Source organism: Macrobrachium rosenbergii, chromosome 1 (genome assembly GCF_040412425.1).
Source record: "Macrobrachium rosenbergii isolate ZJJX-2024 chromosome 1, ASM4041242v1, whole genome shotgun sequence".
NCBI classification, from domain to species: domain Eukaryota; kingdom Metazoa; phylum Arthropoda; class Malacostraca; order Decapoda; family Palaemonidae; genus Macrobrachium; species Macrobrachium rosenbergii.
This window is the reverse complement of record NC_089741.1, coordinates 6,099,986-6,172,074: the sequence shown is the minus strand read 5'-3', so window position 1 is coordinate 6,172,074 and position 72,089 is coordinate 6,099,986. Positions and strand designations below refer to the sequence as shown.

The window sequence follows — 72,089 nt, the reverse complement described above, 5'->3', positions numbered from 1 at the left end:
GGGAGGACCTCTTTGTTGGCTGTCCCTTTGTGGGGAGAGAGGACGAAGCCAAGAACGGTTTGGTGTGTTCCCCTTCTGCTGACCACTTTGGTGGGCGGAAGGTGGTTTTCCTTATTGGGGTGCTCCTACAGTCTGGGCCTCCGTGGAGGAGGTAGCGTGGCTGATAAGTGGCGTTGGGGAAGGGCTTCCCCAGAGGAGGTCCCGACCCAACAGGAAATCCACTCCAGGCCAAATTCCACCCACCACACCAAGGCAGTGGGGTAGCATGCCCCAAGGTGTCGTGACCTGGAGCTTGACTGTGGAAACAGTTGTGGTGTGGCCCTCTATCCACTTCATCTCCCACCGGGTTTGCTCGTCAACCATGGCACTGGCTGGCACTTGGGCCCTGGAAATCAGGCTAACGTCTGCTGCACTGTCTACCATGACCGGAAGGGTCACTGGCAGGCTAGAGCCCTTAAAGGGGGCCACCGAGATGAACTGGGTCTCCAGTTTCTTGGGGTAAAGTATTTTCTGCGGCCAGGCTGTGGAGAATGAGGTGCTAATTAGGTTGGCGAACTTGGTGGTGGGGACATAATGTGGATAGGCTGGATGTCCATCTGTAGTGGCCGGCAGCACCACAGGATCGGCATAGGCCCTTTGTAGGGGCTCAGTGACCTGCGGTGATGGTTGGTGGAGAGGGATGAGTGGATGTAGAGGGAGAGTTCTAGTTATTAGTAGGAGGCTGCTTACTAGTGCCTAGCTTGTAGCGGCACTCAGCTTGCTAGGCAGTCCATTCTTTGGGCGAGTTGAGACTGAGAGGTACCTGGGTGGCACTATGCGCCGCTGAGATGTGCTGTGGGACTGGTTAAAGGTTTCCCATGAATCGGCCACATGGCAGGCTTCCATAAGAGTGGTGGGCTGCAAATCATTGAGATATACAGCAAGGAGCCCAGGCACACATTAGTAAAGATCCTCCAGCATGGTCCGATTGATAAGGTCCTCGAACGTACTGCACGACAAGGAGTCAAACCAGCGGGTACCAGACTGGGTCTTGTGACAGGCCCATTCAGTCCGGGACCAGCCGACTTCCTTGGCAAGACCTCGGAACTGCTGTCTCCATTTCTCCGGGGTCATTTCATAGGTCTTCGTGATGACTCTACACACTTCGACCATGTTGCCTCTCTGACTCTTCTCCAGTGAGCGAAGGGCCTCCTTAGCGTTTCCCTCCATGTGCTTGGCTAGCACTAAGGCCCTCTTTGTCTTGGTGGTGCTATAGTTGTCAAAGAGTGCCTCTATTTCCTCCAACCATGCTTCAGGCTCGTCCTCAGTCTACTTGGGGACGGTGGAATTAACACTCGAGATCGGAGCATTTGGTGCAGCTGGTGTGGGGTTGGAGGCTGGTTGTATAGCCATAGTTTCGGCATTTTCCCTCCTAGCCTTTTCCAGCTCGAGCTCCTTTTCTTTGAGAGCTAGCTCATGCTGTCTTCTCCATTCTTCTCTTTCATCTTCCAGCTGCCTCTGTTCTTCTTCATACCTCGTCCAGTCTTTCTTCCTTCTCTTGCTTGGCCAAGTCATCCAACTGTTCCTTAACCCACCTGGTGAGGTCCAATCCTGTGAGACCTGCCGCCTTCCCCAACTCCATGAAGGCTCTGTGATTATCTGTCGCCATGGTTCTGGTGGGTAAGGGCGTCTATGTGGGTTGAATGGATGTACTTGGGCAGCGGGGAAGTGTCCCTCCTCGGATGTAGGGTGACACTTCAGTGGTGTGGCACGTTTTCAATAAGGTGGCACTGTGGTTGAGTGTGCCGTGTAAAGGTCACACTGGTGGCACTCAGTACCTCTATGTACCAGTGTAACTTATGTAGTCACAAGAGGACTTTTCTTCTGTGTTCCTTTTTCTGTTTTTTTTCTTTGGTGGTTATGGTGCCAGTGCATTCCTAGGACCAACACTTGACTTGATTTCAACTAATTTGTATTTAAGGGGAAAATGCACTCTGCCAAAGCAGAGTGTAACTAATAAGTAGGAGAGAAAGGGAAGGTAAAAGCAAGAGATAGGTAAGCTATTCAGGTTGTGACAGTGCCTCAGATTAGTGGCACTGTGGAAAAGGAAAAATAAATTGTGGTTGCTTTTGGGGCCCTCATGAGTGACTAGTTCCTAGTACCCGCTGTGCCACTTCCTTTTCATGCAAAGGGAGGAAGGCTATGTTTTACGATGAGGTCTGGATAAAAGTCCTCACTCGCGACCGACAGCATCTAACTGCAATTAATCTTAACTTGTCCTCATCTATTTGTGGGACAGAGGTGTTTCTGTTTCTTTGTTTTATTTTAATCAACAATTCCGGTGTCGGCTTGTTCTTTCAATGAAGACAGTGCACATACACCTTGGAGTTTAGGTTGAATGCTTACTAGAATAGATGAGAGAGAGAGAGAGAGAGAGAGAGAGAGAGAGAGAGAGAGAGAGAGAGAGAGATAGATTCAGCCAGCAAAGTTCATGCTGCCTGAGAAAATCAGTAAAATTATTGTAACTGCACACTGGCATGTTTCTTATTTGGAGATACATCTCCTTGGGCTGTTTTAAAGAACTGTCTTAGCAATCTTAACTTTCCCTGGTTCCCCTGAGTCGTACGTCTTACACTGATAAGTATGGTTAAAGTGATAAGTTCTTTTCTTTTTATATAATTCCCTACGTCAGTGTATTTGTATAGGAACTCTTCTTGTTATGTTTCCTAAATAAGTAATTCCCTGACTAAATTATTTCTTGCTTTTATCTGTTGTATGGAATCCTATACCTATTTCCCTATCTATTGAAGTCTATTTTCTTTCAAAGAGTTTGCGAGTATGATTACTACGCAAGGCAAAGTAGTTCCCGAAGTGGCATATGAGGCAGAGGGCGCTACTGGACTCGTGACATCACACAGGTAAACAATGTCACACAAACAACAACAAGGGTTTTAAGATGGTGGACTGGAGAGCGGTCAACCCATTCCCAAAATGTTGACACGACCTCCCAAGTTGCGGCACTTATTTACAATGAAAAAGCACAAAGCACTCGAATTTCTCTTACAAAAAACGAGTGAAGCAAATGTAGGAATACAAGTTTTAACTAAATACACCAACAATGCAAGTGATTTTATGTTATGGAGATGGAAAAGGAATTTACTAGGATCTATGCTTTCTTTTTTTCTCGCGCTGGCTTAAACGCTCCAAAAATCCACCATGCTTACTGAGGGGCCGTTCGAGACACAAAATGAATGGATCTGTGACATCCTGAGTGCCAGAATTTGCACTAATTGAAAATGCAAATTATGAAATTTACCCAATTACCGTTGCTTTGCGATATTAATGGCAAGGACACGCAATATGATTCCACAACATGGAAACTTATTAACTTTGTCACGCTCAGTCTGTGGCCTCTCTGTAGTGACCAACGTTGCCGGTTTGGAAATTCTATGAACTTCGTAAATTTGTCCGCCCAATCCTACGAGAGAAACGCTGGCACATGTTCTCCCAGTACTGTCATGCAATAGCGAACTCATTCAAAGATCAATATCATGCATTAATCCTTGGCCGGGGAAATAGCAAAATATTAAATCCTTACTCGGTAATTTACTTACACAACCTTGAGTGGAATGCAGAACCCGGTATCTGAACAAGGCAAAAGTATTTCTTGAAAATTTTGTAAATTGTAAATTATAGCTGCTCTCAATGCAAACTCCCTACCTATGCTAATTTCTTTATAAAAATGGTATTCTTACTGTTATTATACCTTGGCCTGTCTCCTTGTTTGGAAGAATTAGCTTGTAGTTAATTTAATTCCAGATTCTTTATCTCTGTGAATTAATTAGAGATCATGGCTAAGGTCACCACTGGTACGTGGGTCCTTCGGCTGATGAGTTAATTATTAATTATGGTAATTTATATAGCCATGTTCTACCTAAGACCCATGTAATCCTGTCAATTAAAGCTAAAGTTACCCCAAAAGACAGACAATTAACTGAATTAGATTAGGTCGCCAGTCGGAGCTATGTTATTGAATAATTTGATTATTTCTGAAACAAATTAATTAAATGAAACCCATTTATTACCCACCTAATCCCAACAAAAGAAAGAATGCATTATTACCGTGAGGGAATTTACATGAGCCAATAGTCCCCTTCTGATACAGTAATATTTTCCCTACTTCAGTTATAAAACAATGAATGATCGTTCTCGTAGCTCTTTTGTAAGCAATTCCAGTATATTAAGGCTATTCCTCTTCCAAACAATGGTATGATCAGGTTCCAAGGCTTGCCTGAGTATTACTTATAATTGACCTCTCCCTAAATCCTACTCTCTGCAAGGGGAATACTTATGCAGTCTCACTAGGCAATAATAATTATGGTTCGTATACTCGACTTCATACGGGAAATATGGTTCCACCAGGATCTTTAGTCAGTGGCTGAGGATGGGGAAAATGGAAATGGAAGTACGGTGGAAGAAATACCAGCAGGTTGGAGAATACTTGTCAATTCCAGTCTTACCTTTCACGCAGGCTGCTTGCGCACTGCAACGGACGCCCGGGATCTGGAACAACTTGTAACTTTGATTCACTTAGTAAATAAAAGATGAAAAGGGACAAAGGACAGAATTTGCAGGAGCACGGACAAGTGCGTTGGCTCTGTAGGATTGCTGTGTTCTCTCCCTGACTTTCTTGGGTCGGATCGGGCCACTGTTTTCATAAACAATGATCCTTCCACAGCCTCCATCAGTCTGAAAAATGGCAAAACATCGCCGATACATAGTACAGAGAAAAGGAATGCTTAAGAACTCCCTCACTAGAGGTGGCCTGGTAAAATCTTCCCTGTTGGATAGGTCTCTAATACTAACTTATAAGCTGTTAGGAACGGTTAATTTTGAACACACAACTAGCTCCTGCCCGCTTCTTGTCCTGCATTTCCCAGAAAAACTCCTCTTCTCTTTGTTAGGATTATATTCCTACTAAAATAATGCAGGGAGGTCGAACAGCAGAATATATATATATATATATATATATATATATATATATATATATATATATATATATATATATATATATATATATATATATATATATATATATATATATATATATATATATATATATATATATATATACATATATATATATATATATATATATATATATATATATATATATATATATATATATATATATATATATATATATATATATATATATATATATATATATATATATATATATATTTATGATTTTACCTGGGGAAATGGTCGCTATGAGCCAGGTATCAGCACTTACCATTACGTTAGCCTTGTTATCTAAACTTCGTGGGTCCAGGTAATCATAAAACACAAGAAAAAGGGGAATTTCCATATGAGCCTAGGGCTCTACTCACAAGGAATGTGTATGTAAACATGTTAGAGTTAAATTAAAATTACGTATATTTACACAAAAGAATATCAGAAGATGAAAGAATGTTGCATTCAGGCTTGCGGTGCCTGAGGGGATATTTCTACTTGATGAACTCGAACTTGGAATCTGGTAATGGGGTTTTTACGCAAGGCACAATCGAAGGATATTCCACTGCAAATTGTCCCTCTGAAATGAGAGGTTCAGCTATTACAAGCCAGTAAATGGAGATAGGAAAATACTCAGGAATTCTGGGCTGCACTGAGGGTGTCACAAGGCCTCAAATGAGCAAAGATAGGCAATCACTTAAAACACAGACATTTGAATAACACTGGTATCACGAGGCAAAGGAAAATTGGAATTTACTGGCCCTTAAAAGAAACACTTGAAGGGCAATTCATGACTGATAGGGACTCTTTAACAAGCACTTTACCGTGTAGAGGAAGGGGTCACCAGAGAAGAATGGCAAAGAGTGGGTCCGGTTCACTAGACAAAATATGACTGGGGTGTGTGTTCCTGTTCACTCCTCCAGTATAGCGGTCCCATGCACGTCTTATGGCAATCTGCCTCACGACTTCATGACGTCCCTCGAATGTCTGACTCGCGTCTCCTTCATCTGTCCCTATTTAAGGCATCGGCCAAGGGACGGAGTGGTGGTTCCATGTGTCAACTCGTCCAGGTGTGCCGAACATCTGGCCGCTTCTCGGCATGGTGCCTGCAAAGAATCCCACACAGATCACTTTGCCCCAAAAGAGAAAGTTGTAAAGTAGTTTAAGGATGCTAAGCTTCTTTAGGAAGGGGCCTTAATCCCTCTTTTCCCTATCTTAGACCCGCGTTAAGCAAATGCCATGTCAAGGATAAAACAATAAAACAGAGTGTTTTTATGGTGGATCAGTCATGGTTTTATTTCCTATCCTAAAATAAACACATCATACTCAGGTGGAATTCCTTGGCTTGTGCACTTGGATTTTATGCAAAGGTTAGTCGTTGTCTCGTGCCCAGCTAGCTTCGCTAATTGCTGATACAGCAAGTTGCACACGAAAAGGGGGGGGGGGGGAATGCAACCCGCTAATAATAAGATCTAGGGCAATCGGTCGCCATTTTTATGATTTTACCTGGGGAAATGGTCACTATGAGCCAGGTATCAACACTTACTGTTACGTTAGCCTTGTTATTTAAACTTCGTGGGTCCAGGTAATCATAAAACACAAGAAAAAGGGGAATTTCCATATGAGCTTAGGGCTCTACTCACAAGGAATGTGTATGTAAACATGTTAGAGTTAAATTAAAATTACGTATATTTACACAAAAGAATATCAGAAGATGAAAGAATGTTGCATTCAGGCTTGCGGGGCCTGAGGGGATATTTCTACTTGATGAACTCGAACTTGGAATCCGGTAGTGGGGTTTTTTCGCAAAGCACAATCAAAGGACATTCCACTGCAAATTGTTCCTCTGAAATGAGAGGTTCAGCTATTACAAGCCAGTAAATGGAGATAGGAAAATACTCAGGAATTCAGGGCCGCACTGAGGGTGCCACAAGGCCTCAAATGAGCAAAGATAGGCAATCACTTAAACACAGACATTTGAATAACAATGGTATCACGAGGCAAAGGAAAATTGGAATTTACTGGCCCTCAAAAGAATCACTTGAAAGGCAATTCGTGACTGATAGGGACTCTAACAAGCACTTTACCGTGCAGAGGAAGGGTCTCCAGCAAAGAATGACAAAGAGTGGGTCTGTGGTTCACTAGACAAAATGTGACTGGGGTGTGCGTTCCTGTGACGAAGATGGGGCGTCAATCACTCCTCCAGTATAGCGGTCCTGCACGCATCTTATGGCAATCTGCCTCACGATTTCATGACGTCCCTCGAGTGTCTGACTCGCGTCTCTTTCCTCTGTCCCTATTTAAGGCATCAGCCGAGGGATGGGGTGGCGGTCCCTGGACAATGCAATATTCATCTTGCATGAGTCAACTCGTCCAGGTTTGCTGAACATCTGGCCACTTCTCAGCGGGGTGCCTGCAAAGAATCCCACACAGAGTACTTTGCCTCAAAAGAGAAAGTTGTAAAGTAGCATAAGGATGCTAAGCTTCTTTAGGGAGGGGCCTTAATCCCTCTTTTCCCTACCTTCGACCTGCGCTAAGCAAATGCCACGTCAAGGATAAAACAATAAAACAGAGTGTTTTTATGGTGTCTTCTTGTGAGATATGATATAATATATATATATATATATATATATATATATATATATATATATATATATATATATATATATATATATATATATATATATATATATATATATATATATATATATATATATATATATATATATATATATATATATATATATATATATATATATATTTTATATATGTTTCCTGGTGCAGGTAATTCTTAAGTCTCCATATTCTGTACTTTACTCTACAATAACCTTGAAAGATAACCAGGAACATATAAAACAAAAAAATAAAAAGGAGTTATACAGGAGCTGAAGGCTCATTCTCAAAGGGAAGTGCATGAAACACGTGGATACAAAAATAGGTATATTTACATGACAAACAAGATCAAAAGGGTAATTGCATTAAAACACGTTAAATTGCTGCTGCAGAAGTCCTCCCGAGGGGGTGGGGGGGAGGGAAGGAAAAGCTTGGGAATGCCAGGAACACGGACCAAGGAGAATTCTGCTACGATCGTCCTTCTGAAACGATATGAGGACCTAGGTTACAATCTAAGGCTGGAATTTGGGGAATGAATTCCCCGAGAGTGCGCTGAGGGCGCCAAGAACCTCCTCGAGGCTTGACTAGTGACTTAGAGCAAGAAGGCAGTGAACACGTGGGCCAGGATTGAACTAAGAAGCTCAGGGAATACCAAGTTATAGGCCCAGAAGTTTAATAAATGCACAAGGGCGAACATAACGTGACTAAGCAACCCTTTCTAGGTACTTTACCACATAATAAGGCTGACGTCTGCATCCAGTGTCATCCAAGTCCTCCTCCGTGTCTTCTGCCAGGGTTCACGTGTGTGCGTAGACAAAGGCCTCCCTCACCAAGGAACTGCTTTCAAGTCGTAGGTCGGGTGAGGGAAGGAAGGCGCCCTTAATCACAAGGGCTGCAGTTGAGTTTCCGCTCGCTCTGGGATTTGCAAATCCCCACTTGCAATGGATACTGGCCACGTGGATGGAGTACAAAGCAAAGGGTGGCTACTTCCACGTGGCGACGAGGGAAAAGATGGGAGGGGAGGTCTGCACTCGTGACCTCCTACTTTAGCTACTGGACTGCGTGTGAGGGCGAGCTCCTGGCGCGATGGCCTTTTATTCCTTCTGGACGGGTGTAGGGGGGGCGATGGCCTGACCAGGTCACGCTTCTTTACTAAAGAAAAGGTGCCAGCCAGTTACTGCCCTAGGCAAAGATTATCTGCTGAGCTTCTCTCAGAAACCCTGAATCTACTGCTTGAAACTATATTGAACCAGATTTTTACTACCTCTCACAGGTTCAAATAGACAGAGGCCTATCTATCGGCGAAGCAAAGCAGAAAGGCAGGCACTTTTATAGCGTATTTTGGCGCTAATTTTTACAATATATATATATATATATATATATATATATATATATATATATATATATATATATATATATATATATATATATATATATATATACACATATAAATATATATATATATATATATATATATATATATATATATATATATATATATATATATATATGTGTATGTGATATGTGTGTGTGTGTGTGTATATTATTATAATAAAGCTCCCCCCCACCCAATTTATCACTTTGTTTATTGAGAACCGCATGGCCAGTCGTATTTGACTAGAAATCAGAGCCCGTTATTAACATTCCAATCTGTCCTTTTTTTTTTTTTACCTGGAACAGATATTGAGATGACACAGATAAAAGATGCCAGGAGGAGATTTTATGCCACGCCCTTAAGAAGCTTAGCCCAACTAATCTTCTTAAACGGCCTTCCTAAAGGCATATTAAGCTGCCTGAATATCTTACCTCCGCAGGGAACCGGGGAAGAGGCTGAACACCTGGTGAGTGACGAATCGTTTGCACATGGCTTACCCCTGGCCGCGTGCCTTAAAAGGAAGAGACCGAAGGAGTTAGTTAGTTAGTTGTGGGGCAGAAGCCATGCAGTAAGAGTCCTCGAGAGACAGTCCTCCACGCGGGCAAGCGGTAAAATTGCTGAGAGATCACCCTTCCTCCCTGTCTGACTCCAGACTGCAGTCATCCTCGAGGGCACCGCTATACATACATGTGATCATCCCTCACCCTTCTTCGCCAGACCCGCTTCCTCTAAGGTAACGTGCAAGTGAAGACTTTCAGTCGCGACAGTTTGCCCTTTAGAAAGCTTGTAGTACCAGCATTTCACTTCTGTCCTTATGCCAGTTTATTCAGTGCCATTTTCAATGTCCTATGTTCGAGTGTAAAGTGGTCATTCATTCCTCGAGTCTTTGGCACCCTCAGTGCAAACTCGAGTCATATTCGGCATTATATGGTTCCTTTACTGGCGTGTAATGTGTAAATCTCTCTTGCAAGATGAGTCCATTCACAGTGGACTCATCTTGGACTGTGCCCTACCTTTAATCAAGACTCCAGTGGAAGGATCATCAGGCATTGCAAGCCCTTTATCAATTTACTTATCCATTTTCCCTTCAAATGCTTGGTTTTGTAAATATAATTCTTTAATTTATCCCAAGTGTTTACGTAACATTTCCTTATGAAGCAGAGCCTTCAGCTCCTAAATTCTCCCCCTTTTTCTTATAATTTTTTACGATTTCCCTTTACGCAAGTCAGTACTCCAAGGCCAATTAAATTAAGTTTCTGTTGCCGGCCTGTAAAATACCATAAACCCAGGGAAATACGTAAAAATGGTGACCTGGCCATAGATCTCGTTTGCAGTTGCATTTCCCTCTAGTGTTGCTTCATTGCATTTGCAACTCACCAGATCAGCTATTAGCAAAGCTAAGCTGGGTGCGAGACAAATTTCGAACCTGTTACCAAGAGCACAGACCAAGAGAGTTCCATGTAAGTAATGTGTTTATCTTAGCAAAAATTTTTTTTTACAATCGTGACTGTTCCTAGGAATTAGGAATAGGGTTGCATGTATTCACTGAGAGAAGAGAACTGCCGTATTAGATTCCTTAATGCATGCCTTTCAGGATAGGTAGTTAGGAAATAACAAGTGCTAACCATTCTTTGCTTCGAGGAATAGTGCGAAATTCCTCTGTGTTAAAATCTTTGCCATATTCTTTGCTTCGAGGAATAGTGCAGAAATTCCTGTGTTAAAATCTTTGAAATATTATTTTTTTTTTTTGCTTCGAGAATGAAATTCCTCCATGATAAATTTTACTTCACATTTCGGATTAGCGAATTATTTAGGCACGAATAAATTCCCACGTGGGACAAGACGAGATCAGCTTGCATTGCTGAAATACTTCTCTCAGGTTAGTTAAAACTCGAATTAGGTGTTAGGAAAGCGAAATTTGAACTCTGCTTCTAGGGAAAATTATTAGGTCATTTTTACTGTTATCCTCTCATCCCGGGAAATTCCCCGGAGTCTCAGACGGTCTATAAATAGACGGATCCATTCACACAGAATCTAAAAATAACTCCGGTGATTGTTAGACGACCTTCAACCCCCTGCGTGTGTACCCTCTTTTTGTCTCAGCAAAATTTTCCTTTTGGGTTTTTCCTTTAGTAATTTCTAAGTTCTAAAGGACGAATCATATTTCCAAGTCTTACGGGCAAACCTAATAAAATTCTACATTGCACGAGGCGAGAATTTCTCAACCAAATTCCAAGTCCTGAGAGACTCCTAATAAAATTCTACGTCTCAAGAGGCGAGAATTTCTCAGCCAAATTCCAAGTCCTAAGAGACCCCTAATAAATTCTACGTTGCACGAGGCGAGAATTTCTCAACCAAATCCAAGTCCTAAGAGACTCCTAAAAAAATTCTACGTCGCGAGAGGCGAGAATTCCTAATTTCTATGGGAACCCAAATTCCAAGTCCTAAGAGACTTAAAAAATTCTATGTTGCAAGAGGTGAGAATTTCTAATTCCTGCAGGAAACCCAAAATCAAGTCCTTTTGAGACATTATATTAGTGTATTTCACACACATCTAAGCCCTTATGGGACTGATCACTAGTTCGTTAGAACAATGCCTTAATTTCATGCTACAGCCGGCCAAGTCCGAGCGTGACATAAAATCTAGCTACGTCTTCCGAGACGCATATTAAAATTCGTTCGCCACGAACAGCCACGTCTTACACAGACATTAAACTTTAACAAAGTCTCCTCAGACTTGCTGATCAATTGTCTTATTCAGACAGATCCATTCTCCTGCAGTCTGAACAATTGAGTGTTTCAGATTCCTGCAATTGAGTCTTTTCAGACGTATTTGATTCGCTAGAGAGTCCAGTCCATATAACCATTATTTCAAGATGGCTAATACCAGAGCCCAACAAAATGAGGACTTCAAATTCTACATGTCTGCTGGAAAGGACATGGTACTATCAGGGCAAGCTCTGAGAGACTGGGTTCAAGAGCGAGTGGACGATGCCAAGGCGGAGAGAGAGAAAGAATAGGCGGATAGAGAGAAAGAAAGAATTGCCCAAGAGGCAGAGAGGGAGAAAGAACGTGAAGAGAGAGAGAGATAAAGAATTGCCCAAGAGAGACGAGAAGAGTTAGGACGTCAAGAATGAGAGAGAGAAAGAATTGCCCAAGAGAGAAGAGAGGATCTAGAACGGGAGGAGCGAGAGCGACAGCACACCCATGAGCTCCAGATGTTAGAACGACGACAGAACGCCACTCCCCCTCCTGCGGCGGGAATGAGTGCCCTCAGCCAAGCTCACTCGTTCATGCCAAAATGGACAGAGTCCGAGCCTGAAGTATGGTTTGGAAGGGCTGAACGAGTCCTGGAGTGCTGCAACCTCTCCCCCGCGGAACTCTCCCTTGTTCTCACTAAATTCCTGGGAGGAAAGGCACTCGTTGCCTACCACGCCCTTTTGGCAGTGGACAGGGGAAACTGGGAAGCCGTACGCCAAGCAGTTACAAAGGCATACGAGATTACCCCTGAGCGGTGGAGGAGACGTTGGAGAGAGCAGCCAAGAGAAGCAGGCCAGACTTGGTCCGATTGGGCGCACCATTCGGAGCGGGCGTTAGCCAAATGGCTTGAGTCCGAAGGAGCCACTAGCGCCGCCGAGGTACTCGAGTGATTTAAGTTTGAGCATTTTCTGCGCTACGCCCCTCCTGCCCTCGCCACTCATGTAGTGGAAAAAGCCCCAGCAACACTCACCGAGTGTTGCCAGATAGCAGACATGTGGGAGACTCACCACCCTCAGGAAGAATCCATGGGGCAGAAGATAAATCCCCCGTCCCTCCTCGGAGGATCAAATTCCCACAAAAATGGAAACTCGGGCAAGCCCCTAACTTGCCATTATTGCAAGAAGACGGGGCATTCTTCTGAACAGTACCGAAACAAGAAAACGGCACCTCTCTCTCCCAGAAAACCACCCAATAACTCGCCTGTGCCCTCCACAGGGGCAGCGCGGAAAGACTTTAGGCAGACCTTTTGCACGACGTGCAAGGTTTATGGCCATTCTCCCGCATGGGCGAAATGCCCGAACAATAAATCAAATACTCCCCCCGTCGCTTTGGCTGTCACAAATGCCAAGTCATTGGGCCCTCCCGCCGAAGGCCCCATATATGTGGCCCCTCCCCGCAGCAGCCACCCCGCCCACCGAGTCACGGCATTCGAGGACTCAGGCACACAAATCTCCCTCATCCGAAGGGACAGAGTTCCCTATGGAGCTATCATCAATAGACGAAAACTTGTCACAATTGAGGGAGTAAATCAATTTAAGATGATACTCCCTACGGTCCAATTGAGGGTCACAAGACCTCATCAATCAAAAATTGGCAATCTTGCAGTAGCAAGCCATCTCCCCGGAGGCTATGACGTCATCCTGGGACAGGACTTTCAGTCCCCACAGAAATCACGACAATCTAGGGGTCCACATTCCCCAACTCATTCCTCGGGCGCAAGTAATCCTCCCCCGCTTCTCCCTCAGTCAAGACTGGCGCCCCCTGGGTACCAGGAGGATGTGCAGTCCCTACCAGTTCCACCTGAGTACGATGTACAGTGGCCCCCTCAATCGGTTCCCGATCCAATTCCAGTGCCCGGACCTGCCTCAGTGCCAGTGCCAGGGCCCCAATCGGATCTCCCTCCCGGAGATGCCAAATGCCTGCACTGAGCAGTGCCAAGCTCCGTCCGTCCTGACCGATGAGCGCAGGAAACCTCTGATAGTGCCTGACTCTGCCTTAGTGCCAGCACGAGAGCACAACCCCGATCTCCATTCAAGGGATCCAATTCAGGACCCCCTCTCTTCTCCCAGCCTGGCACCACTACCAGCGTCGGTAAGAGAGACGGTTCCTCTCGACCACAGCAAAAGTTCACCTAAAGGTGCGGCCTCGCAACCTGTGCCTGAGTTGGTCATTGATACCTGCGAGCCACTCACACCGCCCCCGACTGCCTCCTCTCTGCCTCAGTCCGTCGCCGACGCAATTGCAAGTCAGAATTCTGCCATATCTCCCTTGGCCGATGAACTACAAGAGCTGCAACGGATCATGGTAGAACCAGCACGGAAAACTCCTGCGTCAGCTGTCACAGCAGCAGGCCCAGGTGGCACTCCATGCCACCCTCCGGTCTCAGGTCCTCTGCTTCCCCGGCCGAGGACGACTGTCCCAGTAGGAAAGGTTCACGGTGGAATTACCACGGGCGTGGGAATTTCCAGGTAGTTTACAAAGAGCTCTAGAGCTCCCCTGGCACCTGTGCCACCATTTCATCTTTCAAAGGTCTTGCCACCTCTAATCCAGAAGGGGATGTCAGGCCCTCCACTATCTTCTTCTGTTCCTCAGGAACTTCTATCCCTTATCATTCTCTATTAATCTTTTTCTTAAATTATCACCACAAGAGGCAATTAAGTACGGGATACCATTCCCCTCAAAATGTATAAATCATTGAGAATAACAGAGTGGGATGTGGCACGCCCTTGCGCCCCCACCTTGGCACAGGGCATGCATGTCAGCTCTTCCTGAAGGAGTCGCGCCCTTCGGGGTTCCCTTTCTCGCCCTGGGGCTGAAGCGATAGTCCGGGCTGTAATTTATAGGCGAAGGACGATAAATTCCCGCCTAACACAATAAAACCCTCACTCTATTTCCCTTAACTCTTCTGCCAATATCATTTACTCTTTTAGTTATTTATTTATCTTTCTCTTTTAATGAATTGTGAGTCACAGACTCTTGCCCTTGTGATTTTAAAATGCCCCTTTCATAAACTCCGAGAGATGTGTTCCGCCTTTCATATGCGGTCACGTTTTCATTCGTAACATCCTGTTAATTTCTCCTTTTGTTAGTATTATTTCTTTTTCCTCCCTTCCTTCTAAGAACTCTGTTTTGTCCCAGACCCCGCGTCTTTTTGTCTGTTTATCTCATCATAACATTGAGCGAGTATCTATTTATAGCCTCTCAGTTCAAGTTGTGGTTCAGTACTTCGCATCAAATTAGTTTAAAGTTGGGATAAATTAAAACAGTCATTGGAGAATACATTTGCTTGCCTACAACTGTCAAAACACCTCAGTGTGAGGGTCGGCCGTCAACTGTCGAAGTTGGCGATGCGTTGAACTATTAGCTAAGCAATTACCAATGCGAATTATGTATCCTCATTACAATATCACATAAAGGGGATGTCATTTACAAAAATAAACGCTGTTTTATCATTTACACAGCCTCTTCAAGGTGCACTGTACTAACCGCATGCCTTGTTGATTTAGAATTAAGGAACTTATATGTAAATTAATTCTAAAACTTTGTCTCCTGCCTCAAAATTATCTTGTCCTCATAATCTTAAAGTAACGTACACTGTAAATTTGAAGAAATTAATGGGCCATGTTAAAGAAGTTTAGTTGTAATGTGTTGAAGTATGTTCCATTTTTGCGTGGGGATAGAGTAAAGTAGAAGTTTTTCCATTTCTTGCTGGGAGAGGAGTAAAAGTAAACTAGCTGTTGACTTCTTGATATCCTAAAGGGAATGAAGGTCTCTGTAAGTGTTAAAATAAACCAGAAGTCTTTGGTCCTGTCCCCGCCCCCACCTAATTTACCCCTTTGTTGAACCCATGGCCAGTGTATTTGACTAGAAATCAGAGCCCGTTATTAACATTTCGACCTGTCCCTTTTTTTTTTTTTTTTTTTTGCCCTAGAACAGATATTGAGATGACACAGATAAAAGATGCCAGGAAGAGTAAAGCTTAGCCCACTAATCCTTAAATTTTCCTGAACTGTCTTACCTTGCTGGGAGTATCATGCACTCGGCACCCCTGGCGCGTGCCTTAAAAGGAAGAGACATTCAGGAGTTAGTTAGTTAGTTGTGGGGGCAGATTTGGTTGAATCTCGAGATCAGTTCATTATAAAAGAAAACCATTCAGATCACCTTCATCACCTGATCCAGACTGAAGTCATCCCATACATCATATTCATATATATGTAGGGTATCAGACTTAGCAATATATATAATATATTATTAAGCAAATTTGCCATTATTTCAGTCTACTTGTAACTTAAATATATATTTTCAATTATTACTATACGCAAGTCTGAAGAACTCGAAAATGGCCTGTAACATACCATAAACCCAGGGAAATACGTAAAAATATATATTTTTATATGTTTCCTGGTGCAGGTGGATCTTATGACTCTACAATTATTACTTTTACTCGAAAATGGCCTTGTAAGATACCCAGGACATATAAAACACAAACAAAAAAAGAAGTACACGGAGCGGAGGGCTCTTCACTAGGGAAGTGCGTGAAACACGTGGATATAAAAATAGTTATATTTGATAGCACACAAGGTCAAAGGAAAATTAACTGAAAATACGGTAAATTACTGCCGTAGAAGTCCTCCCGAAGGGGGAGCTTAGGAATGCCAGGAACACGGACCAAGGATAATTCTGCTACAGGCGTCTTTCTGAAACGATATTTGGACCCACGTTACACATCTAATGCTGGAATTTGGGGATTGAATTACTCGGGGGTGCACTGAAGGCGCCAAGGACTCCCGAGGCGTTACTTGTGACTCAGAGGAAAGAAGCTGTGAACACGTGGGCCTGGCTTGAACCAAGGAATATCAGGGAACACAAAGTTATAGGCCCAGAGATTAATAAATGCAAAAGGGCTAAGTAATCGTGACTAGCAACTCGTTTTGGGTACATTACCACATTTGTAGGGGCGCAGGGATGACGACGTCTTCTGCCGAGAAACACGTGTGGGAGCGTGGATAAATGGTAGCCTCCCTCTCCAAGGTATTTCTTCAAATCGTAGATTGGGGCGGAAAAGGGCGCCCTTGGGATGATGAAAAGGCCGCCGTTTAATGTCAGCTCGCGTTTGGGAAGACTTGCAATCCCCCTTGCAGTCTTCTAAGGCCACGTGGAATGGAACACGGGGCACACAGGGCGGCGATGGGATCCACGTGGCGGAAAGCGGAAGAGGAGGGCAGGGGCAACGGCCCAAGACTTGACTTGTTCTCGGCTTAAACTAGCGGCGCGTGTGGGGAGAGCTGTCCTGGCCCTGACCTTTTATTGCTTCTGGACAGGGGTAGGGGGGGGGCGATGTCCTGACCCAGGTCGCACCCGGATATCATAGAAAACGATTTTCTTTCCCTGTACCAAAGAAAACAGTGCAAAGCCAGTTTACTGTCCCCAAACTATTATATTTTCTCTGAGCCCTTATTTCCCCGACCTTCAAAGGTTCAAACCAACCCAAAGCAGGGAAGGAGAAGAGTTTCCTAGCTTATTTTGGCGCTACTCTTTACAGCTCCCCTGGCAAGATAATATTCACACCTATAAACGGGTGCGAATATTGACAAAAGCAAAAATGAGCGAAGAAAACGTTCGACTTTATTCTATCTTTTACTTTGCTACAACCTTTACTTTACTTTATTTGTAAAACTCTGATGCCACACTAATCAATAACAAACTGAAGGTTTACTTTAGGAGCAGAGTGCAATTTAGAATATACAATAAAAGGGTAAACTTGCTTGCAAATTAATTATTGCTCAAATACTTCCTAAGTACTGTTTCTACCCATTCTTTATTCGATTTACTTTACTGGGGTAATAAGGCGCTCAAAAGAAAATAAACAAAGAACACTTCAAAATTTCAAAATAACAACAACAAAATAAAACATACAAGGCAGAATTTAAAAGGAAACAAATGTAAACCCACTGATTCCTTAATGCTATCCTGGAATTACAGGCATGCTATTACTTGTGCCTTGAAGAGGCGGCATTCGTGACAATACACTGTAGGTATTAAATAATATCCCCTTTACCAAAATTGTAATAATAGAATTCAATTCTTCTTTTCAATCGACCTCCAATTGTTCACAAGCTCGACGAGCATAACTAATATTTCCCACGAACGCTAATCTGAAGGGACAAGAACTTGACAGCTGTGAGGCAAAGAGATTATTCGCGGGTTTTAATTCGCCAACTTAAATGACGCTAAATTTTTACGTCTGCAGCTTACAACTCGGGTGTAAGCTATAAATAGACTACTCGACTTATGAATGGGAGGATAAACAAATGAAGGGGAAAATGGACAAGGATAACATTCTCCACAGGAATAACTTAACAAAAAAAAAAATGTAAATAAAAAAAAGGAAACTACACAGAACAACAACGAAGGATATTACTTCATACTAAAGGGCGGGCAGTGCACCGCGGTGATTAAAAAAAGGCAACGTTAAAATTCGTAAGGGCAGGAGTCTTGTGACTCAAGATTCGTTAAAAAAAGGAAAGATTAAATGCAAAAGTAAATAATATACGTAGAAAATAAAGGATAACAGAGTGAGGTATTTATGATTTACTTCTTTATCTAACTTCCGTCGCCAACAGACGACGGTCAGAGCTAACTCTCAGCCCAAGGGCGGGGAAAGAAACCCAAAGGGCGCGACCCCTTCAGGAAGAGTTGACACGCCTGCCTTGTGCCAAAGGACGGGCGTAAGGGCGTGCCACTTCCCACTCTGTCTCTCTTACTGCTTCAAAATAAAATTATTTATACATTTCAAAAGGGGATGATATCCCATATATTAACTGCCGCTTGCGGTGGTAAGTAAAGGAAAGTGTGAAGGAAAGATCGATAGAGAAGGATGAGGATAGAAATTCCAAAGGAAAGGAAGAAGATAGCGGAAGGCCTTGGCATCCTCTCCTGGATGAAAGGTGCCAAGACGTTCAAAGATGAAGAAGGGGGCCCTATGCCAAGTTTGCACAGGGGCCAGAAGAGCTCGGGGCTCCTTGTGGACTACCTGCGATCGCCCACACCCGTGGTAACTCCGCCGCGAACCTCTCCTCCTTGGACCGTTGTCCTTGGCCGGGGAATCGGAGGGCCCGAGGCCAAAGGGCGGCAAGGGGTGCCATCTGGGTCAGCTGCTGCGACAACTGACCCAGGAATTTTGTTCGCCATCTCGGACATTAACCGGCGCAGATCGCAGAGTTCATCGGCCCAGGAAGGCGGGGCAGAATCATGACTCGCGGAGGAATCTGCGGCGGGCGGCGAGAGAGAGGGGACGGCCGGAGGGGGCGGGGTCGACTTGCTTGCAGGGGTGACCAGCTCAGGCACTGACATTGGCACTGGCGCTGGTGGCGATGTGGTGGTGGTCTCGTCTGTCTGGACGGACGGAGACTGGCACTGCTCAGTGCGCCTAAGGGGCACTGGCAGAGGAGTTGAAGGCCGAGATTCTCCTGAAGGGAGATCTGGCTGAGGCCTCGGCACTGGCACGGATGCCGTGCCGGGCACTGGACTCGGATTTGGATGATTTATTGGGGAATGGGGACCCCGGAATGGTGGTGGCTTGAAATGGGACGTAAAGTCTTGGCCCAGGAGGACGTCATAGTCTCCTGGAATGTGTTTCGCTACGGCGAGACGAAGGGTCCTGGCTCTGTGGGGTCGGGTGACCCTCAGTTGGACCGTAGGGAGGATCATTTTAAAATTGTTAATGCCCTCAATGGTGACGAGCTTGCGTCGGTCTATTATAGCTCCATAGGGAACTTTGTCCCTCCTTATGAGGGAAATTTGCGCGCCAGAGTCGTCAAATGCCTTGACCTGGCGTGCTGAGTATTTACCTCGAGGAGGTGCCACATAGATGGGACCCTCGGCAGGAGGGCCTAAGGACTCGGGATTCGTTACTGCCAGGGCGACGGCGGGAGTTCCTGCCTTATTATTTCTAGGGCATTTTGCCCATGAGGAAGAGTGGCCATAAACCTTGCACGCCGTGCAAAAGGTTTGGCTGAAATCTCTTCGCACTGCCCGGCAGAGGCGCAGGCGACTTATTAGGGGCTGTCCGGGAGAGAGAGACGCGGGTGGTTTACTGCGGCATTGCTCCTTGGCATGCCCGATCTTTTACAGAACCCCACTGACGGGCTTCTGTGATTGCCCATTCTTCGGCGGAGGGCACCCGATAGGTAGGCGGGTGGCGTAATTTTGCTGCTGCAGCGAGCTCTCCTGGGGTGATGGGTGTCCCATAGATCCGCTATTCGGCAGCAATCAGCTAAGGTGGGGGGCTCCTTCTCGGCGATGTGCGTGGCGAGGGCCGGCGGGGTGTAGAGTAGGAAGTTCTCTATTTGTATTTGTTCGATGGCATCGTTGAGGGTCGTAACCCCCACGGCCTCGAACCATTTGGCACGGGCACGCTCGGACTTGTAGGCCCAGTCTGCCCAGGTTTGATTGGCCTCCTTCACTAGCCCGCGCCAGCTCCTCCTCCAGCGTTCAGGGGTTATCTCGTGCACGCCTTGGCAATAGTCTGGCGTACGACCTCCCAATTTTCCTGCTCCTCCGGCGGGAGGGCCCTGTAGGCAATCAGGGCCTTCCCTCCAGGAACTTGCCCAACACCAGGGAGAGTTCGGCGGCACTCAGGGGCAGGCCTTTAACACTGTCTCGGGCTGTCGAGCCACACCTCGGGCTCGGCCTCCGTCCACTTTGGCATGCAGGCGATAGCCTGGCTGAAGGCACTCATCCCCTGGGGGCAGGTGGAGGCGAAGGGCCACTCTGTTGCAGCATTGCGAGTTCATGGGCACGCTGCTTGTCCCTTTCTTCCCTCTCGGCTTCTTCTCGTTTCTCCTGGGCCAGTCTTTCTGCCTCACGTTCTTGTCTCTCTGCGTCTTCCCGTCTCTCCTGAGCCAGCCTCTCTGCCTCCCTGTTCCTGTCTCTCCTGAGCCTGTCTTTCTGCTTCTACTTGTCTCTCCTGAGCCTGTCTTTCTGCCTCCTCTGTTCCTGCCTTTCGGCTTCTCTTGTCTCTCCTGAGCCTGTCTTTCTGCCTGTATGGCGTCCATCCTCTCCTGTACCCAGTCTCTTAGTTCTCTCCCGGAAAGGCCGAGTTCCTTCCCTGAGGACATGAAGAACTTGAAATCCTCGCTCTGCTGAGACCGTGTCGACATTTTGCAGGCGGGAGAGGACGCTAGTAACACACAGAATTAATTTCCCAGAGCTGTGGGAATCTTGGACACTTTTTCAAAGGACGTATGATTGGTCTCCGATTTACCGACGAAGCGGGCTGATTGGGGACGATAAATTCGCAATGATTGGTCTCCCGATTTACCGACAAAATGGGCTGATTGGGGACGATGAATTAGCAATGATTGGTCTCCCTATTTACCGACAAAATGGGCTGATTGGGGGGACGATGAATTTAGCTAATGATTGGGGCTGATTGGGGACGATGAATTAGCGATGATTGGTCTCCCGATTTACCGACGAAGCGGGCTGATTGGGGACGATGAATTAGCAATGATTGGTCTCCCGGTTTACCGACAAAATGGGCTGATTGGGGACGATAAGTTAGCAATGATTGGTCTCCCGATTTACCGACGAAGCGGGCTGATTGGGGACGATGAATTAGCGATGATTGGTCTCCCGATTTACCGACGAAGCGGGCTGATTGGGGACGATGAATTAGCAATGATTGGTCTCCCGATTTACCGACAAAATGGGCTGATTGGGGACGATAAGTTAGCAATGATTGGTCTCCCGATTTACCGACGAAGCGGGCTGATTGGGGACGATGAATTAGCAATGATTGGTCTCCCGATTTACCGACGAAGCGGGCTGATTGGGGACGATGAATTAGCAATGATTGGTCTCCCGATTTACCGACGAAGCGGGCTGATTGGGGACGATGAATTAGCAATGATTGGGATTTACCGGAGCGGGCTGATTAGAATTAGCAGGCTGATGATTGGTCTCCCAATTTACCGACGAAGCGGGCTGATTGGGGACGATGAATTAGCAATGATTGGTCTCCCGATTTACCGACGAAGCGGGCTGATTGGGGACGATGAATTAGCAATGATTGGTCTCCCGATTTACCGACGGAAGCGGGCTGATTGGGGACGATGAATTAGCAATGATTGGTCTCCCGATTTACCGACGAGAGGCTGATTGGGAGACAGGGCTGATTGGGGACGATGAATTAGCAATGATTGGTCTCCCGATTTACCGACGAAGCGGGCTGATTGGGGACGATGAGTCTTTACAATGATTGGTCTCCGATTTACCGATCAAGCGGGCTGATTGGGGACGGAATTAGCAATGATTGGTCTCCCGAGGTAACGAAAACGGGCTTTGGGGGGGACTAGATTGGGATATATATTTAGGTCTCCCGAATTACCGACGAAACGGGCTCACTTGGGGACTGAATGGAAAATGAATTGGTCTCACCAACGGACCGACGACACGGATTTATTGGGGACAAGAATAGAATATATAGGCGCCCGGGAATTTCCGCACAAACGACGTCTGATCAGCGAGGGCGCTAGTTTTAATGACTTATGGGAGAAGTGTTATTCTCAAGGACAATTAGGTGGGGGGGCCATCCCACAATCACAACAGATAGGCAACACACGCAGCCGTAGTAACAGCACAAAACAAACACACAAAAAAAAACAGAACAATACAGAACATATAATGTCAGACCCCCAATAATGCAAAACAATTTGGTAGAGCGAAGCAAATCAAACAAACAAATGTTTTCCTAACTGGGCCATGGAATGGACGGTCAAGGCCGTCTGCGCCAAATGAATGAACGACGTAACCCGGGGACTTTCCCGAACGGAACGGTTGTTGTTGACCCTTTTCGTCCTGGGCGTATAATATACGCTTTCGCTCCTATTTCTAAAACGAGAGAGAGAGGGGTAAAAATGCGTCAGCAATGCTAATCTGACTTTCGAACACGTGGTTGACGTCGAGGTCTCGCGCTTATATCTAATGATTCGGTTTGAAATCACTCGTTTCTACAGGAGGAATATGCGCACTATTCCTTTAATGATTTATCACCTGTATAACCTAATTGAATGGCATGCAAGCCGCGTGCAAAGGCTTCCAAAGCTAAGTTTTCGGCGATTCTCTCTCTCGTTTTCCTCGGACATGCGCCCTACTATAAAAAAATTCCTAGGACTAGTCACGTTTTCTACAGCGTCCTACGCTAAATAAACACAGTTTACTTACGCAGAATTTCCTTGGCCTGTTGCGCTGGCTTTTCAAAGGTTCGTAATCTGTCTCGTATCCAGCTTAGCTGAGCTAATTGCTGATTTCACAAATTGCAACACAAACAACAAAGGGGAAGAGGGGATGCAATCATTACGAGAATCACTGGTCAGGTCGCCATTTTTATATGTTTCCTGGTGCAGGTGGATCTTATGACTCCACAATTATTACTTTACTCGAAAATGGCCTTGTAAGATACCCAGGACATATAAAACACAAACAAAAAAAAGAAGTACACGGAGCGGAGGGCTCTTCACTAGGGGAAGTGCGTGAAACACGTGGATATAAAAATAGTTATATTTGATAGCACACAAGGTCAAAAGGAAAATTAACTGAAAATACGGTAAATTACTGCCGTAGAAGTCCTCCCGAAGGGGGAGCTTGGGAATGCCAGGAACACGGACCAAGGATAATTCTGCTACAGGCGTCTTTCTGAAACGATATTTGGACCCACGTTACACATCTAATGCTGGAATTTGGGATTGAATTACTCGGGGTGCACTGAAGGCGCCAAGGACTCCCGAGGCGTTACTTGTGACTCAGAGGAAAGAAGCTGTGAACACGTGGGCCTGGCTTGAACCAAGGAATATCAGGGAACACAAAGTTATAGGCCCAGAGATTAATAAATGCAAAGGGCTAAGTAATCGTGACTAGCAACTCGTTTTGGGTACATTACCACATTTGTAGGGGCGCAGGGATGACGACGTCTTCTGCCGAGAAACACGTGTGGGAGCGTGGATAAATGGTAGCCTCCCTCTCCAAGGTATTTCTTCAAGTCGTAGATTGGGGCGGAAAAGGGCGCCCTTGGGATGATGAAAAGGCCGCCGTTTAATGTCAGCTCGCGTTTGGGAGACTTGCAATCCCCCTTGCAGTCTTCTAAGGCCACGTGGAATGGAACACGGGGCACACAGGGCGGCGATGGGATCCACGTGGCGGCGAGCGGAAGAGGAGGGCAGGGGCAACGGCCCGAGACTTGACTTGTTCTCGGCTTAAACTAGCGGCGCGTGTGGGGAGAGCTATCCTGGCCCTGACCTTTTATTGCTTCTGGACGGGGGTAGGGGCGATGTCCTGACCCAGGTCGCGGATATCAGCTACCGGATATCATAGAAAACGATCTTTCTTTCCCTGTACCAAAGAAAACAAAGTGCAAAGCCAGTTTACTGTCCCCAAACTATTATATTTTCTCTGATATTATATTATTTCCCCCGACCTTCAAAGGTTCAAACCAACCCAAAGCAGGGAAGGAGAAGAGTTTCATATATTATTATTAGTGTATATATTTTGCTACTCTTTACATATATATATATATATATATATATATATATATATATATATATATATATATATATATATATATATATATATATATATATATATATATATATATATATATATATATATATATATATATATATATATATATATATATATATATATATATATATATATATATATATATATATATATATATATATATATATATATATATATATATATATATATATATATATATATATATATATATATATATATATATATATATATATATATATATATATATATATATATATATATATATATATATATATATATATATATATATATATATATATATATTATATATATATATATATATATATATATATATATATATATATATATATATATTGTAAAGAGTAGCGCAAAAAATAAGCTAGGAAACTGTTTCTCCTTCCCTGCTTTGGGTTGGTTTGAACCTTTGAAGGTCGGGTAAAATATAGGGCTCAGAGAAAATATAATAGTTTGGGGACAGTAAACTGGCTTTGCACTGTTTTCTTTGGTACAGGGAAAGAAAATCGTTTTCTATGATATCCGGTCGGCGACCTGGGTCAGGACATCGCCCCTACCCCCTGTCCAGAAGCAATAAAAGGTCAGGGCCAGGACAGCTCTACCTCTCACACGCGCCAGCTAGTTTAGGGTTAAGCCGAGAACAAGTCAAGTCTCAGGCCGTTGCCCCTGCCCTCCTTCTTTCCGCTCGCCGCCACGTGATCCCATCGCCGCCCTGTGTGCCCCGTGTTCCATTCCACGTGGCCTTAGAAGACTGCAAGGGGGATTGCAAGTCTCCCAAACGCGAGCTGACATTAAACGGCGGCCTTTTCATCATCCCAAGGGCGCCCTTTTTCCGCCCCAATCTACGACTTGAAGAAATACCTTGAGAGGGAGGCTACCATTTGTCCACGCTCCCACACGTGTTTCTCGGCAGAAGACGTCGTCATCCCTGCGCCCCTACAAATGTGGTAATGTACCCAAAACGAGTTGCTAGTCACGATTACTTAGCCCTTTTGCATTTATTAATCTCTGGGCCTATAACTTTGTGTTCCCTGATATTCCTTGGTTCAAGCCAGGCCCACGTGTTCACAGCTTCTTTCCTCTGAGTCACAAGTAACGCCTCGGGGAGTCCTTGGCGCCTTCAGTGCACCCCCGAGTAATTCAATCCCCAAATTCCAGCATTAGATGTGTAACGGGTCCAAATATCGTTTCAGAAAGACGCCTGTAGCAGAATTATCCTTGGTCCGTGTTCCTGGCATTCCTAAGCTCCCCCTTCGGGAGGACTTCTACGGCAGTAATTTACCGTATTTTCAGTTAATTTTCCTTTTGACCTTGTGTGCTATCAAATATAACTATTTTTATATCCACGTGTTTCACGCACTTCCCTAGTGAAGAGCCCTCCGCTCCGTGTACTTTTTTTTTGTTTGTGTTTTATATGTCCTGGGTATCTTACAAGGCCATTTTCGAGTAAAGTAATAATTGTGGAGTCATAAGATCCACCTGCACCAGGAAACATATAAAAATGGCGACCTGACCAGTGATTCTCGTAATGATTGCATCCCCCCCTCTTCCCTTTGTTGTTTGTGTTGCAATTTGTGAAATCAGCAATTAGCTCAGCTAAGCTGGATACGAGACAGATTACGAACCTTTGAAAAGCCAGCGCAACAGGCCAAGGAAATTCTGCGTAAGTAAAACTGTGTTTATTTAGCGTAGGACGCTGTAGAAAACGTGACTAGTCCTAGGAATTTTTTTATAGTAGGGCGCATGTCCGAGGAAAACGAGAGAGAGAATCGCCGAAAACTTAGCTTTGGAAGCCTTTGCACGCGGCTTGCATGCCATTCAATTAGGTTATACAGGTGATAAATCATTAAAGGAATAGTGCGCATATTCCTCCTGTAGAAACGAGTGATGAAATGAAACCGAATCATTAGATATAGGCGCAAGACCTCGACGTCAACCACGTGTTCGAAAGTCAGATTAGCATTGCTGACGTTCTCTCTCTCTCTCTCGTTTTAGAAATAGGAGCGAAAGCGTATATTATACGCCCAGGACGAAAAGGGTCAACAACCGTGTTTACGTTCGTTCATTCATTTGGCGCAGACGGCCTTGACTTGGTCCATTCCGTGGCCCAGTTAGGAAAACATTTGTTTGTTTGATTTGCTTCGCTATACCAAATTGTTTTGCATTATTGGGGTCTGACATTATATGTTCTGTATTGTTCTGTTTTTTTGTGTTTTTGTTTTGTGCTTTTACTACGGCTGCGTGTGTTGCCTATCTGTTGTGAATGTGGGATGGCCACCCACCTAATTGCCCTTGAGAATTACACTTCTCCCATAAGTCAGTAAAACTAGCGCCCTCGCTGATCAGACGTCGTCTGTGCGGAAATTCTAGGCGCCTATATATTCTATTCTTGTCCCCAATAAATCCGTGTCGTCGGTCCGTTGGTGAGACCAATTCATTTTCCATTCAGTCCCCAAATGAGCCCGTTTCGTCGGTAATTCGGGAGACCTAAATATATATCCCAATCTAGTCCCCAAGTAAGCCCGTTTTGTCGGTAATCTTGGGAGACCAATCATTGTCGGTAAAACTTATCGTCTTGTCCCAATCATCGCTTCGTCGGTAAATAGGGAGACCAATCATTGCTTCATCGTCCCCAATCAGCCCGCTTCGTCGGTAAATCGGGAGACCAATCATTGCTAATTTATCGTCCCCAATCAGCCCGTTTCGTCGGTAAATCGGGAGACCAATCATTGCTAATTCATCGTCCCCAATCAGCCCGTTTCGTCGGTAAATAGGGAGACCAATCATCGCTAATTCATCGTCCCCAATCAGCCCGCTTCGTCGGTAAATGGGAGACCAATCATCGCTAATTCTAATCGTCCCCAATCAGCCCGCTCCGTCGGTAAATCGGGAGACCAATCATAATTCATCGTTAATCATCGTTCAATCAGACCAATCATTGCTAACTCATCGTCCCCAATCAGCCGGCTTCGTCGGTAAATCGGGAGACCAATCATTGCTAATTCATCGTCCCCAATCAGCCCGCTCCGTCGGTAAATCGGGAGACCAATCATCGCTAATTCATCGTCCCCAATCAGCCCGCTTCGTCGGTAAATCGGGAGACCAATCATTGCTAATTTATCGTCCCCAATCAGCCCCATTTTGTCGGTAAATCGGGAGACCAATCATCGCTAATTCATCGTCCCCAATCAGCCCGCTTCGTCGGTAAATCGGGAGACCAATCATTGCTAATTCATCGTCCCCAATCAGCCCGCTTCGTCGGTAAATCGGGAGACCAATCATTGCTAATTCATCGTCCCCAATCAGCCCGCTTGTCGGTAAATCGGGAGACCAATCATTGCTAATTCATCGTCCCCAATCAGCCCGCTTCGTCGGTAAACCGGGAGACCAATCATTGCTAATTCATCGTCCCCAATCAGCCCGCTCCGTCGGTAAATCGGGAGACCAATCATCGCTAAATTCATCGTCCCCAATCAGCCCATTTTGTCGGTAAATCCGGGAGACCAATCATTGCTAATTTATCGTCCCCAATCAGCCCATTTCGTCGGTAAATCAGGAGACCAATCATACGTCCTTTGAAAAAGTGTCCAAGATTCCCACAGCTCTGGGAAATTAATTTGTGTGTTACTAGCGTCCTCTCCCGCCTGCAAAATGTCGACACGGTCTCAGCAGAGCGAGGATTTCAAGTTCTTCATGTCCTCAGGGAAGGAACTCGGCCTTTCCGGGAGAGAACTAAGAGACTGGGTACAGGAGAGGATGGACGCCATACAGGCAGAAAGACAGGCTCAGGAGAGAGACGCAGGAAGAAGAAGAGGCAAGAAGAAGGCAGAGGCTGGCTCAAGACAGGCTCAGGAGAGACGAGAAGCAGAAAGACAGGCCCAGGAGAGAGGAGAAGACGGCAGGAAGAGAAGCAGAGAGGCTGGCTCAGGAGAGACGGGAAGAAGCAGAAAGACAGGAACGGGAGGCAGAAAGACTAGCCCAGGAGAAACGAGACGCAGCCGAAAGACTGGCCCAAGAGAAACGAGAAGAAGCCGAGAGGGAAGAAAGGGACAAGCAGCGTGCCCATGAACTCGCAATGCTGCAACAGAGTGGCCCTTCGCCTCCACCTGCCCCCCAGGGAATGAGTGCCTTCAGCCAGGCTATCGCCTGCATGCCAAAGTGGACGGAGGCTGGAAGGCCCGTCTGACGAGCCCGAGGTGTGGCTCGACAGCGCCGAGACAGTGTTAAAGGCCTGCCCCTGAGTGCCGCCGAACTCTCCCTGGTGTTGGGCAAGTTCCTTGGAGGAAGGCCCTGATTGCCTACAGGGCCCTCCCGCCGGAGGAGCAGGAAAATTGGGAGGTCGTACGCCAGACTATTGCCAAGGCGTGCAGAGATAACCCCTGAACGCTGGAGGAGGCGCTGGCGCGGGCTAGTGAAGGAGGCCAATCAAACCTGGGCAGACTGGGCCTACAAGTCCGAGCGTGCCCGTGCCAAATGGTTCGAGGCCGTGGGGTTACGACCCTCAACGATGCCATCGAACAAATACAAATAGAGAACTTCCTACTCTACACACCCGCCGGCCCTCGCCACGCACATCGCCGAGAAGGAGCCCCACCTTAGCTGATTGCTGCCGAATAGCGGATCTATGGGACACCCATCACCCCCAGGAGAGCTCCGCTGCAGCAGCAAAAATTACGCCACACGCCGGAATTTATTACGCAAACTGTATTGAAAGGCCAGGCAGGACAAGTTCTGCGCCTACCTATCGGGTGCCCCTCCGCCGAAGAATGGGCAATCACAGAAGCCCGTCGTGTGCACAGTGGTTCTGTAAAAGAAAGGGCATGCCAAGGAGCAATGCCGCAGGTAAACCACCCTCCGTCCCTCTCTCTCCCGGACAGCCCCTAATAAGTCGCCTGCGCCCTCTGCCCGGGCAGTGCGAAGAGATTTCAGCCAAACCTTTTGCACGGCGTGCAAGGTTTATGGCCACTCTTCCTCATGGGCAAAATGCCCTAGAAATAATAAGGCAGGAACTCCCGCCGTCGCCCTGGCAGTAACGAATCCCGAGTCCGGAGAACAGAGGGCCCTCCTGCCGAGGGTCCCATCTATGTGGCACCTCCTCGAGGTAAATACTCAGCACGCCAGGTCAAGGCATTTGACGACTCTGGCGCGCAAATTTCCCTCATAAGGAGGGACAAAGTTCCCTATGGAGCTATAATAGACCGACGCAAGCTCGTCACCATTGAGGGCATTAACAATTTTAAAATGATCCTCCCACGGTCCAACTGAGGGTCACCCGACCCCACAGAGCCAGGACATCCTGAGAGTCAGGGTCACCAGTATTTTCGAGCACGAAGGAGGAGGGACTTGGGAAACACATTCCAGGAGGCTATGACGTCCTCCTGGGCCAAGACTTTGCGTCCCATTTCAAGCCACCACCATTCCGGGGTCCCCATTCCCCAATAAATCATCCAAATCCGAGTCCAGTGCCCGGCACGGGCATCCGTGCCAGTGCCGAGGCCTCAGCCAGATCTCCCTTCAGGAGAATCTCGGCCTTCAGCTCCTCTGCCAGTGCCCCTTGCGCACCTGGCGCACTGAGCAGTGCCAGTCTCCGTCCGTCCAGACAGACGAGACCACCACCACATCGCCACCAGCGCCAGTGCCAATGTCAGTGCCTGAGCTGGTCACCCCTGCAAGCAAGTCGACCCCGCCCCCTCCGGCCGTCCCCATCTCTCTCGCCGCCCGCCGCAGATTCCTCCGCGAGTCATGATTCTGCCCCGCCTTCCTGGGCCGATGAACTCTGCGATCTGCGCCGGTTAATGTCCGAGATGGCGAACAAAATTCCTGGGTCAGTTGTCGCAGCAGCTGACCCAGATGGCACCCCCCCCTTGATGCCCTTTGGCCTCGGGCCCTCCGATTCCCGGCCAAGGACAACGGTCCAAGGAGGAGAGGTTCAAGGCCGGCGTCCTCCACACCCCGAGTTAGGAATTGGGGTGTGGGCGATCGCAGGTAGTCCACAAGGAGCCCTGAAAGCTCTTCTGGCCCCTGTGCAAACTTGGCATAGGGCCCCCTTCTTCATCTTTGAACGTCTTGGCACCTTTCATCCAGGAGAGGATGTCAAGGCCTTCCGCTATCTTCTTCCTTTCCTTTGGAATTTCTATCCCTCATCCTCATCCTCTATCGATCTTTCCTTCACACTTTCCCTTACTTACCACCGCAAGCGGCAGTTAATATATGGGATATCATCCCCTTTTGAAATGTATAAATAATTTTATTTTGAAGCAGTAAGAGAGACAGAGTGGGAAGTGGCACGCCCTTACGCCCGTCCTTTGGCACAAGGCAGGCGTGTCAACTCTTCCTGAAGGGGTCGCGCCCTTTGGGTTTCTTTCCCGCCCTTGGGCTGAGAGTTAGCTCTGACCGTCGTCTGTTGGCGACGGAAGTTAGATAAAGAAGTAAATCATAAATACCTCACTCTGTTATCCTTTATTTTTTACGTATATTATTTACTTTTGCATTTAATCTTTTTTTTTTTTTTACGAATCTTGAGTCACAAGACTCCTGCCCTTACGAATTTTAACGTTGCCTTTTTAATCACCAGCGGTGTGGCCCGCCCTTTAGTATGAAGTAATATCCTTCGTTGTTGTTCTGTGTAGTTTTTTTTTTTTATTTACATTTTTTTTTTTGAGTTATTCCTGTGGAGAATGTTATCCCTGTCCATTTTCCCCTTCATTTGTTTATCCTCCCATTCATAAGTCGAGTAGTCTATTTATAGCTTACACCCGAGTTGTAAGCTGCAGACGTAAAAATTTAGCGTCATTTAAGTTGGCGAAGTTAAAACCCGCGAATAATCTCTTTGCCTCACAGCTGTCAAGTTCTTGTCCCTTCAGATTAGCGTTCGTGGAAATATTAGTTATGCTCGTCGAGCTTGTGAACAATTGGAGGTCGATTGAAAAGAAGAATTGAATTCTATTATTACAATTTTGGTAAAGGGGATATTATTTAATACCTACAGTGTATTGTCACGAATGCCGCCTCTTCAAGGCACAACTAATAGCATGCCTGTAATTCCAGGATAGCATTAAGGAATCAGTGGGTTTACATTTGTTTCCTTTTAAATTCTGCCTTGTATGTTTTATTTTGTTGTTGTTATTTTGAAATTTTGAAGTGTTCTTTGTTTATTTTCTTTTGAGCGCCTTATTACCCCAGTAAAGTAAATCGAATAAAGAATGGGTAGAAACAGTACTTAGGAAGTATTTGAGCAATAATTAATTTGCAAACAAGTTTACCCTTTTATTGTATATTCTAAATTGCACTCTGCTCCTAAAGTAAACCTTCAGTTTGTTATTGATTAGTGTGGCATCAGAGTTTTACAAATAAAGTAAAGTAAAGGTTGTAGCAAAGTAAAAGATAGAATAAAGTCGAACGTTTTCTTCGCTCATTTTTGCTTTTGTCAATATTCGCACCCGTTTATAGGTGTGAATATTATCTTGCCAGGGGAGCTGTAAAGAGTAGCGCCAAAATCCGCTAGGAAACTCTTCTCCTTCCCTGCTTTGGGTTGGTTTGAACCTTTGAAGGTCGGGGAAATAAGGGCTCAGAGAAAATATAATAGTTTGGGGACAGTAAACTGGCTTTGCACTGTTTTCTTTGGTACAGGGAAAGAAAATCGTTTTCTATGATATCCGGGTCGGCGACCTGGGTCAGGACATCGCCCCTACCCCTGTCCAGAAGCAATAAAGGTCAGGGCCAGGACAGCTCTCGCCCTCACACGCGTTCGCTAGTTTAAGCCGAGAACAAGTCCAGTCTTGGGCCGTTGCCCCTGCCCTCCTCTTCCGCTCGCCGCCACGTGGATCCCATCGCCGCCCTGTGTGCCCCGTGTTCCATTCCACGTGGCCTTAGAAGACTGCAAGGGGGATTGCAAGTCTTCCAAACGCGAGCTGACATTAAACGGCGGCCTTTTCATCATCCCAAGGGCGCCCTTTTCCGCCCCAATCTACGACTTGAAGAAATACCTGGAGAGGGAGGCTACCATTTGTCCACGCTCCCACACGTGTTTCTCGGCAGAAGACGTCGTCATCCCTGCGCCCCTACAAATGTGGTAATGTACCCAAAACGAGTTGCTAGTCACGATTACTTAGCCCTTTTGCATTTATTAATCTCTGGGCCTATAACTTTGTGTTCCCTGATATTCCTTGGTTCAAGCCAGGCCCACGTGTTCACAGCTTCTTTCCTCTGAGTCACAAGTAACGCCTCGGGGAGTCCTTGGCGCCTTCAGTGCACCCCGAGTAATTCAATCCCCAAATTCCAGCATTAGATGTGTAACGTGGGTCCAAATATCGTTTCAGAAAGACGCCTGTAGCAGAATTATCCTTGGTCCGTGTTCCTGGCATTCCTAAGCTCCCCCTTCGGGAGGACTTCTACGGCAGTAATTTACCGTATTTTCAGTTAATTTTCCTTTTGACCTTGTGTGCTATCAAATATAACTATTTTTATATCCACGTGTTTCACGCACTTCCCCTAGTGAAGAGCCCTCCGCTCCGTGTACTTCTTTTTTTGTTTGTGTTTTATATGTCCTGGGTATCTTACAAGGCCATTTTCGAGTAAAGTAATAATTGTGGAGTCATAAGATCCACCTGCACCATTAGGACTAAGCAATCAATTCATTCAATTTAGTATGAGTCATTATAAGGCAAATACGTCTCCAAAACCTCTCTCACCACTGTCTTTTTGGGGGGAACCCACCTTAATCTCTTTCTTGTCCAAATGCTGTCGGAAATTCCTTAATTCCAGGTGCGGACCTGATCAGAGCCAATAGTTGCCCGAGCCAGGTCAGCTGGTGGGCTGAGCACGTGCGTTCTGCCATCTTGAAATTGCAGCCACACTGATGTGGGCAGAGTGATCACAACACCATCTAGGAAGAGAGCAAACGTCATTCCCGAAGCTATAAAGGGCCTTGGAGAGAGACGCTCGATCTTAGAATTGTTCAGGCAGCCACGGTGGACAGAAGTCCGCCCCTTGTTCCATTAAACTGCCTGTTTCCAACACGTGGCTGACAATATCCAAAGTAACTTTCACTTGCCCTCCCTCTCACTGGCCCTCATAAGAGGAGAACTTCAGCTCCTAAAAAAGGTAAAGTATCAGGATTTAAGTTTTTTCGTCAGACACGTTCCCTAGTCGCCTTTAACGAATTTCTTTTTCTTTTCATAGTGTGATGTACCTACAGTGACACGTGTATTGCATTTTATATTTTGCGCTGTTTAATTTGCAAAGCATTGACGAGAAGTGTAACGTGATCTATGATATCTGAGTCACTGGAATCAAATTTAGCCTAGGTATCTTCTTCGTAATTCCTCGATTGCTTCATTATGGTGCTAGTTTCGGTTGAGTAACCATAAATGCTTCGATTACAGATTAGGAGTTATTCACTGTGGATCTGCATATCATACTGTGTGCATAGTGGCCCCCACTACCACGCTTTCAACGCCCTTTGAAGCTGGCATGCCTTGTGCTTCCTCTCACAAATTCCCAGTCATTTGCTGTTCAACTTATTACACCAGAATTACGCTACCATTCTTCCGATGTGTTTCTTTTTAAATATAATGAATTAGGTTAAAACCCAGATTGTATCTAATTACTCCCCTCTTGAAGTAGGCCTTCAGCCGTATTTTGTTGTTTGTAATTTTAGCTGTCCTCAAGGCCAGAGTCCAGATTTTTGTGGTAATTAAGGTAAGTTGCATATTATCCTAGTACACCCCATTAATCTAGCAAGACCGCAGCTTTAAAATTATAACACTGGTGACCAAATTGCCTTAGATCTTGCAATCTGGAACATTGCAGAATGAGTCCTTACCTCTTTTGCAACGTGCAGTTATCAGCCAAATAGGCTCGCTAAGAGCTGAATGCGAGACAAGAAACAAACCTTCTTAATTAGCGTAAATTCCCCTATAAGCGCACAAGTGATCGATTTCCGCAGTAAGTATCGTGTTATTATGTTTATGTTTTGTTAAGTACGAACAAAATCGTGGCTGAAATAGAGTTAGGAATTGTGAGAACATGTGCATGCATCCCAGTTATAGAGAAGAGAGAGTTATTAACCTTTACACACAAGCTATTGATGGCTAATGCATGATAGTGTGCATGACTTTCATGATAGGCTAATTAGGAAAAGTGAAATTAAGAAGAGTTTAACAGGAAATAGTGTGGGTATTTCCTTCCCCATGTGATTCAGACAATTTTTCATTTGAAAAAATCCTAGTTAGGCACATTACAGCCACGTGGGCTGACCCAGTCCAGTAATTTTTGTATCGCTGAAGATAGGATATTTTACTCTCTCTCTCTCTCTCTCTCTCTCTCTCTCTCTCTCTCTCTCTCTCTCTCTCGTAGAGGTTAGGAATTCGCTGGTCAAAGATATTATTCTTCCTTATCGAATAAGTGTCACAAATCCATAAATGTTTGTTCAGGCCATGCGAGCCAAAAATCTTGGTTAGTACTTGCATTTGTATAAATTACCCTATAGAAAAGAAACGCACATGGTAAAGTCCATTTCATTCAAATTCCAGTAAACAAAGCGTGAGAAAAAAGGAAAAATCCGTTTATTCATTTCCCCAGGCGAGAGAGAAATCTTCCGAAATTTTTCAGTCGTCTCATTAAAATTTGCGCAAAGCTTCATCGGCCAGATGTTCAACTAAGCCGAGGTAGTTTGTATTCGTTCGCTGCATTTGTTAGTTGTTTCTCTTCACGCGCACATGCTGAACTGTCCCCTGACCCATGGAATCGCTAAAGTAAACATGCCACTCCCGTGCTTAATCAGGTCTCTAGAACACAGTAAATATATATTTTTTTTTTATTCTTTTTCCCTTAAGCACGTGAGATATCCTTGGCAGTGTAACTCTGCCCATGCATGGTAAATTAAATGTTTTTTTTTTTGTACTCGTCATATTCTACCGAGTTTTAATATCGTGGTTTTGAAATAAGCACATTCTATTCTCATCGTATTTTATGCATATTTTTTTCCTCTCTTGGTGGAGAAGCCAGCTGCACTGTTCTTTCGCATTTAATTGCGTATATTCAGAAGCGACTGCTCCCTATTTGCCTAGAGAGTACAATTTTATAATATTCGCTGCCACCGCCAGCACAATTATTCATTCACGCATTTAAGTGTGAATTTTTCGAAGCTACCGCTTCCCATTTGCCCAGAGTAATTTTATAATATTTGTTGCGATGTCAACATAAGCATTCATTCAGGTACTGTGACTATTTATGTGAGCAAGTAAAGATTTAAAAGCATGTTAAGCGGTATCCAATTCTACGTAAGCCTGTTATTTTAATTTCGCCAGCTCTGACAATTCTCTGCAAATCATTATTTAAGGCTTGCATTAAAGCTTGTGCTAAAAATCCAAGTCCTTATGGGACTACTTATTCCAGTTCATAAGAACAACCTTGAGTCTTCTTAGACAATAAAATCCATGTCCATTTCGAGACTTCATATTCGTGTATTTCACACAAATCCAAGTCTTTATGGGACTGCTTATTCCACTTCATTAGAACAACCTTGAGTCTTCTTAGGCATACTGAATTAATTCATTAGAACAACCTTGAGTCTTACGAGACCCCCAAATCACTCATTTAGTACAAACCCTAAGTTCTCAGGAACCCAGTTAACCATGTTCGATACGCACAAACCATCGTTCCCAGGAAAGCCTTAATTTCACGCTATAGCCGGCCAAGTCCGTGCATGATATAAAATCCAAGTTATGTCTTTTGAGACATTAAAATTCGTTCATCACGAACAAACCAAGTCTTATTGAGACATTAAAATTCGTTAATCATGAACAAACTAAGTCTTTGAGACATACTGAAACCAGTTCATCATGAACAAACTAAGTCTTTGAGACATACTGAAACCAATTAATCATGAACAAGCTAAGTCTTATTCAGACATATTAAAACTCGTTCATCACGAACAAACTAAGTCTTTGAGACATACTGAAACCAGTTCATCACGGAAAAACTTGAGTCTTTTCAGATACCCTGAAATTTGAGTCTTTTCAGACACATTGATTATCTAAAGGGTTACGCCCACATAAGCATTATCTCAAGATGTCTGCGACATCCAGAGCCCAGCAAAATGAGGACTTCAAGTTCTATATGTCTGCTGGAAAGGCCATTGAACTGTCAGGACAAGCCCTGAGCTGAGAGATTTGGGTCCAAGAGAGAGTAGATGATGACAAGGCGGAAAGAGAGGCTGAAAGAATAGCCTGGGAGGAATGAGAAGAAGCAGAAAGGCAGGAGAAAGAGAAGGAAAGAATAACTGAAGCAGAAAGGCAGGAGCAAGAGAAGGAAAGAATAGCCTGGGAGAAACGATAAGAGGCAGAAAGGCAGGAGAAAGAGAAGGAAAGAATAGCCCAGGAGAAACGTGAAGAAGCAGAAAGGCAGGAGAAAGAGAAAGAACGGCAGGAGAAAGAGGCAGAATGGCAGGAGAGGGAGAAAGAAAGAGCTCATCTTCTTGCAATGGCAGCTCAAGGCGTGTGCAACACCCCAATGCCCTCTCCACATTCAACCCTTAGCAGTGTAGGCTCCCTCACAAGAAAATGGGACAAAGTTGAGCCTGAAGCCTGGCTTGACCATATTGAAAAGGTCCTGACAACCTATCAGCCTTCTACTGTATAAGTGTCTCTGATCCTGGGACGGCACCTTGAAGGGAAGGGTGCCATTGCCTTCAATGCTCTCCCTCCTGAGGATCAAGGAAATCTTGACCTTGTCTGCCAAGCCATCATAAAAGCTTTTGAAATAACTCCCGACCGTTGGAGGAAAAGGTGGAGAAATATGCCCAAGGAATCAGGACAGACCTGGTCTGAGTGGATCTTCAAAAAGACCCAGGCCCTAAAATGATGGCTAGAATCTCTCAAAGCCACTGGTGTGGGGGACATCCTCGAAATCTTCCAGCTCGAGGACTTTTTATTTTATACCCTGCCAGCTCTCGCCACTCATCTATGAGACAAGGCGCCTAAGACAGTGCTCGAGTGTTGTTGCTGGGCTGACACCTGGGACACCAATCATCCTCATCTTAGCTCCCATGGAAGAAAGTACAGACGTAGACTATCAATCAATTTAAAATGATACTTCCTACTGTTCAGTTGAGAGTCATGAAACCTCATAAATCCAAAATCTGCAACCTTGCCATAGCAAGCTACATTCCTGAAGGTTATGAACTCCTCCTGGGACAAGACTTCCAGTCTCCATCAAAAATACAACAATCTGGGTTTCCAAGCCCCTCAAGTTATTCATTAGGTATGAGTAATTCTCAAGAGCCGCCATTCATTCCACTGCCAGTACCACCTGAGTACTCTGTGCAGTGGCCACCTCCATCTGAGCAGATTTCAAAGCCCATTCGTGTGCCAGACCCTGCCCCAGTGCCAGTGCCAAAGCACCCAATCGATCTCCCTCCTGGAGATCCCAAAATTGACTCTCAATCTCTGCCAGTGCCACTTGAGTGTACTGAGCAGTGCCAAGCTCCATCTGTCCCGAACGGCGAGCAATCTCAAAATCCTACACCATTACCTGACCCTGCCTTAGTGCCAGTGCCAGAGCATGCCCCAGATCTCCATTCGAGAGGTCCCAGTTCGGATTCTTCTAACCACAGCGGAAGCTCACTCAAAGGTGCGGCCTCGCAACCCGTGCCTGAGCTGGTCATTGCAACCTGCGAGCCTTCCACGCCCACCAGAACATCTTCCTCCTTTTATTTTCCCAGTCCTCCACAGACATGAGTGTGAGTAAGGATTCTGCCACACCTCAACTGGCAGATGAACTCAAGCAACCAGAACGATTTAGGGCAGAGCCTGTAACGAATGCCCCTGCTCCAGCCATCAAAGAAGCCAACCCGGATGGCATTACATTGTCCTTCTCGGGCTTGGTTCAACCAATTCCTCTACCAAGGAAAACCATCAGTCTAAAACAGGTCCACGGAGGAAAATCATGGACGTAGATGGCTCCAGATCGGCAAAAGAGAGCCGCTGAGCTCCTTTGGCACTAGTGCCAACCTGGCACTATCCTACGAGGACCTTGGCACCTCTATCCAGAAGTTCTTCGTTGGGTGAGCGGGTTCCGTTCCCAGCTACCACTCTGAGCCGCTGAGCTCCTTTGGTACTAGTGCCAATCTGGCACAGTGGCCCCTCCTCTATGCTACGAGGACCTTGGCACCTCTATCCAGAAGTTCTTCGTTGGGCGAGCGGGTTCCGTTCCCAGCTACCACTCTGCTGGCCGCGAGTTCGAATCCCCGACCGGCCAATGAAGAATAAGAGGAATTTATTTCTGGTGATAGAAATTCATTTCTTGCTATAATGTGGTTCGGATTCCACAATAAGCTGTAGGTCCCGTTGCTAGGTAACTAATTGGTTCCTAGCCACGTAAAATAAATCTAATCCTTCGGGCCAGCCCTAGGAGAGCTGTTAATCAGCTCAGTGGTCTGGTTAAACTAAGATATACTTAACTTAACCTCTATCCAGAAGGTGTCAGGTTTCCTCACCTATTTAATTTCCTTATAACTCTGTAATTTATTCTTTTCCTTTAACATTTTTCCTTTCACTATTTTGTTCAATTAATCATATTATTTTACGCCTTACAAAGGCTTATAGTTTGCCTTGTTCCTACTCTGCCAATGCAGAGTGCAGTTGACAGATATCCCAATTTTGTAATTCCTATGACTTCCCCTCTGAGGCCTTTTGGGTTAAAAAATGAACTTAACCACTTCCACAGGCTAAGGAATATAATTTCGGCATATTCAATTATCACCTGTTTACAACAATTATTAATTACTTTGTATCTGTCATCTATTCTTTTGTTGTTCTTTTGTGATGACTCCCGAGTCCCAGACTCGTAACCTGTGTAAATTACACACAATGCTATACCTTATGTACGTAGATGAGTGCCACAAGGCACCTATAAGTTAGTGCTGTGTTGTCGTTATGTTTTATCAGTGACCCCAGGAGTGAGATACTCCCTTTTATTATTGTTCTTTTCCTAGTAATTTGTAACCTCTGGCTTCCATAGCCATTACTACGTACTGATACATCGCATGTACTTATAATATGTGCCCCTGGCACAAGTGTATATAGTGCCCCGAATGGCACTGCGTCGCTCTCAAGTATTGTGGCAACACTTAACAAAGCCCACGAATACTTTCGTTGTATTGCCTCCTCAAGGTATATTAACCGCATGAACTTGTGACTAAAAGTTTTACCAATAAGTGCATGGAGTATTCTAAGTATAACAATATTAACCTCACGATGTTAGGTTCAAATTTATCACCAATTAAGTAATAATCTAGCTATTTTATATTCGTTAAATGCTGCTTACTTTCATTATTTAGAAAGTAAAGTTATTACTGTTGCCAGCAGCGTAAGTTAATTCTGGAAAGTAGAGTAAAAGTCATAAGTGATTTACTTTGTTTATGATTGACTCCGATATTTAGCAAAAATATTATATTTTAGAATAATGTACCCCAAAGGTTGCGAAGAGAGAAATTATTGCCTGTTACGATAACGTAATTTTAGCCATTTCAACCCGACTAAGGGTGTAAATGCCATCAAGGTTGGGGAGGTATCAAGAGTATCCTCTCATACGCCATCTTCCATGCTATAAATCAAATTAAATAAGGACTAAGCAATTAATTAATTCAATTTAGCATGATTCATTGTGGGCAAATTCGCTTCTAAAACCTCTCTCACCGCTGCCTTTGCGGTGGGGGGGACCCAATTTAATTTCTTTCTTGTCCAAGTGCTGTCGGACATTCCTTAATTCCAGGTGCAGACCCCATGAGAGCTAATCATCGCCAGAGGCAGGTCAGCTGATGGGCTGAACACTGTATCAATGCACGTTCTGCAAATCTTATTCACTTCATATTTCATTCTTATATCCTTGCATGTCATTTCATAAATAAAAAATCAAACGGGCATGGGGACATATATTGTCTCCTTTTACATTAAACCAGTTATTCATGTCAAAATATTCAATTGATCATAAAACCTGTAACCGCTTTGCATATTTATCGCCAACACGTTCCGTACCTCATCTTTGTCATTTCTGGTACAATTGTCTTGTGGTCCATTGACTCAGTCATGAAGGTTTTTTTTTATTTTCAAACTAATTGAAAACCACTTTGAGTAATCATAAAGTGGTCTAGCTTTCACTGCTGTGGTTTTAATAAGTTTTACTATGCTAAATTGGCAGATATCTCAGCAATCTTAGAACAAAGGAAAAAATTCAGTAAGACAGTGAGAAAGATCTAAATCTTTCTTTGCGCTTGTACAAGATTGTTAACATTAAACAGAGGTCAAAATCATCAGTTTTATGAACCCTGTAATGGGGTCTTTACTTAGGAATGAGTATTGGACAATGTAAAGTCGGTAGCAAGCTGTTTTGAGTGAACGTCAGTTATTATCTCTTCATGTATTTTCTAGTTTTGTGTAAAACGCCGCAACAGTTTTGTTTTAGCAAGTGCTTAAAAAGGTGGTAAAAAGATCGCGAGAGTCCTAAGGACTCGAGTGTTCCATTTCTACTTATGTGTGTGGTGTATATTCAAGGAGTTTCCATACCTGATTTCATATAGAACAACCAAAAATCTTAGAATTCTTAGGTATTCGTAATTTGCATCAAACGCGTACTGATCCCGTGCCAAAAACTATTTTCAGACATAATACCAACGGTTACTACTGCAATCAGCTAGTTAAGATACAGCCTCGGGGATCACGCTATGTTTCTCTTTCCATTTATTTCAAATGCTAAGCGGTACACAAAGGGGATGAAAGAGACAATTTTAGACGGATGCAGAGATCAACTTTAATAACTCAAAATATGGAGTAAACATGCGTCATTTCTTATTATATTTTTGCATTTCTCTGCGAAGTGGAATCAACAAATGTATCTCTTTGTCAGAACTACTTTAAATAGCGGAACAAAAACTGGGAGAAGAACTTTTTACATGCCCACATTCTTCTGCCGCTCGCACGCACCACCACATATGCAGGCCGGTATCATATTGTTCTTGACGTCACTGTTGAATATCACAGTACGCAAATAAAAAGTGTCAACCCTCCTGTTTTAGCTTCTGCCGTTGTCAGTAATCAGCCCAACATTTTCAGAGAAGGGTTGGTGTAAGTGCAACTCGAAACAAAAGCCAAAGTCAGAACAGAACGAAAAGTGCATAAATATACAAACATAATTTATTAACGAAAGCAGCAGCGGCACAATTATAAAAGACTTCTCTTGACGGACAGTTTTCAGTCTCTGTAAAGCAATGCCACATATTTTATGTTCACCGTCACCGGGATATATTGTTGTACTGAGTGTAGGTCGTGGGCATCCAACAGCGGCTACTAGTAAAGAAACCCCAACTCAGTAATGACAGACTAAACGCTATATAAATTCTCTGTCACCCTTCGGAAGGATATTATAACAGCAGATCGTCCAGTTTATTTAACATCCTGTTAATGAAAGTAGTATCCTTGCCGGTGTGTATTGCAAGTTACTCTCTCTCTCTCTCTCTCTCTCTCTCTCTCTCTCTCTCTCTCTCTCTCTCTCTAGCCCTTTGTTGGCTGAGTCGGTTGAGCTTCAGACTGTCACTCGATGGGCCGGAGTTCAATTCCCGCCGCCGGCTGATGAAGAGTTAGAGGAATTTATTTCTGGTGATAGAAATTCATTTCTCGCTATAATGTGGTTCGGATTCCACAATAAGCTGTAGGTCCCGTTGCTAAGTAACCAATTGGTTCTTAGCCACGTAAAATAAGTCTAATCCTTCGGGCCAGCCCTAGGAGAGCTGTTAATCAGCTCAGTGGTCTGGTAAAACTAAGGTATAACTTCTCTTCTCTCTCTCTCTCTCTCTCTCTCTCTCTCTCTCTCTCTCTCTCTCTCTCTTTCTCTTTGGTATGCTTTTTTAGATATATGTATTTCTGGGTTCCCAGTGTCAAATTTCCAGTACCATAGATTCATAGGCAAAGAAATTGCTGATTTGCTCATGTATTCTCAATCTGGAAAAACAGTAAAAATATATATATATATATTTTTTACTTTGGTGATATAAAGAATTAATGTTTCAAACTGTTACAGCTACTTTCATCTGAGAAGACCAAGTAATTTGCTACAACCTTGAGTTTCTCTTCCTTTATTATCTAAAATCTAAAATCCACCAAAATATCTGGAATTTTCCCATTGCACTTTGAAAAAATCTACTGCGGACTGAATAAATACTTCTTGTCAACATGAAACAGTTACCCTTCAATTACGCTTTGAAAATGATATATGGCATAATTCAAGATAGTATTTGCTACATACCCTAAAATGATAACAAAGTCTAACATTTTGATTTTTACTCCCTTTTTTTTACAAAAGAAGAGCATATATCATGTGGATATGTACTATATTTTCCAAATTATCTAATTTTTAGGTCTAATTGCTAAAAATAAACTCCTTACAACATTTCAATTTAGCACACACATTCTTTCAACAAAACACTAACACATTATACTAAAGTGCATCAGGTTCGATGTATGAAGGTTTTACGTATATAAAGCCTTCAAAAATATAAAATACTATATATATATATATATATATATATATATATATATATATATATATATATATATATATATATATATATATATATATATATATATATATATATATATATATATATATATATATGTGTATATATATATATATATATATATATATATATAAACATTTTCCTGTAACGGATGTGGCTTACGAGAAAAGACAAGACGACGATCACTGACACATTCATACTCTAAAAGCTAAATCAGGCATGAGCCCCAGTGCAGAAAACTTCCGAAACATCGGCCGCTTCACATACCACATAGCGACTCATCATGAGCACGTCAAACAATCAACACTCAGCGCATCATTTGCGTCTACTGTAGGTCACACGGACTCTCTTTCTATATACGGAGGCTCCGAACCTCTTTGATACCTATTTCCAAACCATCCGACCAACCCGTGATAGGTCTGCGTCTCCTCTTTCCTTCCAACACTTCTGAACTTAACTTTCAAGAAGCTTCCAATGTATCAAACCTAAATACTTTGTCACCTCTTTTGTTGGATGCTTTAATTTCAGCTGCAGTGTGGTCATTACAAGTTGATGATTACACCTGAGATCAGCTTCTCTACAAATCCTAACAATCCTCAGCATCTCTCTCGATTAATAACTTTGTGATCTATTTGGTTCCTGTGACTGCCATCTAGAAGTGTCCAAGTGTAGGATATCTTTGGTTGGAAAAGACTACCTCAGTTTTTTTGCAGCACAAAAAGTAGTAAATTGCATCCCATTTTTGTTTACAGTCTGTCATGATAACATTCTCCAGACCTTCATTGTTCCTATGAACTCTACATTCAAATCACACACACACAAAAAAACTTATATCTCTCTCTGGTATTTCTTCTACCACATTTTGCAGGTTATTATAAAATTTACTTCTTATTTCTTCGGAGAGTTCATTTGTTGGTGCATAACGTAACTAATACTGTTATCTACTGTTTTAACTTGAATCTTGCAAGCATTAATATACTACCAGTCAATCAGTGCCTCTTCTACATTTCGTGTTGAGACTTCGCCTACACCGCCTGTACCAATTTCATTGATACACAAGTTTCTTACTCTGGGAACGTTGCGTACTTTCCCAAAGCTAGGTCCAATGTTCCTCATTCCTACTTTTCTTATATGAGAGCATCATTAACTATAACATAGAATTCATTAATAGTGGACCGATGCTGTTTTACACCAGATAAAAAAATATGTGATTACACGTTTTGAATGACCATACAGAGATTATTACTCTTGATCTTGGGATATAAGAAAGGTCAATCAGCTGGCCAGGTGAAGGACTGAATCAAGAGGTAAACCTCTGGGCATTCTTAGTGTCATCGCCTGTCATGTGCTGGCACAAGGTAGAGTTCCTGGTGATAATGTCATCATTCTGTGGTAGGTCACGGGAATGTTTGCTGGTTTGCCAACTATCAACGTTATTTCTTAAGAGGTGTGTAGTAAAAGATCACTGCCTTCACAGTGCTGTGGTGTACATAAGTGGATGTTTCTTGCAATAATATAGCTTATCGTTATCTCATCTTTTTGTACGCCTATCTCACTGATTTTAATGTTAAATTTACCAGAATATTGTTGTCATTACCACTGCAATAGTTGCTGCAGTTGTTGTTTGACAGATGGTGTTCAATGTATCATCAGTCTACAGTGCAGTATGTTTGGTAACTTCGTGGTGATGTATTGAAGGGGCCAATTTAGGTAGGTTTCATTGTTGCAGTGGGAAAGGGCATAGTGAATTTATGAGGCAGAGTAGGGTCATTATGTTCTTGAAATTCGTCAGGGTACCAAGGAATAGCAGCTGGCCATTATCACAATGTCCAATGATGAAGTGGTCAGACTTCTATTCCAAGACACTTCTAAGTCGTTTGTAGAGCATCTTGCTTCGTCAGCTGGCTTCACAAATGTTCCATTGACAGGATATCAGTATACGCTGAGGGAATTCTTTTTGGGGCCAATTCGTCTTGCCCGAAATTGCTGAATTCCTAAAACCCAGCAATCTTTTCAGAGCTGGGTGTCTCTTATGTTTGGTCCCTGATACTTATTGATGTTCAAATGTTCCCTCCATCATTAATACTGTTCCTCCTTTTATTTTACTAAACACCTTAGCTAAACACTTTGATTAAATGCCAGTAATTCAAGCCAACACGTGAGCATCAAATGTAGGTATGTATATATATATATATATATATATATATATATATATATATATATATATATAAATATATATATATATATATATGTATATATAACTGAATCAAGAAAATATGGAACGTGATGAATATATATAAATAAAGACAAAATCCACTAATGAAAGAGAAACAATGGAGTGCTGCAAGGCCTTTCGACGTATAGTCCTTTATTTAGCAGACTGAAGAAATATAAAAATAAGTTTACAAAGAAAGGTCGTATAAATGATAGATGGGGATTACAAAGGCAAAAAATATGTGACTGGAATCCAACACAATTGAAGAATTAGCAAACCTACCAAAACAGGGTTAATATTTAAGACATTTTACAAAGCATTAGGTTCAACAGCTCCAGAAGTAGGGACAGGACAATTAAATGATTATACAAGGAAGGTGACTGACCAACAAAATTTTTATAAAAGTACAACTCAATAATTCTCATTTTGGTAAACAATAAAATTTTTTTTAAAAGGTGAACATTTTTTTTTACAAAAAATATATATATTAAACATACGAATACATAGAAAATATATAGAGAGTAACTAATTATTAATTAAGTCAGTGATTTTATCTTTTAGGTTATTCTTGAACGTTTTACTTATACAGGGGTCCAAATAATACATGCCAGGGCTAAGATTAAAATTACAACTGGAAGTAAGATGTATAATAGCAGATTCTAAAAGACTCTGTGAAGAGAAATCTTTCGATCTGGTAATCACTGAACTTTCAGTCCAGTTTATCATGTGAGAGTTTTCACTTAAATGAATGAATATAGCACTGGATGTTTGCCCAGTTTTGACAGAATATTTATGCTGCTTGATCTATACATCTAAATCCGTACTTGATTGGCTGATATAAAAGGAAGGGCAGTCCAATCATGGAATTTTATATATTATGTTGTTTTCCTTATGGCTATTTTTTATTAACATTCCTTTTAATGTGTTATTACAGGAAAACAAGGTTGACATTAAAAGATTTTAGCAATGATTTTATGTTTTCAAACCACAAAAAATAAGGCAAGCTAAGAATGTTCTTTATTCTCCATGTTACTTTCACTATAAAACTTTTATGGGCTTCGTTTAACAAATATCTAGTATATGTGAAGGATAACATAAATCTGTCCCTATTTTTCTTATATATTTTTCTTGATCCAAATACTGGGGACTGACAATGTTGCAATGCTCTTAAAAACGTAGAAGAAAAAATGGATATTTTGATATTAAGGTGATGGCCTGAATAAAAATGGACATAAGTGAAGCTGTTTTGGTTTCCTATAAATACCGAATTTGCACTGAAATGGTTCTCTATGCTTTAATTCTAAAAAAAACTTTAATTCTAAAGTAAACTTAATGGATGGTACCTGGTTATTTAAATTAGAGAGTAAATCATTTACATCAATACCAGCAGGCAAAACAGCTAAAATATCGTCAACATAATCTATACCACTTTGAAGGAGTGTAAATGATATTGTAAATATCGTTTTTTTCAAAGAATTCCACATACAAGTTTGAGAAGAGTTGGGATAAAGGGTTGCCCATTGCCATACCACAGCTTTCTTCCAGTTGTGATTTTAATCTTAGTATTGCTTGTATTATTTGGACCCTGTATAAGTAAAATGTTTAAGAATGACCTAAAAGATAAAATCACTGACTTAATTAAAAATTAGTTACCTTATATATATTTTCTATGCATTCGTATGTTTATTATATATATTTTTTTGTAAAAAAAATGTCACCTTGTGAAAATTTTTATTGTTACCAAAATGAGAATTATTGAGTTGTACTTTTATAACATTTTTGTTGGTCAGTCACCTTCCTTGTATAATCTTTTAATTGTCCTGTCCCTGCTTCTGAGCTGTTGAGCCTAATGCTTTGTAAAATGTCTTAAATATTAACCCTGTTTTGGTAGGTCTGCTAATTGTTCAATTGTGTCAGATTCCAGGTACATATTTTTCCTTTGTAATCCCCCCATCTGTCATTTGTATGACCTTACTTTGTAAATTTATTTTCATATTTCTTCAGGCTGCTAAGTAAAGGACTATAAATCGAAAGGCCTTGCAGCACTCCATTGTTTCACTTTACCTTCATGGATTTTGTCTTTTATATATATATATATATATATATATATATATATATATATATATATATATATGTATGTATATATATATACATATATATATGAATATACATATGTACATATACATATGTATATATATGTATATATATACATATATATATATATATGTATATATATATATATATATATATATATATATATGTATATATATATATATATATATATATATATATATATATATATATATATATATATATATATATTATTATGATTAAAGAATTTAGCAAATTGCCTCCCCCCCCCTCCTTTGTTGTTGTTGGTTGTTCTGTTGTGTTTCATTTACTGCCAGTTCGGTCGATCGATAGACCATCTGTCTATCGACTTAAAACAAGGGTTTAAAAGATTAAAAGCGCTCCCATTTTTGATAAAGATCTTTCCTTCGAGGCAAAAAGTAATCTGGCTTGGGTGTCTCTCCTACAGGCCAAAACCTCCCCTGTGGGCAGCAGGTGCAATGAGTCAAAACATCTGTGTTGGATGCACCCCTGCCCCATAGGAGGGGATAAAAGCAAAAGCCCACGAGGGTCTCGACACACACATGCAGGCTGGAAGATATGGAATGAAGACGTCCTCAACACCTGGCCCCATCGATGCCCTTGCATCCTAACCACGTGGCCCTTTCCAAAGTATACTTTTCCTCGTGCCCTTCGACCGTATTCCAAGTGTTCTCTCCACTGCTGGCCTGCCTCGAGCCCACACGCCATTGCTTGGAGTTTCGAGGAGTCCCCATTGCCTTGCCCCTTTACGGAAGCCCTTGCATCTCACCACGTGGAAGAAACTCGCCCTCGGAAATCGCAAGTCATCCACGAACTGCCTTCTACGCGCCCTCGGAAAATCTGCTAAGAGGGATCCTATTTCAGTGAAGCTTTTGTCTCGGACTGTGGCTGGAATTCCCCAGTTTCATTCAATCTACTTGAGTTCCTCTTTCCCGTACTAATGTCATTTATGTAAATACACCCTTTAAATGTGCCCACGTGTTTTTACGTAATATTTCCCTCAGTAACAAGAGCCCTATGCTCATATGAAATTCTCCTTTGTTTTCCTCTTTTTTTACGTTTTCCCTTTACCCACGAAGTCAGAATCACAAGGCTAAATTACTTAAATTGTTGTGTTACCTGTAACACAGAAATATTTCAAACTAAAACCACGGAAAAACGTAAAAAATGGAACCTGAGCATATTTCATAGATCTCGCTTTGCAGTTGCAGTTCTCTCTAGTGTTGCTTTATTGCATTTTGCAACTTGTCAGATCAGCTATTAGCAAAGCTAAGCTGGGTTGAGACAATTACGAACCTTTTGTGTAAAACCAGCACAGAGATCCAGAAATTCCACGTAAGTAATGTGTTTATCTTAGCAAAACCTTTTTACAATCGTGACTGTTTCTAGAATTAGAAATAGGGACGCATGTATTCACTGAGAGAAAAGAACCGTGATTAGATTCGTTAATGCATGCCTTTCAGGATAGGTAGTTAGGAAATAACCAGGCTAACCATCCTTTGCTTCGAGGAATAGTGCGAAATTCTCTGTGTTAAAATCTTTGCCATATCTTTTGCTTCGAGGAGAAAAGTGAAAATTCCTGTGTTAAAATCTTTGCCATATCCTTTGCTTCTGAGGAATAGTGCTCATTAAAGAAATTCCTCTTGTGATAACTTTTACTTCGCATTTCGAATTAGCTAACTGTTATTTAGGCGCGAATAAATTCCCAAGTGGGACACGACGAAGTCAGCTTGCATTGCTGAAAATTTCTCAGTGTAGTTAGAATTCGAGTTAGGTGTTAGGAAAGCGAAATTTAAACTCCGCTTATAGGGGAAAATTACTAGGCCGTTGTACTGTTATCCTCTCAGATGACTGGGAAATTCCCGGAATCCCAGACGGTATATATATATACTGGGTTCATTCACCCAGAATCTAAAAATACCTCCGGTGTTGGCCAAACGACCTGCAACCCACTCCACCCCGCCCATGCCCTGTGTGTAGCATTTTTTTTCCCCATTCATTTCCCAGCATACATTTTCTTTGGGTTTCCGTTAGTAATTTCTAAGTCCTAAGGGACGAATCATATTTCAAAGTCCTAAGTGACTCCTAACAAATTCCAGTCCTCAGAGACTCCTAAAATTCTACGTCTGCTCAGACGTGGCGAGAATTCCTCCAAATTCCAGTCCTCAGAGACTCCCTAAAATTCTCGTCAGACGTGGCGAGAATTCCTCCAAATTCCAGTCCTCAGAGACTCCTAAAATTTACGTCGTGACGTGGCGTAGAATTTCTCCAAATTCCAGTCCTCAGAGACTCCTAAAAATTCTATTGACGTGGTGCAGAATTTCTCCAAATTCTAGTCCTCAGAGACTCATACAAAAATTCTATTCATACGCGTACGCAGAATTTTCATTTTTGGAACCCAAAAATTAAGTCCTTTTGAGACATTATAAAGTGTAGTTCACACACATCTAAGCCCATACGGGACTGATCATTCTAGTTCGTTAGAACAACTCCTTAACTTCACGCTACAGCCGCCAAGTCCTTAGCGTGACAAAAATCCCACTACGTCTTCCGAGACGCATATTAAAATTCGTTCGCCAAGAACAACCACGTCTTTCCAAGACACATCCAATTTTAACAAAAGGTCTCCTCAGACTTACTAACCTGCAGTCTGAACAATTGAGTGTTTCAGATTCCTGCAATTGAGTCTTTTCAGACAACCTGAGTCTTTTCAGACATATCATATACCCATTGTTTCAAGATGGCTAATACCAGAGCCCAACAAAACGAGGATTTCAAATTCTACATGTCCGCTGGGAAGGACATGGGACTATCGGGCAAGATCTGAGAGCATGGGTTCAAGAGCGAGTGGACGATGCCAAGGCGGAGAGAAAGCAAGATTTTTTGAAGAGAGAGAGAGAGAACGATATTGCCCAAGAACAACGAGAGAGAGAGGGAACGAATTGCCCAAGAGCAACAGAGGCAAAAGAACGTGAGGAGAGAGAGAGTTGCAGTTGCCCAAGAACAACGAGAGGAGAGAGAACGTGGGAAAGAGAGGGAATTGCCCAAGAGCAGAGAGAGAGAGGAACGTGAGGAGAGAGAGAGAACGCGCCCTGAGCTCCAGGTGCTAGAACGACAGCACGCCACCCCCCCCCTGCCGCGGGAATGAGTGCCTCAGCCAAGCTCACAACGTTCATGCCAAAATGGACCGAGTCCGAACCCAAGTATGGCTTGAAAGGGCCGAACGAGTCCTGAGTGCTGCGATCTCTCCCCGCTGGAACTCTCCCTTGTTCTCACTAAATTCCTGGGCGGAAAGGCCCCGTTGCGAACCACGCCTCTTCCAGAGACGATCGGGAAACTGGGAAGCCGTGACGCCAAGCAGTTACGAAGGCATACGAGATTACCTCCCCGAACAGTGGAGGAGACGTTGGAGAGAGCAACCCAGAGAAGCAAGCCAGACTTGGTCCGATTGAGCGTACCATTGAGCGGGCATTAACAAAATGGCTCGATTCCAAGGAGCCACTAACACCGCCGAGGTACTCGAGCGGTTTAAATTCGAGCATTTCCTGCGCCACGCCTCCTGCCCTCGCCACGCATATAGTGGAAAAAGCCCCAGCAACACTCACCGAGTGTTGCCGAATAGCAGATATGTGGGAAACTCACCACCTCAAGAAGGATCCATGGGGCGGAAGATAATCCCCGCCCCTCCTCGGAGGTTCAAATTCCCAACAAAATGGGAACTCGGCAAGGCAAGCCCCTTACAGTGCCGGAACAAGAAATTAGCCTCTCTCCCCTGGAAAACCGACAAATAATGTTCTTCGCCTGCGCCCTCCACAGGGGCAGCGTGGAAAGATCTTTTAGCCAGACCTTTTGCACGGCGTACAGGGTTTATGGCCATTCTCGCATGGGCGAAATGCCCACGCATAATAAATCAACTACTCCCACCGTCGCCTTGGGTCACAGATCCCAAGTCATTAGGCCCTCCCGCCGGCGAAGGGCCTGTATACGTGGCCCCTCCACGCAGGTAGCGAGCCGCGGCCGAGTCACTGCTTTCGAGGACTCGGGCGCGCAAATCTCCTCATCCGGCGGGACAGAGTTCCCACGGAGTTATCGTCATTAGACTAAAACTCGTCACGATCGAGGGAATAAATCAATTTAAAATGATACTCCCTACGGTCCAACTGAGAGTCACAAGACCTCACCAATCCAAAATTTGCAATCTTGCAGTAGCAAGCCATCTCCCGGAGGCTATGACGTCATCCTGGGACAGGACTTTCAGTCCCCACCGAAATTACGGCAATCTAGGGGTCCACATTCCCGAATCATTCCGCTGGCGCGAGTAATCCTCCCCTGCTTCTCCCTCAGCCAAGACTGGCGCCCCTGGGTACCAGGAGGACGTGCAGTCCCCACCAGTGCCACCTGAGTACGATGTACAGTGGCCCCCTCGATCGGTTCCCGATCCAACCCCAGTGCCTGGCCCTGCCTCAGTGCCAGTGCCAGGGCTCCCAAACAGATCTCCCTTCAGGAGATGCCAAATTCCTGCCGGTGCCACTTGCATGCCCCGAGCAGGGCCAATTTCGTCCGTCCTGACCGACGAGCGAGCCCAAGAAACCTCTGATAGCGCCTGACTCTGCCCTAGTGCCAGCGCCAGAGCGCCACGCCGATCTCCATTCACGGGATCCAACTCTGGACCCCCTCTCTTCCCCGGCCTGGCACCGCTACCAGCGCCGGTCAGAGAGACGGTTCCTCCCGACCACCGCTGAAGCTCACATGCAGGTGCGGCCTCGCGAACCCGTGCCTGAGCTGGTCATCGATACCCTGCGAGCCGCTCACGCCACCCCCGACCACCTCCTCTGCCTCAGTCTGTCGCCGACGCATTTGCAAGTCAGGATTCTGCCATATCTCACTTGGCCGATGAACTACAAGAGCCGCGACGGATCATGGTAGAACCCGCGATGGAACACTCCTGCGTCAGCTGTCGCATCAGCAGGCCCAGGTGGTACTCCGTGCCGCCCTCCGGTCGCGGGCCCTCCGCTTCCCTGGCCGAGGACGACTGTCCCATTAAGAAAGGCTCAAGGCGAAATTACCACGGGCGTGGGAAATTCCAGGTAATTTACAAAGAGCTCTAGAGCTCCCATGGCACCTGTGCCACCATTTCATCTTTCGAAGGTCTTGGCACCCCTAATCCAGAAGGGGATGTCAGGCCCTCCTCTATCTTCCTCCGTTCCTCAGGAACTTCTATCTCTTATTACCTTCTATTTAATCTTCCCTTAAATTATCCCCACAAGAGGCAATTAAATACGGATACCATTCCCCCACACAATGTATAAGTCATTAAGAATAACAGAGTGAGAAGTGGCACGCCTTGCGCCCATACCTTGGCACGGGAGTGCGTGTCAGCCCCTCCTGAAGGAGTCGCGCTTCTTAGGGTGCACTTTCCTCGCCCTGGGACTGAAGTGATAGTCCGGGCCGTAATTTATAGGCGAAGGACAATAAATTCTGCCTAACACAATAAAACCCTCACTCTTTTCCCTTAGTTCTTCTGCCAGTATCATTTACTTTCTTTTAGTCATTTATTTATCTTTAATTTAATGAATCGCGAGTCATAAACTCTTGCCCTTGTGATTTAAATGCCCCTTTTGTAAGCTCTGAGGACGTGTCCCGCCTTTCATATGCAGTCATCAAGTTTCATTCGTAACGTCTTGGTAATTTTCCTTTTGTTATTATTATCCCTTTTCCCCCTTCCATTCCTTCCAAGATCTCTGTTTGTCCTAAGACCCCACATCTTTTGTCTGCTCGCCCCGTCATAACATGGAGTACTTGAGTGGGCAGTGGACGCATAAAATTAGCGTAGTTTAAGGTTAGCGAATTAAAACCTCTCGAATACTCGCCCACATTAACGACTGTCAAATTCCCGGTGTGTGGGTCGTCCCTCAGCTCGTTGAACGATAGCTGAGCAAAGCACATTAAAACGAAGATAAATTATCAATGCAAATTTGTATAGTCATTACAATATGGTGTAAAAGGGGATGTCATATACAAAAATAAACGCTGTTTTTCATTTACACAGCCTCTTCAAGGCAGATTGTACTAACCGCATGCATTTTATCTAAAATTAAGTAACCGTGTATTTTAATTCTTGAACAATAACCTTTCTTTTCATTTGTTGACCATAGCCTCATATACGTGGTCCTATAATTCACAATTGTTCGAGTCACTTTATAAAGTTACCAGTGGGTAACCAAATCTAAAGTAATTATTCTTTGCAAGTGTTGAAATCACTTTGCGTTCTGTTAACGAAAATTGTCCCAATGTGTTATTAAAAGTAACGTCACAGCTTCATAAAACCCTTAGGAGTAAAGTTCATTGCAAGGCAGAATGTAGAGTAACATAAAGCATTTGCCGCTCATTCTTGAATATCGATGTACACACCCGAAGGAGGTATGTACATCATCTTGTATGGGGAGGTATTATGATTAGCAAGAATTCGCTAGCAAATTGCCTCCTCCCCTCCTTTGTTGTTATTGGTTGTTCTGTTGTGTTTCATTTACTGCCAGCCGGCCGATCGATAGACCATCTGTCTATCGACTTAAAAACAAGGGTTTAAAAGATTAAAGGCGCTCCCATTTTTTATAAAGATCTTTCCTTCGAGGCAAAAGTAATCTGGCTTGGGTGTCTCTCCTACAGGCCAAAACCTCCCCTGCGGGCAGCAGGTGCAATGAGTCAAAACATCTGTGTTGGGCGCACCCCCTGCCCCATAGGAGGGGATAAAAAGCAAAAGCCCACGAGGTCTCGACACACACGCGGGCTGGAAGATATGGAATGAAGACGTCCTCAACACCTGGCCCCATCGATGCCCTTGCATCCTAACCACGTGGCCCTTTCCAAAGTATACTTTTCCTCGTGCCCTTCGACCGTATTCCAAGTGTTCTCTCCACCGCTGGCCTGCCTCGAGCCCACACGCCATTGCTTGGAGTTTCGAGGAGTCCCCATCGCCTTGCCCCTTTACGGAAGCCCTTGCATCTCACCACGTGGAAGAAACTCGCCCTCGGAAATCGCAAGTCATCCACGGACTGCCTTCTACGTGCCCTCGGAAAATCTGCTAAGAGGGATCCTATTTCGTGGAAGCTTCTCGGACTGTGGCTGGAATTCCCCAGTTTCATTCAATCTACTTGAGTTCCTCTTTCCCGTACTAATGTCATTTATGTAAATACACTCCTTTAAATGTGCCCACGTGTTTTACGTAATATTTCCCTCAGTAACAAGAGCCCTATGCTCATATGAAATTCTCCTTTGTTTTCCTCTCTTTTTACGTTTTCCCGCACCCATGAAGTCAGAATCACAAGGCTAAATTACCTTAAATTGTTGCTATCTGTCTCACAGAGCATATTTCAAACTAAAACCACGGAAAACGCAAAAAAAAAAAAAAAAAAAAAAAATATATATATATATATATATATATATATATATTTCTATGAACGTCTGGGGATACTACTTGATTCTGGGTGGCAATGGATGAATGCAGGGAGTTCCTTTTATTTATTACACATCTGACTCAATATTAGGACAATTTGTAGCCAAAAAAGGGAAATCTATGGCATAGGGCCTTCTTCATGTGAGGGAGAAATTACGTAAACTCAAGGGTTCTCTTAACTAATTATATTTACATAACAAACACAGATCAGAAGAATGATGAATTACTGGGCAGGTAATAATGAGGGCCTGCTAAAATAATGAATCCTTTACAGAATAAATATTCTACTCCGGCAATGTCTTCATAACAAGAAACATCGCGGGGGGGCGGGGGCGGGAGAAAGGGAACTGCACACGGATCGAGGCAAGAGATTCCACAGTCGAGGTCTATCTGCAAAATATGCAAGACAGTTACTCGCAATAATAGTAAGACACTCAAAGGGGAATTGAGGAATGCACAGATGGTGCCAAATAACTCATTTCAATACTAATGCATAATTACGTTAACATTGATTGCTCCAACACAAATTATCGAAGGTGATCACACAATGGAAAATAAAATAAAAATCAGGCAGAGAATAACAGGAATCATGACTGACTAAGAACCTTATTTCGGTACATTTTACCTTCGTCAAGATGACGATGTCCTCGTTTGATAGGGTGCTGATGGTGGAGGAGGGAATTAAATGCCACTCCAAAGTATACTGGTTACTTCCCGGGGTCGAACACATGGGAGATTCAAAAGGACAGCCAAGATAAGGACATCTGTCCTCGGGTGGTGTTCAGCGCGTTCTCTCTCTCGATTTCTGTTGCATCGCCTATAAATAACCTTTGGGGATTATGCTGTGGCGTCCAACTAGGTGGCAAAAAGGTCAATCTTCGTCACGCTTTCTATAATGATGACCGCATGGCATCAGTTAACCCTCGTGGAGGGTTCAGAATGAGGAGGGGGGGCTGCCAAATTTCTCTTTTTGGCTCCTCCCTTGCCTTGACTGACACTGGGAAGGTATCTGGAATTAGGCCTAAAGGCAATCACTTTGAACAGAGAGAGGGGTTAGGCTTAACCATTTTGGGGAATGAAGGAGAGAGTTTGTGAAGGGGTGAGTGGAAACCCACAGTTCTAGCAATTAATGAGTGAAATTAATTTTTGTTTCTTTCTCAATTACGTTTGCAAATGTAAAAACAGGTGAGGCTTTGAGGAAAGAGGTCCCATCCGTTGTAATATACAGTATATATATATATATATATATATATATATATATATATATATATATATATATATATATATATATATATATATATATATATATATATATATATATATATATATATATATATATATATATATATATATATATATATATATATATATATATATATATATATATATATATATATATATATATATATATATATATATATATATATATATATATATATATATATATATATATATATATATATATATATATACACACATATATATATATATATATATATATATATATATATATATATATATATATATATATATATATATATATATATATACACACACACAGAGTTGATTTAAATGTTTAAGTCTCATAGATGACCAACAGAGCGTGTGACGACATATAAGAGGATATAAACCCAAGACAACAGAAAATCTTTACCAGTCCTTATGAAGCTTGATACGCCAGCTACATGCTGATGAAAAGGAAACTGTAAGACAAATAGAGAGACTCTACACAAATTAAATGCTGTGGAAACAGCTAGACCAATAGCATGCCATAATGAATTCACCTGAACAAATGGCAGGTAGCAAAACAGAGTAAAGTATATGTATAGAAAAGGCAAACAGAAACGCTCACATACGCATGTATTCAAGGATATCAAGATAGGAATGATGACAGGGTTGATTAAATGGGCCTACAGGGTTTGCATCCCACCTTATGTGGCCCAGGAGCTTTCTTTTATAAAACTGGAATACCCAACCCACTGGTGGGGGAAGGAGCATACATAGTAAGGCTAGGAAACACTACTATGGGGAACCGCGCAACACAAAGACGGAAAAAACAAGAAAAATAGGATCTGTACATTTCAGACAATAACATTCTTAATGATTTAAACAAGAGAGAAAAATATTAGATTAGTTGGGAATTACAAAGACAGCATTGAGAATAAGGTAACCAGAAATAAAATACCCATAAAAGGGTAGGGGGAGAGGGGCAGGGTCTACCTAGCATCATGTGACAATTGTAGTAAAATATATTTTGGTCAGAGCGGCAAATCATGCAAGGAGAGAGCAAGCCAGCATAAGCAGAGCATTAGCCATTACAACCAACAATCACATAAGAACAATAGCTTGGGCACATCCATTCAACAAGCTTTAGGCTACGGGAGATGGAGCCGTCGCCGCAATCTTGGTGTAGGATAGAAATGCGAAGCCGGGCTCGGAGTAGTAAAAATTTTTAATGAGTGCTTATCAAATATTTTGCGATCTAACCTACTTAGGAATAAGATAAGATTTTGAGACTTGACATAAGTGACAAACTTAAGTTATGAACACTAACAGCATCATTCAAAACATTAATAAGTGCTTCTTTATATTTTTTCAGTTAAATAAAGTTTTAATTCGCGACTTAAAAAAGTTACTCTGAGATGATGTTTATTTTTAAGGCAGAGACGTCACCAAAGCGACAGAGTTGTAGCTAAAGAGTTAAATCTTTTGAATTATATTTTTTTTAAAAAGTAGCTTGTGTAGTTCGGCTAATGTAGCAGTTAATAAATGAGAGTTTATTACGCGATGGCCTATCGCTCCGCTTCGCGCAGGGATGGTGCTTACTGTTGGTAGCCCTGCTTCAGCGTTGCATTTGCTTTTTTTTTTAACATTTATTAAACAATCATAGTAGTTGTATCACTTCAATTATCATAAAAAAACTTTGAAACAGTTAGTGAAGTAGCAGATTTGTTGTGAAAAGAGAACTGTTGTTTAAAACCATAAAATAAAATTAAAAGGAGAAAACATTGTTTGGCATTACTCTAGTGACTGGTGTACAGTTTCAAAGCTCAATGGCTCCGTTATCAATGCAAATAAAACGAAAATTTAAATTATTGATGCATTAATAATATTTTCGTTCTTCCAACAGGCCATGAATAAAAACTTCGTTATCAATTTAGGAAACACTAAACAACTAACAAACGAATAATTTAACGTAAAATTTAAAATACACTAATTAAATACACTTTTAACTAAGAACAGTCGACATGATCCTTTTATGATTAAAATTATGGAGATTTTTACTTTGAGTTTTGAAATTGTACAATAGTCGCTAGACTAAGGACAAAGTGTTTACGGATTAAAAAGAGGCATATGCGTCACCCGGCGTTCCATGTTAACGTTGATTCCATCGTTAATTTATGAATAATAATTTTGCCAATGTGTTTTTTTTGTCTTCAGAAAAAAAGTGTAGTCAAGTGTAGAAAGGGGAAAAGACAACTTCCTTTCAAACAGTTACTTGATACAAATATTGAATTCTAATAAAACAAAATTATTACATAAAACTGGGCTCATTTGATAAAAATGAACTTATAAAATAAAATAATAAACTATTTCAAAAGAATTAAACTATTAAGTAATAAAAATCATTACTACAGAATGCCGTGTAACATAAATGAAAATGCTATTCAAATTATTACAAAAAGAAAAAAAAGATTAAATGAGGCTGATATTAGCTTCTTACTGGTCCAAAAAGGTTTTTTTTTTTAGGTAATTTCTGACTTCAGTTTTGTGTAAGGAGTCACTAAATGTTTTGAATGATGATGTAACCTTACTTTGAAATATTTCTTACATAAGGCTTTCATCAGTAAGATTATATAATTCTGTTTAGGCTCCTGTTCCAAGTAGTGTTCTGGAAACAGATTAACTCCAATACATTTTTTCCTCGGCCGCCGCCAACTTGGTGTAGGTAGCAATCACAGGCTGGCTTCACTTATCGGATCCTGTGCTGTGGCCAGTCTATTGTTCTGATGTGGTCGTTGATTACAACCAAGCCTCGGCACTGGCAAAACACTGCTGGAATTACAACCATAAAATCAACTGGAAACATACAAATTTTAGATATAACAACCAAGGTCCAAAGAAAAGGGAAGTCTACCTACGCGCAGGTAAATTGGGGGTGAGCCAGGTGGGAGATAATTTGTGACGTCAGGACTGACCGTATTGCAGCGGGTAGTCTTTCCCGAGACACAAACTTTTATTTTCAGACCAAAATGTAATCGCAGTTAGGAGGTATGTCCATAAATAGTGCTGCCATAGCTGTTAGTGAGATTTGCAATTGAGAGAGTAAAACTTCCGTGAAATTTAACATGGATTATAGGGAAACTGGCAAAGAAAAGGAGGATACAGTTTGTGAAACCTATTGACCAATAAAAAAAATTCATGCAGTATGATGAAAAGTGTTTATTGTTACATTCACACAAGATGTCACAGAAATATATAATTTGTTATATACAAATACCCATATGAGGCAGATTAAAATTTCCATCAATAGATATACAGGTGAACCACAAACGTAATAAGTATACAAGTCTGTTTTCATATATATATATATATATATATATATATATATATATATATATATATATATATATATATATATATATATATAGTTACACGTGAGACTTGGCTGATGAGTTTATTACTTGATTTACGTAATTTTACAAGGCCCTGCACGCCAAGAACACATGTAACCTGTTGATGAAGCTACGAATTAACCTCAAAGACAGCTGTTTAAATTAACCAAGGTCGCCAGCCGAGTGGTTAGTCTCAGCAAAGAATACTCAATGAATAAAGACTTTATGATAAACATCGCCAACTTCGGACGCAGACAATCTCTACTCGTTAAGATGGTATTAAAACACAACAGCTCTTCCGAACAATGGGTGTGACACAAGGCTGCATAAAGAATTAAAATGACTTACTTACCTTCCCTACTTCCTAGTTAATTCACTGGAATGGCTGAATGTCGCTAAACAATAAAAATTATGCCTAATCTAGACTTCGTAAAAGCAAGTCGCTTTGTAATCTAATAATTATGGTGGCGGTGAAGGAGGAACAAAGGGAAACGGAAATACAGAAATAAAAAAAACACTAGTAATTGACGAAGTTTTGAACAAAACACAGACTTTACCTTGGACGACTAGTTGTTGCGCCTACAACGGACGATCGGAAGTTCTGGGATGAATTCGCCACGTCACAATTTACTAATATATACAGACGATAGACAAAGGAGGTGAAGGACCGAAGCGCATTTCGTGCGCTCTCTGTGAAGGCCTGACTCTCTCTGTCTTTTGTCTGACCATCGCTGGGTCAAAACAGGGCATTCATTCATGCCCTCGGGGGTCTGAAACTTGTCAAAACATCCACCAAAGAGAACAGGTAAAGCAAGCTTAAGGCCACCTATCATAAGGCTGAGTGTGGAAATTTTTCCTATGGGGTTAAAGGCCTAATGCTACCGAGTTCTGTGCTACAACAAACGTTAAAGTCTGAACTGTCTATGCGACCCTGCCGCTACAGCCGTCCTTCCCGCCTTGGTTCATCTGATATTACTACAAATAAATGTTACGAGGGCGAACAGCAGAAATATTTAAAAAAAAAAAAAAAAAAAAAAAAATATATATATATATATATATATATATATATATATATATATATATATATATATATATATATATATATATATATATATATATATATGCATAAATACAGTATATGACTCCATATTTTTATTTCATAACTCCTGCAGACAATATTTCAACTGCACACGTGCATACTTAATGAACTATATTTTCATTTCATTCATTCTCACACGATTCACATTTACAGTTTTTGCAGGTCATTTGCCATCTACCTGGAGGAGGTAATTTCTCTGTTCAAAATGCTTAGCCTGAAAAAGTACAGCAACGAACAAAATAAGTTGCTATTACATCGTTCAGCAAAGGGTAAAGTGCCAAACATAAGTGGACAGCCTTTTGAAAGCACCTCTACCTGGTTTTAGTCCTTTTTCACCATGCCAACATTTGCACATATTTCCATGGTTTTTAATTGTTCCGAAAATATCTCTGATGGTTTTTTTTTTTTTTTACTTTCCCTCTTTTCTGCTTATTGCACTTATCCACATGTTTTCTCCTGATGTCGAATACACACCAAGGAACCCATATTCAGAAAATTTATGAACAATAAAGCCTCCAAAGTATTCTAGACCTTATTCATCTATAGCTTCTCCCCAATCACTGGACCTAAGGTCTGTGGTGCATGTGATGCCATTTTCTTTCCAAACAGAATCCTAGTTATTTGGTCAGCAAAATACCGTTGCTGATGGGCTTCATCTCTGTTGAAGAGTATCATTCCAATCAACAGGGAGATAAGAAAAACAACCAGGTGATACATTATTGCCTTCTTCACAACTGCCATCAGCATTGTAATTTGATCCCATAAGGAGCTATTTTTTCCCAAGAAGATGTGATCTAACCCGATGCTTAACTGGCGCAGGTGATGTTCTATCTAGACAGTTCTGATTTAGCCTGCAAGTTAATATATCCGAAATACTAAATTTTGTTTTTTACCATGACAAGCAATTTAGGCAGACTTGAGAGAGATGACCAAGCCTTTCTGAAAATGGTAAAATCCTTTTCTTTCCACAGACCCTCATCAATCATGCTATCCAATACTTAGTTTTGTGTTTGCAAGTTTAACCCATATGCATTGTTGCCGGTTTCTCGTCGTAAGGGACTCGAGAATTAAATAAGTCAAACCAGTGATCACTTAGGGACATGAAATGACTTACAGCTTGCCTGTGCATGTCCTGAAATGAACCGTTGGCCCCAAAGTGCTCCAGTGATCCGGCAGTCGTCGTCTCGCTGCTCAGTCATCATCGTTGTCATTGGGGTCGCTTGGTGTTGCTTTAAAAAAAAGTGTGGAGTGCGCGTCCGTGTCTAAAACAGTTTTTTTTCCGCGGTAGGATTTCTTAAGTATTTTAAAGAGAGTTGTGATTGGTTCTATATGGGTTGTCCTATCCTGGTTGAATTCTTGCTCTCATGATGAATTTTGAATAGGATCGTTTTCACACTACTACAAGTATAGTATTTCCAAACCTTCTTGTCGTTTTGGGAAGTGGCGTTGCCAAATCAAACGTTCTCAATAAATTTATTTAGTATTTGAAAGCACTACAGACCTGAAAAAATGCTAAAATAATCATTGCCAGATATTCTTTTTTTGTTATATCAAATCTTTAGTAACATTTTACACTGGGTAGCGATGTAAACATTGCTTTTTTCTTAACCGTGCCACAAATGTTTAACTACGATGCCATTCTCTTAAAGGATTCACGTCCAAGTTAAGCTGCCCTTGGGTCACGTAGAGGTCGAATTCGGATTTAGGAAAATGACGAGTATGGAAAAAAAAATCTCTATTACTAAAATAATACAGGATTGTGTAGAGTATTTCAAACTACAAAGCAGGTAGTGTGTGAAGTGTGAACACTTTTATTTGCATAAAAGGAAATATATATAATATATATATATATATATATATATATATATATATATATATATATATATATATATATATATATATATATATATTGTCATGGCCTCGTTGGACCACAACACAATCTAGGTCCACAGGACCATAAATAATCAAAGATACCACAAATTAAGGTGTTCAAAAGGAAGCCAACCACTAAGGTGGGAGCAAACCCAAGTAAATGCAGCACAAGAATAACTCAAGGGGGATAGCAAAACAATGAGAAAAAGCCAATATATATATATTATAATTCAAAAATACAAGAAATTATTACTAGGCCTCTTCATAAACATTAAAACAAAAATCATTTACACACAACACATACACCAATAATTAGGCAACACATTCAACCTCTGAAGGAGGAAAGGGGGCCCAGAGAGGAATAGAAAACAAAAAGAAAGGAATAACCTGACTTTTACATGCTAAAGGATGATTATGAAATGATGCAAGTCTCCTCCCAAAATCACTCCAATGAAGGCCGAGGACAGCAAATCTCAATATAGAGTTAATCAAACTCAACTGACTACTGCAGCACTGCCATGATCCCAGTCATCTCCGAAATAATTATGGATGCCGTGATCCCAGTAATCTTCAATGCTTTATAATATAAGTGGATGACACGCCTTACCGTCATAAGCGAGGCCCCTCTGGCAAGTACTGCACCAGAGGCAATGATGAAATGGCGAAGATCAAGAGAAACTGCCAGCTGAAGGTATATATATATTCTCAGACTTGCTGTAATTCCATGAGCAGAGAAAGAAAGCAGGCTCACTAGTCAAGGTGCAGATACCAACTGCCTGCAGCTCGGAAATCAGGTCTCAAGTCAATTCAGCAGAGCCAAAATATGGAGGGGAGAAACAGGGAGGATTAGTCAACAAGACTAAACAAAAATACCACTGGAGTGAGGAGACCCCTACTAACATGAAGGCGAACTAACAATGAACTTTACAGCCTTCAGAAATGAAAGAGGAACTTAAAAACTAACCTAAGTAAGCTAATATATTACAAAAATCCTAAGGCTTACTTACACCTCCTCACCCAGAGAAAAAAAAAAAAAAATTTTTTTTGAAGACAAACATGCAAAAGTTTTCAACACAAATATACAAAAGTTTACGTTAAAGTTAAAGTAATTAATAATCCAATATAAACACTTGAAATACATAAACAACCAACAGAGGAATTACAAATGTTAAATGAAAAGTATCACAAACACCATACACTAAATAATTGCGCCAAGTCCTTCATCTAGGACTAAAATCATAGGACCAACCTGTATCAATAATTGATTATCACCATATGGGATCACCCAGGTTGCAAGAGGAGAGGGAGTGGCACTAAAGACAATTAATATATGCTATAAAACCAAATTGTCATACACCCATCCAACAAAATATAATGTCCAAATAAAGGACTCATTACTTGGGTAATTTGTAAATACTTATACTAACATGTGACATCCTTAATGCCTCATAGGCTACCTGAAATATACACCACATCCTTCGTCAAATATAAATAGTACACCAATTTACTGTTCACCACAGACTTTGACACAAGGTAAGTAAAGGGAAAAGGTTCATCTTTCCTTGTGAATTGTTCAAAGCTGCGAAGGTATAAGGATTAAATATCCTGAAAATATCATACACCTTAGCTGTACTTTTCCACTGCACAACCTTTGTAACACCTGTACATTGACCTTACACCATCATAGCACCTGTACATTAACCTTTCACCATCATAACACCGGTACATTAACCTTACACCAAAGTGTCTTGAATACATAACACGTTCTGGCACTAACACAGCATTTTTTTTTTTTTTGAAGCACTATTAACACTAAATATGGAGTCCACACTCTCCTAACAAAGGGGTGCATAAACAGAAATCAATTTGTCACACAAAATTCTTAACCTAATTTACATACCCAACTAACGTAATAAATACCATTGCCTAAAACATAAGGAGTCCAATCTAGGATTATCCATAAATACCTAAACCACCACACCTGAAATAATTCATAACCAGATAATTTTGATACCTCAGTTTTAAACTCAACTCAACCACAGAAATAACACCATTCATTATAAACTTCACAACCTCCTAAAGGAATTAAAGGCATAAATATATAATCATCCTATAAAATAACAGTTGAATCCACCAATTAACAGAATAATTATCTTACAGATGGTCAACATCCATCTATCATATCAAATAACATAACCTGTCATCATATCCAACATTGTAGTGTTGCATTACATCATAACCTGTTCGACCATCATCACACAAAAATAAAAAGAAACCCATCTGAAAATAATGATTAGTACTGAAACTAGAAAACACGAGTAACAGGGAACTTACCAACAGGTAAAGAATAGCCTTTAAAATTACCTAGTTTGCACTTACTCTGCCAGCCGGGACAATGCATCGGCCACCATATTCTCTTTACCTGGGATATGCTTAAACTGTAGATTGAATTCTTGGACCAAAATACTCCAGCGCATCAATCTCTGATTCTTATTCTTGTATCGATTCAAGAACGTTAATGGATTATGGTCCGTGCAAACTTTAATGGGCACACCTGAGGAGGAGAGATAGACATTAAAATGAGTTAATGCTAAGATCAAGGCCAACGTCTCCTTCTCGATTGTGGAATACCTTCTTTGAGGCGAAGTGAGCTTTTTAGAAAAATATGCCACCGGGTGGACGATACCATTACTGTCAGCCTGACTCAATACCGCACCAACCCCCACATCGCCGCATCAGTGGTAAGCTGGAATGGAGAGTCAAAATTAGGAGCTGCTAACAAAGGCCGACTAATGAGGATCAGTATTATCTTCTCTAATGCCTCCTGAGCCTCCTTACTCCAAACGAAGGTAACATTTTTCTTCAACAAAGCTGTAAGAGGTTCCGTAATGTCTGAAAAATTGCGAATGAATCTACGATAATAACTTGCCATTCCTAATACCCTTCGCAAATCTTTCCTACATTTAGGAACCTCTACCTTACGAATGGCTTCAATGTTAGCCTCCTTAGGAGCTACCATACCTGCTCCTATCTCATGTCCAAGATAAACCACCGTGGCTTTTGCGAAATCAGACTTTCTTAAATTAATAACCAGGCCTGCTTTCCTGAGTACTTTGAATAAGGCCTCAATTTCTCTTCAAGTGCGACTGCCAGTCGTCGCTAAAAATAACCAAGTCATCGATATACACCACACATCCTCTAGACCACTAACCAAAGAATTCATAAGTCGCTGAAAAGTGGCAGCAGCATTTTTCATGCCAAAGGGCATCACTTTACATTGAAATAACCCCTGTTGGGTTACAAAGCCGAAACATTTCTGGCCCTTTCCGACAGGGCACCTGCCAATACCCTTTTAATAAGTCGAACTTCGTAATATATTTAGCACGACCCATTCGATCGATGCAATCCTCCACTCGAGGCAATGGAAAACTATCAGCCTTGGTCACCTCATTAAGCTTCCTGTAATCAAAACAAAGACGATAGTCTCCATCAGATTTCTTGACCAACACAACTGGAGATGACCAAGGACTACAACTCGGCTCAATTAAATTATGCTTGAGCATATACTCAACCTCTCTAGCAACAATTTCATTCTTTTTTGGGTTCAACCTATAAGGAGCCTGCTTCACGGGCGTGGCGTCCCCTACGTCCACGTCGTGCTGCAAGATCATGGTCTTGCCGGGCACATTAGAAAACAAGTCCCTATATTTTAAAACCAAATTTCTCAAGGATTGTTGCTCATCTTTACCCAAGTGACTCAACATCTGAGGTAAATTTTCTAAAGCCTCGACATTACCTGCCAGCCATTCACTATCTTTCAAGTAAACGTCCCTATCCTCTGAAAAGCAATCATTATTAGGCTCATCTGAAAAGAAGCATTATTACTAACAAAGTCACTTCTACAGTCTTGAAGAGCCGCAATTGGCCTAAACTTCTTCTCTCTTTCATGGAAGGTTTTCATCATATTTATATGTACCAATTGATGAGGCTTTCTCCTATCTGGCGTTTCCACCAAGAAATTAACATTATTTACCTTCTTTAATACCTTCCATGGTCCCTGGAAGGTAGCTTTGAGAGAATTACCTGGGATAGGTAACAGAACCAGTACCTTCTGTCCTACGTCGAAGTCCCGTGTCACAGTCTTTCTGTCAAAATAAAATTTCATTTTCTTCTGACTTTTCAACAAATTCTCACCTGCAAAAGACCAAGCCCTGGTTAATTTAGCATTCAAATTATTAAGGTAATCATACAGATTCAAATCAGGTGCATCTCCCTCCCAAGCCTCTCTCACCATATCGAGCGGACCCCTTACAGAATGTCCAAAAATCAAATTAAAAGGAGAGAGACCGAGAGATTGACCAGGAATAGAGCGGAATGCGAATAAGAGGAAGGGAAGATTTTTATCCCATTCAGCCCCATTCACAATACAATATTTCTTTAACATGCTTTTCATAGTTTGGTGAAAACGCTCCAAAGCACCCTGTGACTCTGGATGATAAGGCGAAGACGTTACATGTTTAATGCCTAATTCAGTCATTTTCTGCTTAAAATAACGACTCGTGAAGTTAGTACCGCAGTCAGACTGAATTACCTTCGGAAGACCAAATTTTGAAAAGAACCCTATTAATGCCTCTACAATCTTTTCACTCCTTATGGACTGCAGGGGATTGCCTCGGGGTACCGAGACATACGATCCATAATAGTGAAAATATACTCATTTCCACTCTTTGACTTTGGGAGAGGACCAACAACATCAATTAACACTTCACGAAAAGGTTCAGACACAACAGGGATAGGTATTAATGGAGCCTTTGGAATAGGTAGATTAGGTTTGCCGATTCTCTGACAAACTTCACAACTATTAACAAATTTTTTTACATCACCTTTCAACTTAGGCCAAAAGAAATTATTCAATAACCTACCGACTGTTTTGTGAATACCAAAATGTCCCGCCATCACATTCTCGTGAGCTAATGACATCAACTCATGACGGTAACATTCAGGAACCACAATCTGTCGAATAATTTCGTAATCCTCCCCCGAGGCATGCATTGGTCTACTTACTCTATACAATATTCTATTAATTACCTTAAACATAGGAACAGTCACATTCGTTATCTCACCAGAATCAATAAGGAGACTACCAAACTCCTTTTTCTGAGCCGAAACAAGTTCTTTAACAGTCCAATTGGGTTTTAATCTAACACTACTACTATCTACAGCTACATCACTACGTCCTAAACTACTCAAATCAACGTCGACTGTTGACTCTGCAGCGTCAACAGCCTTTGCTTTAGCACGAGTGACTACCGCTACTTCCACATCCGGATTAATCACAATTGGCACGGACTTATTCTCATACACAACCTCATTTCGAGAACCACATCCACCTTTTTAATCGGAAATTTATCAACAATAGCCAAACGGATATTCCCGAAAAATAAGGACAACTAAGATGAAATAGACCAATTGATAGGATTTTACCGTGTCCGGGAAACCACTCAAAATAACAAACTCCCGATTCTCATACACAAAATCATTCGGGACCGAATCTCTAAGAATTAATGATTGCGCAGCTCCGGTATCACGTAAAATATTCACTTTCCTCCCTTGACCTTTACCATCCAGCGAGACTTCACCCACGGCCAGAAAATCACCGAAGGAACTACCAGTCTCTGACTTTCTTAGTCATTGAGTCGAGGGCAGAGATCCAACCTGATTAGCACTTTTCTCAACCGCCATCATCGGATTACCTTTACTATTACGTACCTTTTTCCAAGCATTACACATTCTTTTGACATGACCCCGCTTGTTACAGAAAAAGCACGTCAAATACTTAGACTTTTGTGGATCATAAACATCCGACTCTCCAAGTCTGTTATTTTGCGAGTACCACACCTTTGATTGACCATTCGGAGAAACCTTATTTGATTGTACATTCTGAGACACATTCTTTCGGTTATTAAAATTACCAGATTTCCCAGAATAACCCCAACGTGATTTTTCCTTAGGTATCGTCTCTTTCATAGTATCTTTATGAGACAAAAAATACTCATCTGATGCCACAGCAACCTCCTGAAGGGAATCTAATTTCAGTTCCTCCAAATGAACCTTCAAACGATCAGAGTACACCTTTTGAACTCTTCAACCAACAGCAACTGCTTTAACTTATCAAAATCGTCCACCTCTTTAGATTTCAACCAATCAGTAGCAAATTGCTCTTTACTCCTTGCAAATTCTACGAAAGTCTGATTTTCATTTTTCCTTAAATTACGGAACCTTTGCCGATAGCCTCCGGCACGAGCTCATATGCCTTCAACACTATCGCCTTTACACTTTCATAATCCGAGGAGAGATTTTCTTCTAAAGTAACATACACCTTTTGGGCTTTCCCAATCAATTTACTCTGGATAAGAGTAGTCCATAATCCAATAGGCCATTCTAACTTATTAGCAATTCTTTCTGAATGACATAAAGAACTCTGCCACGTTATCTTCCTGGAAGTTCGGGACAAACTTCAAAGCCTGAGCTAAATTTGAGAAGGAGGAGGAAGCCTCAACACGAGAAGGAGACCCTGGTGACCCTGGCGTTTGCAAAGCCAACTTAGCTAACTCATGCTGCCTTTCTCTCTCTCTCTTCAAACACCATTTTTTGCTGGTCTATTTCCATTTGTTTTAGACTAATCTGTCTATCCAAAATTTCTACTGACAAGACCTCTTCTTTCCTAACCTTGGGTTTGGCTCCTGTCTTAGTCTCCTTAACACACTCATAAACCTTTAGCAATAGTATACCCTTCCTCATTGATACCGTTCTCTCCACTTCGAAAAAATCTGCCACAGATTCTAACTCCTCTTTGTTTAATTCGGCCAACCTATCCTGCCATCCCTCTCCTTCAAGCAACTCTACGACATTCATATCCTCCATTTTGATTACGAATAATCACAACACTTTACCTGTAACAAAATTATTTCACTTGCAATATTGCCAACCAATCAAACACTGAGGAGGTGTAACCATGCCACCTAACACTAATCAAGCCCCAAGAATTACCCTTGCACTGCAACAAGAACACCACAGGATACGATCGATCCTGGCAAGGTCGCCACTTGTCATGGCCTCGTTGGACCACAACACAATCTAGGTCCACCGGACCATAAATAATCAAAGATACCACAAATTAAGGTGTTCAAAAGGAAGCCAACCACTAAGGTGGGAGCAAACCCAAGTAAATGCAGCACAAGAATAACTCAAGGGGGATAGCAAAACAATGAGAAAAAAACCAATATATATATATTATAATTCAAAAATACAAGAAATTATTACTAGGCCTCTTCATAAACATTAAAACAAAAATCATTTACACACAACACATACACCAATAATTAGGCAACACATTCAACCTCTGAAGGAGGAAAGGGGGCCCAGAGAGGAATAGAAAACAAAAAGAAAGGAATAACCTGACTTTTACATGCTAAAGGATGATTATGAAATGATGCAAGTCTCCTCCCAAAATCACTCCAATGAAGGCCGAGGACAGCAAATCTCAATATAGAGTTAATCAAACTCAACTGACTACTGCAGCACTGCCATGATCCCAGTCATCTCCGAAATAATTATGGATGCCGTGATCCCAGTAATCTTCAATGCTTTATAATATAAGTGGATGACACGCCTTACCGTCGCCAAGCGAGGCCCCTCTGGCAAGTACTGCACCAGAGGCAATGATGAAATGGCGAAGATCAAGAGAAACTGCCAGCTGAAGGTATATATATATTCTCAGACTTGCTGTAATTCCATGAGCAGAGAAAGAAAGCAGGCTCACTAGTCAAGGTGCAGATACCAACTGCCTGCAGCTCGGAAATCAGGTCTCAAGTCAATTCAGCAGAGCCAAAATATGGAGGGGAGAAACAGGGAGGATTAGTCAACAAGACTAAACAAAAATACCACTGGAGTGAGGAGACCCTACTAACATGAAGGCGAACTAACAATGAACTTTACAGCCTTCAGAAATGAAAGAGGAACTTAAAAACTAACCTAAGTAAGCTAATATATTACAAAAATCCTAAGGCTTACTTACAATATATATATATACATACATACATACATACATACATACATACATACATATGTATGTGTATATATATATATATATATATATATATATATATATATATATATATATATATATATATATATATATAATGAGAAAGAGAGAGAGCTTGCGAGTCTCATGGTCAGTGTCGAAGGAGGTAGCGTTTATCTTAAGAAAGATCAAAAAGAGGGTTTAATTTAAGTTTCCTCGGAAACAGCAAAGCTCTGGACGACGCGACGTGAGGAAGAAAAAAAAAATTGCTGGATTCGCAGTCGTATATTATATTTCTTTCTTTCTCTCTTCAATAATTGCAGATGAAATTATGAAAATGTTTTCTTACAAGTTAAGATGATATTTTGCACTCTTTCTATTGCTCTTGTATCTTAAAGTCCAAATACCCTAAGGGGTTTACCATGGATGTATTGGAGAGTAGGCTCAAACCAAGATTACTATTACTCCTGAGGGAAAGGATTAACAAAGAATAAGCACGGTCATTTCCAACAAAATACATTTGGCAGCGAGGTAGGAAACGCCTAAAACGACCAGAAGGATTGGAAATAGTATATAATAATAAAATGATAGCCCGGAACAAAACTACCTTTCAGAAATGGGTAGATTATAGGAAGAAATGTTAGATAGAACTCATAAGGTCAAATACGGTAGCAAGCAATGTCAAATAATACTCATAAGGTTCAATACGGTAGACAGGAAGAAATGTTGAATAAAACTCAGCAGGTCAATATGGTAGGCAGTAAGTAGGAAGAAATGTCTTAGCTCCTCACTCTGAGGGAAGCAGTGAAACCTTACATTATCACTATGTTTTTTTAAATTCGGTGAACAACCACAACCATACACATTACATTATTTTGGCATTTTGTTGAATGACAGTAGTGCCACTACGGTAAGACACAAGACCTACTGACTTATGAAAATAGGGAAGTACAAGCGTTTTCCTGACAGTTTGTAAATGAATGAGAATTCAGTAGTCTGACCTAGGGTAAACAAAGTCTGGTAGGTCTACTGTGACGTCATCATCCGGGATGCACAGGTAGCGACAAATTTTGTCCATCCCGTGGGTTGGCCTTCCTTTCTTAGGACCTTGATAACTACAAGAATAAAACATCGAGGGTGATCACAGAGAACGCTCTCATCACCTCTTATAATAGAACAATGGGAGGCAATGCTGGAAACAATTTTGAAGACAAGATTACTTGTGAGATAATTTATCAGCATTTTTAGAACATAGGCTAAACAAAAAGATTGACAGCCAGGGGATACTTCCGAACGAAGGATTAAACACGTGGCCACGGAGGTCAAGAACACTTGAAGGAAGGGCAGGAGTTGCTGGAGATTAACAGGCACGTCACACAAGGGATTACAAATAGAAAACAACAGATGTTGGGTGGAGCACCTACAGTACTGTACATGTAGCTGTTATCTCCTCAGTGCAAATGAAAGAATCTGGAATCTAAACCATCCCGTCTTATTGAAGCCTAGTATGAGTAATATGAATATATATATATATATATATATATATATATATATATATATATATATATATATATATATGATTATTATCACTTTTGTGCGTGATTCATTTATCACACATTACCACAGGTGAAAAATAAGAAACGGGGTGTAGGTCCTGACTGGTTTCGACTTTATTTCCAAGCCATTGATGAAGGACTGATACAGAGTATGAGAAGTCACAAATATATATAC

At 42.2% G+C, this 72,089-nt stretch overlaps 1 protein-coding gene and 1 long non-coding RNA gene across 2 annotated transcripts; one reads left to right on the top strand and one right to left on the bottom strand.

Annotated features, from left to right (window-relative positions):
- Positions 1–23,291: 23,291 nt before the first annotated feature.
- LOC136841386 (uncharacterized) lies at positions 23,292–24,000 on the bottom strand. The gene is made up of 2 exons (XR_010853931.1): positions 23,685–24,000; positions 23,292–23,440 (listed from the first exon to the last, which is right to left on the bottom strand). It is a non-coding gene; the product is annotated as an uncharacterized lncRNA (long non-coding RNA).
- Positions 24,001–37,602: 13,602 nt separating this feature from the next.
- Positions 37,603–64,572, top strand: LOC136839265 (CREB-regulated transcription coactivator 1-like). Its single transcript, XM_067105067.1, has 3 exons — positions 37,603–37,969; positions 63,728–63,808; positions 64,436–64,572. Exons 1-3 carry the CDS (start codon positions 37,603–37,605, stop codon positions 64,570–64,572), a joined length of 585 nt encoding a protein of 194 aa, XP_066961168.1.
- Positions 64,573–72,089: the final 7,517 nt, after the last annotated feature.

Bases quoted from the DNA above. Each gene is read 5' to 3' on its own strand.
- LOC136839265 (XM_067105067.1), top strand. From the start codon at position 37,603: ATGAGTAATTCTCAAGAGCCGCCATTCATTCCACTGCCAGTACCACCT. The intron at 37,970-63,727 runs GTGCGGCCTCGC...AATGCCTCATAG, and splicing joins CAGCGGAAGCTCACTCAAAG to GCTACCTGAAATATACACCA. The intron at 63,809-64,435 runs GTAAGTAAAGGG...ATTATCTTACAG, and splicing joins ACCACAGACTTTGACACAAG to ATGGTCAACATCCATCTATC.